The 67,653-nt window shown below is 40.4% G+C and overlaps 1 protein-coding gene, 2 long non-coding RNA genes and 1 pseudogene across 4 annotated transcripts; 3 read left to right on the forward strand and 1 right to left on the reverse strand.

Moving 5' to 3' along the window:
* The first annotated feature begins 4,431 nt into the window (after window positions 1-4,431).
* LOC147516191 (putative beta-D-xylosidase 2) lies at window positions 4,432-9,861 on the forward strand. 2 transcript variants are annotated; one of them, XM_086588884.1, is made up of 8 exons: window positions 4,432-5,279; window positions 6,604-6,979; window positions 7,125-7,433; window positions 7,557-7,726; window positions 7,850-7,950; window positions 8,104-8,460; window positions 8,576-9,016; window positions 9,112-9,861. In XM_086588884.1, exons 2-8 carry the CDS (start codon window positions 6,605-6,607, stop codon window positions 9,732-9,734), a joined length of 2,376 nt encoding a protein of 791 aa, XP_086445010.1. In that variant the 5' UTR covers window positions 4,432-5,279; window position 6,604; the 3' UTR covers window positions 9,735-9,861. The 2 variants fall into 2 exon arrangements, with proteins under 2 accessions (XP_086445010.1, XP_086445009.1); XM_086588883.1 differs by lacking the exon at window positions 4,432-5,279 and having other exon boundaries at window positions 6,469-6,979.
* Window positions 9,862-33,895: 24,034 nt separating this feature from the next.
* LOC147516192 (uncharacterized) lies at window positions 33,896-35,136 on the forward strand. Its single transcript, XR_015210967.1, has 2 exons — window positions 33,896-34,891; window positions 34,977-35,136. It is a non-coding gene; the product is annotated as an uncharacterized LOC147516192 (long non-coding RNA).
* Window positions 35,137-37,490: 2,354 nt separating this feature from the next.
* On the reverse strand, window positions 37,491-38,222 carry LOC147516193 (secreted RxLR effector protein 161 pseudogene; annotated as a pseudogene).
* Window positions 38,223-55,442: 17,220 nt separating this feature from the next.
* LOC147516194 (uncharacterized) lies at window positions 55,443-58,116 on the forward strand. Its single transcript, XR_015210968.1, has 2 exons — window positions 55,443-57,764; window positions 57,843-58,116. It is a non-coding gene; the product is annotated as an uncharacterized LOC147516194 (long non-coding RNA).
* The last annotated feature ends 9,537 nt before the right edge of the window (window positions 58,117-67,653 follow it).

Genomic DNA, 67,653 nt, shown 5'->3' on the forward strand with positions numbered 1-67,653 from the left:
AAATATATTTGGCACCGTCTGTGCTCTTACTCTCAACCACGAAACAAAAGTTACGTCAATGGCTTCTCGAAAAACAAAAAACGGTGAAAGTTTCCCTATTACCGCACAAGTTCAGCACTCACCTTCTGCTGGGAATTTACTTTCCAAGTCCGATGGTCCTCGGCCATCTGCGACTGAGAGAGTGGGTATTCATGTATCTGATCCATCAACTCAGGTCGACCGTCGTCTCCGACAATTGGAGCGCAAGAATATCAATATGAAGTAACAGCTGCGTCAACTTCTCGAAGATGATTCAGCGTCAACTTCTTCGATGAGTGGAAATTGTTTTATGAGATAACAAGTCTAAACGTGAAGAAAATCTTCTGCTAATTTTGCACATTACCTTTGCAGCCAATCACTCAACGGAGTGGTTGACAACTCATTGAAGATATGAAGAAAAATAATGTTGGTGTAGCCGATCATAGCCGAAAAGCTACAAGTAGTCGGCTCTCTTCTAGAAAAAATTATCTGGACTCATCGAAAATATGAAGAAAAATAATGTTGGTGTAGTCGATCATAGCCGAAAGGCTATAAGAGGTCGGCTCTCTCCCAGAAAAAATTGTCTAGACTCATCGAAGATATGAAGACAAGTAATGTTGGTGTAGCCGATCATAGCTGAAAGGCTATAAGAAGTCGGCTCTCTCCTAAAAAAAAAATTCTAGACTCATCAAAGATATGTAGAAAAATAATGTTGGTGTAGCCGATCATAGCCAAAAGGCTATAAGAGGTCGGCTCTCTCCTAGAAAAAATTATCTGGACTTATCGAAGATATGAAAAACAATAATGTTGGTGTAGCCGATCATAGCCGAAAGGCTATAAGAGGTCAGCTCTCTCTTAGAAGAAATTATCTGGACATCCGAACCACTATATATATAGCAGGTAGGCATGACAGACCACAAATGGAGGGTCGACATGCAGTCTATTGCCAAGATGCCGATTTCAGTTACCATGCATTAGTAGTTCAACGTCTCTGGAAGGTCTCTTTGCAAGTAGTAGTTCCAACCTTTGAGCTCTCCAGTTGACTAAGGCATGCTCCACATAACATGTCAATTGACGGTAGTAGCTTTGTATAAGGTGACTCACTTACATAGGACTATGAAAAGAGTGATTGGATTCCAACATTTCGTCCATATTCTCTAGATGTTCGCCCTATATACGGAATAACCGATCTCTATAGTTGGCTCTCCTTTTCATTGACAATTTGCAATATCTAATTTTACCTACCTTTAAAAAAAAAAAAAAAAAAAAAAAAAAAAAAAAAAAAAAAAATCGATCTAAAAGGTTTTCACTTTGCTCGATACAAATGGTCAGCAAGAAGATTTTTGTCTTAATTGATTTTTCAATTTTGACACTCCAACAAATTTTACTTCGAAAAAGTTTATTCAACTTAATTGGTCGGCAAGCAAAAAGAATATTGATTAGATCTCATTTTTGTTCTGATCATCTTAGATTGAGTAGATCAGAATCTATATTGAGCATATCAATCATTTTGAGTAGCTTGATGATAGAGGTGAAACTTCAGTAACTACGAGAAATTGGCATATAACAAGGAGTGGTTGACTTCATAATGGAACTCGCACAGTTAATAGTAGTCCAAACCTCAGGGACCATCAACATGCTGATATATCCATATGATGATGTCAATAACTTTCTATTTGTTGCCTCACTAAAAAAGGGATCGACATATAACAAGGAGTGGTTGACCTCATAATGGAACTCGCACAGTCGATAGTAGCCCAAACCTTAGGGCTCATCGACATGCTGATATGTCCATATGATGATGTCGATAACTTTCTATTTGTTGCCTCACTGAAGAATGGATCGACATGTAACAAGGAGTGGTTGACCTCATAATGGAACTCGCACAGTCGATAGTAGCCCAAACATTAGGGCTCATCGACATGCTGATATGTCCATATGATGATGTCGATAACTTTCTATTTGTTGCCTCACTGAAGAATGGATCGACATATAACAAAGAGTGGTTGACCTTGTAATGGAACTCGCACAGTTGATAGTAGCTCAAACCTTAGGGATCATCAACATGCTGATCTGTCCATATGATGGTCGATAGCCCTTCTATTTGTTGCCTCACTGAAGAATGGATCAGCATATAACAAGGAGTGGTTGACTTGTCATGGAACTCGCACAGTTGATAGTAGCCAAAACCTTAGGGCTTATCGACATGCTGATCTGTCTATATGATGATGTCAATAGCTTTCTATTTGTTGCCTTACTAAAGAAAGGATCGGAGCTAGAAGTGATTGACCTCGTCATGGAACTCGCACAGTCGATAGTAATCCAAACCTTAGGGCTCATCGACATGCTAATCCGTCCATATATATGATGATGTCGATAGCCTTCTATTTGTTGCCTCACCGAATAATGGATTGGTATACAATAAGAAGTGATTGATCTCATCAAGGAACTTGCACAATTGATAACATACCAAGACTATGGCTTATCAATATTCTTCTGTTTATAACCTAAATAAAGAATGGATCAGCCATACAACAAGAAGTGTTTTACCACTGCTCAAAGAATGATGATACTTAAAATTCTTCTGCCACAAAGTCATATTGATTCACTGCAAAAAATATTGCAATTTATAAGGAATGACGAAATTCAAAAGTGGGACAGAGTCGCACATAGTCAAAATGAAAGACCATATATACATAAGGGCATCTTAAATATCATTTTACATTTATAATTTATATAATCTTCATACATGCATACATTTAAATTAGCATTTCATTCAAAGTATTTTAATCATTGTACTAAGGGGGCGGCGACACCTTAAATTTCTTACGTTATCAGTACATTATGGAGGTAGCGTCACCCCAACTTTCAATATATAATCGTTACAATCTGGGGGCGTCACCTCAACTTTTATTATCATTACACTATGGGGGCGGCGACACCCCAAATTTCATTATATTATCATTACACTTTGGGGGCAACGACACCCCAAATTTCATTATGTTATCATTATTTTATGGGGGCAGCGACACCCCAAATTTCATTATATTATCATTACACTATGGGGGCAGCAACACCCCAAATTTCATTACGTTATCATTATATTATGGGGGCGGCGACACCCTAAATTTTATTATGTTATCATTACACTTTGGGAGTGGCGACACTTCAAATTTTATTACGTTATCAATACATTATGGGGGCGGCGACACCCCAATTACGTTATCCTTAATTCTTATATATTTTGACCGACCCTATATTCTAACCATTGGTTTGTCGATCTTTGCTTAACAAGAAAAACAAAAGAGAGTCCTATCTTTAATTTTAGCTATCCATTCCTCTAACCATTTTACAAGCCATATCTAATAAATAACACCTATCTAAAACCCAAACAATTTATAAAATCCATCAATTCTCTCAACCCGACATGTTTTAAAACCAGAAAATTCGTTTGCCGGATCTTGCTTATAGCCGATCAATCATTCAATTTGCCGATCAAATCACTAATTGTGTTTCCAATATTGTATTGAATACCAATTCTTTTCTTTTAAATTATCGATAAATTCTACTTCCAATCAACTAGACGATTGTATAAGTGTTAGTCCTAAAAGATTCATTTCCAATTAGTTTGAACTTGCAGTTCAATACTGTGGCAAATCACTTTGAATGCTCAATTTTGAGCTTTGAAAAGTCAACTTGCCGATCAAGTTTGCTTAGCCTTGTTAAATTGTCCATCAACCTTGCAGATCCAATTCCAACAAATTAAATTATTTCCCAAACCCGATCAATCAAGAGACAAAAAATAAAATAAAAACCGATCCTATCAAGTTACTGATCACAGCCCACCTACTTGTTTCAAATCAATTCATTAATTGCGTATTGAATACCCAATAGTTAGCCCGATCAATTCACTAATCCATTAAAATATTTACTGATCAAACCAATTAACTTGCTTACCCATTGAAAAATCTAACAGTTTGTATAGCCTCAATCACTTTATAATATTGCCGATGAGTTTGTCAAGTTGCAAACTTACGACTCAAACCGATCGAATAAATAAACTATACAAATTGCATATCAATTACAATTTTCAAACCGATCTCTCAATCGATTTTGATAAGCCAATTTGCCGAAAAGGTAGACTTCCCTATCAATTTACCAATCAACAATCTCTAGTTAACCCCATTTGTTTGCTTCAACATTATCTCTTTTACAACTGTTGTTGCCATCTTTGCTACTAAAACATCTAAAACCAATTAACATGCCGATCAATTTGGTTTAAATTGAAATCATTCGTTTTGAAATCCACCACCTGTAGAGGCAGTAGCAGCAACAGCAGAACAGCTGATAAGAAGGCTGTAGAAAATAGCTGATAAGAAAGTAGAATAGCAGTAGAGAGAGCGCATTCTCTAGTCTGATCTATTTTTTGCCGATTCGTATGCTCTAAGCTTGTAATGTTCTACTCATATTCTTTCCCTTTTGCCGACCCTCTTGGGTAGACAAATCTAAAATTTTCATGTGCTCATCACACAAAAAAATAAAAAAAAAAAAAAAAAAAAAAAAATTCCAATGCCAATGCCAGCTATATTTTCTTTAAACTTACCAGATTTTTAAACTCAAACTTCTAAACAGTCAATGGTTTTGTTTTCAATCTAATAACCTATTTTACGAAACTACCCTTGCCATTTACTAAGACACACATTATATTTGCCGCACCTGCTTTTCTAAGCAACTAAGCAATGCCGATCCTTTTAATTTTTAAAACCCAATATAACACCCCATTTTTTTTTAAATAAAACCCAATAGGCTTTAATCAAAGCTTTAATTTAAACCCCAATCACATCAATTTAAACCCCATCAATTCAAACTGATCACTCAAGCCGATCAATTTCGCAAGTATAAACCGATCAGTTTGAACTTGCCGACCCTATTCAACAATAAAAGAACAAGAAAATCTATTCTAGCCTTTGAATTACCGTTGGAAAGAATTGCCGCTGTAGGCCGCTGAATAAGTTGTCAGTCCTGTTAATCGCCGATGTATGCCGCTGAATGAGTTGCTTAATTGCCGCTGAATGAGTTGTCAATCCTTCAGATTGCCGCACTTGCCGATGATCCTTTGATTGCTGATCTTAAGAACTGCCGATGCCGATTCTTTGAACTGCCGATACCGCTTCATATTTTAAACAGTGTAGGCAGAAGTGCAAATGGAAACAAAATAAGAAGAGTCAATGTCACTGAGTTGAGCGAGAAAAATCAACAAGGTAACCATGGCTTTCTACTGCGAAATCCATAAATGATATCACATGCCATGAGTATAACGCATACCGAAGTGGCAAATGATATGTATAAGCCAATTAGAGGAACATGAGAAGAGTACTTGATATCATCTAAGGGTCCATTGGCACATCCATGGTTTCCCATCCTTTCTTTATCTCACAATCTACAGTCCAGACTCTTAAGTGGCCCTCATTTTATATTGGCCAAAATGAATGTCCCATATCCGCTCCAAACAAAAAACAGCTATAGATAGTTTGTTTGTCTCGTACTCCTTCCGTGATCTTTTAATCAACATAAGCAAAGAAAAATGTTTAAGAATGAGTCTAAGAATGTACTTCACCTTCGACTGATGTATTCTATGGTGCTTATATAGGACAATTAGTTTGGGAGTAAGGTCCGACGGAATCGTTACACAGCTCGAGTTTATTCACGACAATTAGTACGTCAATTCTAGGAAATAATTCTGAGAAAAAGAAACCAAAATCAATGGTGATAGACTCAGGTGTGTACCGAAGTCCAGTCTCATCTTTTCCCAACCACCATCTCCTTCACCATTTCCAAAAAAACATTACTTCCGACCCTCAATTAGTGTGTTTTGGCAAATCTTGCTGAAACAGCCTCCTACAGCACATGCATGCATGGTGTTTGCCTCATAGATAACAAAAGAAAAAGGAGACAAACAAAGAGATACAAAACAAACAAACATGTAGACTGTTCGGAAACAGGTGTAGTGTGTTGTTGTGTTCAACTTTCTGTCAAACTTTATCTACTGGTCAAGTCATTATGGCTGAAATCTAGCAACTAAAGAAGCCTATATAAAATGTTGTCCGTAAGAGTTAATCACATTAGTCACATTTTCTTCAATTAGGAGGTAAAGACAACTCACATTGCCAAAACTTCCTTTTCTGAAAAAAGATTATGTGATTAACCAAAGAGAGCCAACTTAACTAGTTCAAAAATAGGAAATTCAGAGTAGTACGTCATATCCCTCACACACACAGGCCTATTATCTTTTATTTATCACAACAAATCTGATTAAGGATAAAAACAATTTGAAAATCTTATTTAATTAAATACACCTGTACAAATGTTAATAAAAGCCCTTTGCTATATTTAGAAGAGTCGGTCTATACAAACGTTCATTAGGATCATTATAAAAGCCCTCCAAAACTCAACTCAAAACACAAATAATTTGGTTTGGAATACCAATTAAGAACTGACTGACTTTCATTCAGGACACTTAATTGGTTTTCTATAATCCAATATGGTTACCTTCCGGATTTTAGTTTCGTTTATTTTGCTTTTCAGTATGCTGTCCATTTATGTTGAAGGGGACAATGTGAGACGCACCATAGTATGTGAAGCAGATGATTTTAGAGAGTTGGGCATGGATATGAAAATGTTGGTATTCTGTGATAAGAGTCTACCCTTCCGACAACGCGCCAAAGATTTGGTGGATCGAATGACTCTGGAGGAGAAGGTTGCCCAACTTGGAAACAAAGCCACAGGGGTGGAACGCCTTAATCTTCCAGCATATGAGTGGTGGTCCGAAGCTCTGCATGGAGTCTCAGATATTGGACCTGGCACTCGTTTTGATAATATTACTCGTGCAGCAACAAGTTTTCCCCCAGTTATTCTTACTGCAGCTTCCTTCAACGAGAGTCTATGGAAAGCAATTGGCGTGGTATGCAACTAATTATCACATTCTCATTCTTATGCATCTTATGATTATCGCAACTTGCTCTAACAGTTTGTTGATTAAAAATTAGTGTTGGCAATGTTTCGAACTAATTAACCTTGCTTTCTGTTATTTCTTGTACGCTGATCAGGCTGTATCAAATGAGGCCCGAGCATTGCACAACGTGGGATTATCAGGATTGACATTTTGGAGTCCAACCATTAATGTAGTCAGGGATCCAAGGTGGGGAAGAGCTACAGAAACCCCTGGCGAAGACCCCTTTGTGGTTGGTCGTTATGCCGTTAATTATGTAAGAGGCCTGCAAGATGTAGTTGGCTACGAGGTGAATGCCACTTATCCAAATTCAAGACCCATCAAGGTTGCAGCCTGTTGCAAACACTATGGAGCATATGATGTTGACAATTGGAATGGAATCGACAGATATCACTTTGATGCTCAGGTTCTAGACATGTGGACAAGGCTTTGCTTGCTCTTCTTGTTGTAGGTAGTTGTAAATGTACCATTGCTTGGTACATTTTTTTTATAACGGTTATTTACATGCTGGTGTATAATTTAATTGAAGGTGGCAGAGAGGGATATGATCGAGACTTTGCACTATCCGTTTGAGATGTGCGTGAAAGAAGGAGATGCAGCCAGTCTCATGTGTTCATACAACAGAGTCAATGGCGTTCCAGCTTGTGCCGATCCCAAGCTCTTAAATGAGACCATCAGGGGATTGTGGGATCTTCATGGGTAAGTAGTCTTCTTACTTATACAACTACTTTACCCTACTTTTTTGTGTATTAATATACAAAAACTATAGGAGACAGTTATAGAGTTTGCCTTGTTTATAACTCATCAAAAACATCTGTGCAGGTATATTGTGGCTGACTGCGATTCTGTTGAAGTGATGGTATCTGGTCACAAATACCTTAATGACACACCAGTTTCTGCCGTTGCACAATCCCTTAAAGCTGGTTAGTCGTTCGATCATCCCCTGGCAATAACTTAGTAGCTTAAACACTGAAATTTTAAATAGAAAAAGTCCAGCATTTATATTTACTCGTAAGTTTGGTTAAGGCAAATAAATACAGACATTTATGTTATATCTCTATATTGCACATACTCAGGGCTTGATTTAGACTGTGGAGACTTTGTTCCAAAATACGGAGTGGAAGCTGTACTGAATGGAAAGGTAGCAGAAGCAAAGCTTGACGAAGCCCTTAAGAATCTCTATGTTGTCTTGATGAGGCTTGGCTGGTTTGATGGTAGCCCTGGTAATTATGGTGCTTTAGGAAGAGATGATATCTGCTCACCTGCCTCTTTAGAGTTGGCAGCAGAGGCAGCTAGACAAGGCATTGTGTTGCTCAAGAATGAAAACAACATTTTGCCACTCCGTCCCCCTCCTCGTGATCAAAAAAGGTTTATTGTGGGCGTAGTTGGACCTCATGCTAATGCAACAGAAGCCATGATTGGGAATTATGCCTGTACGTTTCGTTTGTTTTTTTTGTTTTTTTAGGGGGTACTTATAATTTCATATATGCTGCGCTATAGTATATATCTGACTATTGTCTAATCATGTAAACGTTGTGGTATTTTCAGTAAAGAGCGGTGTTACTTGCCGGTATGTGACACCACTTGCTGGTCTTGGAAGCTATGCTGATGTAAAATATGCACCTGGATGCACTGATGTGAAATGTAAAAGTGACGCTGGAATTAAGGCAGCAATAGACGCTACTAGGGATACAGATGTGACAGTTTTGTTTGTGGGCCTTGACTTATCAATTGAGGCTGAGAGTTTAGATAGGACTGACCTAAACTTACCTGGATATCAACAGAAACTAATAGAGGATTTCGCAGACGCAAATGTACAGAAAAACATTCCTACTGTTGTGGTAATTTTCTCTGCTGGAGGGATTGACATTACAGCATTGTTGAACAACCCGAAACTTCAGCGTGCCTCTGCTATTGTGTGGGCTGGTTATCCAGGTGCAGAAGGTGGTCGTGCTATAGCTGATGTCTTGTATGGAAAATATAACCCTGGTGAGAAAATAAATCTTTGTTGTTTCTAGACTATTTCATAACTAGCTTGCTAGGTTCTGACCATACTGATATGCATTTTCTCATTGTTCTTTTAGCTGGCCGACTTCCACTCACTTGGTTTCCGCAAGAATACATAACCAAGCTCCCCATGACTTCAATGCAACTCAGACCAGATACTGCAAAGGGTTATCCTGGACGAACATATAAGTTCTACAACGGAAACACCGTCTTTCCTTTTGGCCATGGATTGAGCTACACCACATTCAATTACACTAGCATTTCAGTGACTCCCAAGTTTATTTCACTTGAACGACAGCTATCGATGAGATGCAGACAAGTCGGGTCCTTAAATGGAACAGTTCCGAGGTGCCCAGCAATCCTAGTGGGAGACTCGAAATGCCAGGACATGGTGAAGATGGTTGTCGATGTGAAGAATTCGGGTAATACAGATGGGGCGCATGTGTTGATTTTGTATACATCACCTCCATCTTATATACCTGGAGTACCAATCAAGAAAGTTGCTGCATTCCAAAGGGTTTTTATAAAGAGTGGACAAACTTCTTCAGTAGAATTCAATGTAAATGTTTGTAAGACATTTAGCATTGTTGGTGCAGATTCTTATGAGGTGTTACCTGCTGGAAATCACGGCATTTTTATAGGGGATGCCCAAACCTCAATCTCAGCCACGATTCCCTTGTCGTTTAGTTTGGTTAATTGATCGGAGGAATTCTGTAAATGTAGTTATGTACATCAAACAAGCAACTTGCTAGAGCGCAAGTGCGGTATTTAAAAAAAAAAAAAAAAAAATTCTTGCGGATTGAAATAAATTATATTTTGCTTCAGCATCTTGGTGGTACTAACCTTTTTTCCCGGAATATTAGGTGGTACTTTTTGTGAAGTCACAGTTTCACGTGAATTGAATCGAAATCCTAAGTTAATTTTGTTTTCTTTTTAGTTATTATAATACACATGAATGAACTTCACACTTTCAAACTGCCCGGTTAAGTCTTTCATAGCCACAGTGTAATGTTCACGCTGCCATGGTGCTCTTTCACTATTCTTCAGTATGTTAACTGCTCTCAAGTCTCGAGGAGTCTGATGCAAACTTGTAGACCAACTTTTATTGTTTTAAGCTCATGAATTAATAATACTGGTCTTAAGCCTCTTTCAGAATCTCACATATTAGTCCTCTATCGCTCCCCAACCCCAATGTTGTCTGTCAAGGGTCCGTCCCTAATTAACTTTATTTGCTATTCCCTTTCTGGATTTTTTCATATATAAATGCACTGAATTGGTTCTCTAGTTGTATACTCTACTGTAATACGCAACCTATCTAGTAGCATCTTCAAGACTTCAAGTGACCTGAGCTTTTCACAATTGCTAGCTGACCTGTAGTTCAAATTCTCGTATCACTTAGCAGCCTGCACTTGACTGTTAGGCATAGACAGGTATTCTTCAAAATGATATGTCCTACTTTGTCCTCCTCGATCAACATATGTTTGCAATCGCCTGTCTAGAGGAGGTATAAGGAGATTACATGACTCATTACTAGAAGGTAGAGATGCTAACAGATCTGCACACCTATTAGACTCCCTATACACATGCTTGAAACTAATGCTTACAAAGCCATAAACCTGATACTTAAATTGGTACAATACTAATGTAATACTAAGTGCGTTAGCTCACGAACAATCAAATAATCGCTCTTTAACCAAGAGACGATAGAATAAATTTAATATAATATATGAATAATCCATTCACAATTCTCCTAAGCCTTTAAATAAGCGTTCTAACCCTAAAACAAACAAGCGGTGAATTCACCGAACCAATCCTACAGAAAACAAACGAAACAAAAGACTGTTCTCATAAAAGCCCACAGAAAAGCCTGGAGCGCGTGCGCGCTTGTCAGAAGGGTAAACTGAGTGCGCGCGCCCTTGCACCTCCACTAACAACACTATCAGACTTTCACGACACCATCATGTGCATCTAGGTACTTCTCAGCAAGAACCTGTACTGCATCATTCCCCCTTGGATGGAAGGAATTCGTCCTCGAATTTTAATCATCCTCATCGTCAGACGAATCACCACAGAATGGTATGAGATGTCGGACATTGAAGACATCCGAAGTCTGGATATGACTAGGTAAACGGAGACGATAGGCATTGGCGTTGATCTTCTCAACTACTTCAAGAGGACCAATTGTGTGAACTCAATTCATACCCTTTAACCTCACATCTCTTCCCTCAATCAAGCCAATACATACCCCTTAACCTCACATCTCCTCTCTCCTCGGTACCTTCGCGAAGATGAGACATCCTCCCCTTTGAACCACTCAGCTGAACCCATTTGGGGCTGCCTACGTACCCTCGAAACTTCTTGGAGGATCAAGTTGTCTCGTAGTTCTCTTCTCCTCTCCCTTTCCCTTCACTGCCGCCTCCTTTTCTCTCCTCTTTTCCCTTAGGTCAAAGTCATTGGGCCTCTTTGATATTGGGCCCATCTCTTTGGCCCAATACCATACAAGGTCCACTTCTCTCTCTCTCTCTCCTCTTTGGAATATATTCCTCTGCTTTTCTTTTTTCTCTCTGTGTACTCTTCCAATCCTTCTACATGTGATGTTTGTGGTCATGAAACTGGCTCACACACCAATCTTGCGATGTTTCAGTTTATTGTAGTCACCAGTAGAAAAACAATCCTTAGTGAGGACCGCCCAAACAAAGTCACCAACCTCAAACTCAACATGTCTACGATGCTGATCAGTAGCAGCCTTGTACTTAGCAGTAGATTCCAAGAGATTAGAATGAACAGCAGTATGAATATCCGTAACGTGCTGAATCAACTCAGCAGTAGTAGCATGAACAGGGTGTAAGCCAGGGACAGGCGCTAGATCAACAGCCACCCGAGGATTGAACCCGTAGAGAACCTAGAAAGGACTAAACCCAGAACTCCGATTAACCGAACGGTTAAAAGCAAACTCGGCCTGTGCGAGGAAAGAATCCCACTGTTTCACCTTAATACCAATCAAGCTATGTAATAAATTACCCAAAGAACGGTTGACAACCTCTGTATGTCCACCAGTTTGTGGATGATAGGCACTACTAAATTTCAACTCAGTGTGCAATAGTTTCCAGAAAGAGCGCCAAAAATGACTAAGGAAATGCGTGTCACGATCAGAAACAATGGAATCTGGTAAGCCATGCAAACGGTAAACATCACGAAAAAATAATTGTGCAACATTGACAGCATCATTAGTCTTTTTGCAGGCAATGAAGTGAGCCATCTTGGAGAATCTATCCACGACCACAAAAATAGAATCAAATCCTCGTTGAGTACGAGGGAGACCTAGAACGAAATCCATACTAATATCACACCAAGGGCGAGTGGGAACTGGGAGAGGCATATACAAACCTGCATTAGTAGCATGTCCCTTAGAGACCTGACAGACCTGACAACGAGCAACAAAATTCTAGACCTCCTTGCCCAAAGATGGACAGAAATATGAATCAGATAACAGTTTGAGAGTCTTGTCACGGCCAAAATGACCCTCATTATGTAAGTCAGTAAAGAGACAAAGACGGAGGCTACAGTCAGGAACACAAAGGCGCTTACCCTTAAATAGAAAACCGTCCTGTAAAGAAAATGTAGATAACTGACCTTCCTGGATGGCACTCAAGATAGGAGCAAAATAAGCATCAGTCGGATAGAGATCAGGGATGGAATCAAAACCCAACACAATAGTGCGCAACGACACCAATAAGAATGAACGCCGACTCAGTGCATCAGCCACATGGTTCTGAACACCGGATTTGTGACATAAAACAATAGTAAAATCCTGCATATAACTGGACCAACGTAATTGTCGAGCACTAACATTATCTTGATTACCAATGTGTTTAAGGGCCTCATGGTCAGAGTATAACAGAAATTCCGAGTGGATCAAATAGTGACGCCAATGCTTGAGAGTTTGAACAATGGCATAGAATTCCAAGTCATAAGCACTGTAATTCTATTTCGCCCCAGTGAGTTTTTCACTAAAATAAGCCACGGGATGATTACCCTGGCTAAGAACAACACCAATACCAACTTTCGACGCATCCGTACACTTCAAAAGGAGATGATAAGTCCGACAATTTAAGGATTGGTGCCGAAATTAATTTGGTCTTGAGCACTTGAAAACTCTCCTCCGCAGCCTGAGACCACAAAAATTTACCACTACGCAAACAATTAGTAATAGGAGTAGTAATAGTACTAAAGTGAGGAACAAAGCGGCGATAAAACAATGCAGACCACCATGAAAACTGTGTGCCGTAGTCAGGGTCGTCTGGCTAGGCCAAGACCGGACGACCTCCAGCTTAGACTGATCAACATAACACTGAGTCAGTACATAACACATACTTAGCCACATCAACAAAAAGATGAGCCTGACGGTGTACAAACAAGACATTTCGAAGGTCCTGGAGATGAGATTGGGTGTCCTTGCTGTATACCAAAATGTTGTCGAAATACACCACCACACATTTACCCAAAAATGGCTTCAGGACTTGATTCATAACACGCATAAAGGTGCTAGGAGCATTAGAGAGGCCGAAAGGCATAACGAGCCACTCATAAAGACCTTCCTTTGTCTTAAAAGCCGTCTTCCACTCATCACCCAGACGAATGCGGATTTGATAATAGCCAAACTTCAAGTCAAGCTTTGTAAACACGCCAACACCATGTAACTGATCAAGGAGGTCGTCCAACTTTGGAATGGGAAACCGGTACTTCGTAGTAATCTTGCTAATAGCCCTGCTATTAACACACATGCGCCAGGTGCCATCTTTCTTTGGAACTAACAGTGCGGGCACTGCACAAGGACTGAGGCTCTCACGAAGAAACCCCTTATCAAGCAAATCGGTCACCTGTCTCTGTAATTCGGCATGCTCTGTCAGGCTCATGTGGTAGTGAGGATGATTCGGAATTTTTGAGCCAGGGATCAAATCAATTTGATGTTTAATGTCCCGCATGGGTGGCAAATCTGTAGGCAATTCAGCTGGGAAAAGATCAGAAAATTCCTGTACCAAACCCTGTACATAATTGGGAACTATGGCTGTTAGGGAACTCGGTTCACACATTAAAATAAATATGTGACCCACCTCGAGCAACTCAGTCTCAAAACTGTGCATAGCCAAACAAGAGGGTTTGGGGGGCCGGAGGAGGAACTAGAGCCGCCTCTCTACTGGGTACTAAGACGATCTTTACATCACCGAACAAGAAGCTATAGGTGTTGCGCCAACCATCATGGGCTATTCTGAGATCAAATTACCATGGTCGGCCCAATAGTAAATGACCCGCATCCATAGTGACTACATCACACCACACCTTATATGTATACGTAGAACCAATGGAAAACGTAACCAAACAGCGTTTAGAGACAGTAACTTCAGTACCTTTCTTAAGCCAAGACAATGAATAAGGGGTTGAGTGTTTCTCAGTCAGTAACCCAAGCTTGCGAACTGCTTCAGAAGAGATCACATTCTTGCAGCTCCCAGAGTCTATAATAAGTTTACAGACCTTACCTTATATAGTACAAGTAGACTAAAAAATATGGTTACGAAGCCAACCATCACCCTTAGTCTCCTTAGGAGCCAAACATAACCTGCAAACAACAAGAAGTTCACCCTTGTCCCCCTGTATAAGCTCTTCAGGCACATCCGTAGGGTCGGCATCAAAGATGGGGGTGCCCAGGATACCACCAACAGGGTCCTCATCCACATCCTCATTCTCAGCAAATAAAATATTCCCAGGAGCAGGTGGTTTAGAGCATCGATTAGCACAATGACCGACTTCCCCGCATTGGAAACACTTCACTGAGTTAGGATCATGAGCCACAACTTCTAGAAGGCCCCGCGGCCTAGGGATAGGAGCAACTGGGGTATGAGAAAGAGTAACACCACCCCAATGGTTCAACTATTTCTCCAGAAGTATTGCCTGTTTATGAGCCTCAGACACAGAAAACACATCAAACAGATTTAAGGCATCTTATATATTAGAACGAAAACACCCAATATATCGCGCCACCAACTATTCATCCGATTCTGTGATATCTACGCGAGTCAATAATTGGTAAAACTCCTAAGTATAGTCGTCGACAGACTTAGCACCTTGGCGCAAATTCTGAAGTCGTTGATACAATTAGCCAATCAATCAGTTCATCTGGTTGTAAGCTACCATGAAACTCGGGCAGATCAATTTTCAGACCAGATTCCCAGCGTCTGTTCTCTCTGTGTTGCGGAGCACGCGGGAAATTGTCAATTTCCTCCAAATCGGCAAAGGGGTTATTATCCTCTGCCTCCAGATTGTCCTCCACCAGTTGTGGTTCACGGTCTTGTGGTTGGTCGGGTTGCCGATTAAAGGCCTCGACCTGGCGGGTTAGCGCTACTACCTGCCTTGAAAGTTCGGCCATTCGATCAAGAGCATACACATTGTCCAGATTAGCTTCTCTATGAGGTCGGCCACGTCCTGTTCCTGCTTGACGAGGCATATTTAGATCGTAGCTGAATCTGATACCAACTAATGTAATACTAAGTGCGTTAGCTCACGAACAATCAAATAATCGTTCTTTAACCAAGAAACGATGGAATAAATTTAATATAATCTCTAAATAATCCTATCACAATTCTCCTAAGCCTTTAAATAGGCGTTCTAACCCTAAAACAAAGAAGTGGTGAATTCACCGAACTAATCCTACAGAAAACAAACGAAACAAAAGATTGTTCTCATAAAAGCTCACAGAAAAGCTTGGAGCATGTGCGCGCTTGTCAGAAGGGTAAATTGAGCGCGCGCGCCCTCGCACCTCCACTAACAGCACTATCAGACTTTCACGACACCATCATGTGCATCTAGGTACTTCTCAACAAGAACATGTACTACATCAAATACCAAGGAGGTTTCTCAATCCCTTTGATAGCCATCTCTAAAGCACGGACGCACCTACCAATGGGCTGTGTCTGCGACAGACGCGGATGCGGTCAACTAAACCGGACGCGGGTCAAGACGCAGTCAGGACGCAGATTTTGACCTAAAAAAAAATCAAAATAATATTAAAAAACTCAATATTTTTTTCATTTTTTGTTTTGTTAAGACTTATGACATATTTTTAAAGTTTGATTAGGAAACATTAAACTTAATTTTGTGGTTATTTATCTTTAATAGTTTTGAATTTATAAATGTTGATACATTTAATTTGGTTTTTAATGTTCAATTTATATAAAATAAAATTATAAATATTAATTAATTTCCGCTTCCTTTGCCGCATCCGCGTTAGTGTTTGCGTACACGTCCGTGCAACATAGATAGCCATGATAGACCTCATATAATCAAACTCTACTTCCACCTGAGAAAACGTCATTATCATACAACTTCGCTACCATGCTGCTCACTTGACCCTGTGTATGCCAATAAAACTTCACCTTGTGCATCTCTGAATGTACCTCCATATCCCCATCTGTCTTGCTCCAATGATCCATCTGCATTTAGTTTAACCGTTACAATACCTGATGGTGTCCATTTACATTCAGTAACTTGCTTGTGCCCCAAAATGATTTGAAGCCCCAACCTATCAAGTAATATACTAACATTAATAGAGTGATTCATGCTGGAAAATCTTGCTTGGATGTAATCCTTTGTTTCAGCGATGAGTTTTGTCACGCCCCAAATTTTATAATGACTGAATACCAAAGATACGTGGTATCTATAGTTATTATGAAACTTGGGACGTGATACAGACCAACCAAACAAAACCCAAACTATATAAAGACAGAAAAGTCCTACAAAAATTTCGACAGAGTCTCTTCTGTATTTTCAACATTTCATAAATTTAAATCTTGTCAAAACCTGCAAATCATAACAATATATATCTCTTATTGCTTAATCCAGCTACTTAACAGTCTCAACGAATGCCAAAACAGTTAAGTAACTCTCACGCCTCGAGACAAGTTAGTTCTTAATTCCCTCGGAAGGCATTATTAATTTCTCTAGCGCATCTTAAATCTACTGAAACATTGTATAATTTACATTAGGACTGTTAGTGCCTCTATACAGTGTGAGGAGTCGATCCTTTTATCGAAGTTAATTAACAAACAAAAAAAAAGATTTACCTTGTTCAAAAAAATTTATATGGTAATCCACCCGTACAAGAAGGTTAGTATACTTACCACCCTACAAAACATATTTTAAACGAGTGAAACTAGTTAATATTTAAAAAATTCAAGCTTAACTACATATCCGAATTCATTATAATATTACACACAAATATCTCTAGCCACAACCACGATAGTCACTTCTACACACTGTTGTGAATGACATATATATCCATCTGTGTCTCCTCGCATAACCAACACCCACTCTCAATAACAGGCAACCATCTCAGTTGGGATATCGACTCAGGCTCACAGAACGTTGAGAGAGCTTAATCTATGTGTTCGCGCGCTATATATGTTAGGAACCACAACTCAAATATACTTACTCTTTACCAATTACCAACAACAGTACAAGCCTTTCTCTTTTTTGTACCAAGTACGGAAATTGCAATCCGAGCCTAGTGTAGATTCACTATGTCCTTAAGACAGATTTTCTCCCTCACGGTGCTTCAAGGTTGGATGGAAAACTGTCTCCTAAGAGAGAATGGATTTTTCCTTCTATGGAAAGTAGCATTTCAATTCCACAGAATTAGCAAACTCAACATTGTGTTTTGACTAAGAGCAGAGAGGTTGAAAGAGATGTCTCTCATGCAAAAAAGTCCAATATTTATATGAGAGTGGTGCCTTTTTGAAACAACACAGTGATTGTTCGAACAATCACACTTTTCGAAAGGACGCACATTTTCGGCATAAAGAAACATTTCGAACCGTTACATCTTTCGGCATAATGCAACGTTTCGAACTGTTGCACCATTTTGAAAAGGTTTTCTCTCTTTACTGTTTCAAGTGAAACTGTTAAGCCTTGTTAAGAAATTGGTTGTCTAAAAAGAATATACAGTACACACCACCTAGCCATTCCCAAGTTGAGCCGAGTCAGCGGCACGCTTGTGTGTGTTTCTTGTTGATCTTACACTGACTGCGTTCCGTCTCCATGGAAAATTAGTGGTACCCATTGGGGCCTAACCCAAGTAGCTTAAATTAGGCCTTATAAACTCAACAACTCTTTGGTTTTCTTCCCATGTGGGACTAAGTGTTTTTCACACTCATTTCTCAACAACTTCATCTCAAGTGGGGTAACTTGGGAGACAAATTACTGATTCGATCATTTCTTAATGGATTTGTGCAAATCCAAGTTCCATGTGTTCACTACACTTTGAAATTTCAATTGCACATCCATTTTTCTAACAATATATCATATCTCTCGCCTACTCTTGAGGTTGAGGATTAATACATCCGCTCTTTGGGCTAATGGGCCATACCTATCCACCTTGGTGATCAGCCAATGAATTTTTTTCTAACACCTTGAACTTAACAAGGAGTTTTATCTGACATTCTCATTAATGCCAAGCCCAATAATATATACAAAATCAAAACCAGGAATCGTGGCGGACTTAGGACTAACACGCAATCATACAATATTATCATAAGTTAAATAAAAGTTTACGTAAAGTATTCAACTTATACCATTATATTAGACAAACAGTCTATATTGAAAATTCCAATTAACCAGAGAGCTACATCAAAATAAAGCTAAAATGAAAACAAGTCCATACAAGCCTTTTCAGGGTATACTTACAATACCCACTTATCAATACACAATCCAAGCTCCGTCAAGCTGCTTTAGGTATAACATTCAATACATTTTTACAAATAATAATGCAAGCTTCAACCATTTCAATTCTTATATCTGCTTTGGAACCCCTAAGTTCCCGTGGTAACACCACCACCAATAAATATTAAATTTCCACAAAATCTGAACGTGATCACCATCACATATAAAAATAATATCACGTGACCACCGTTTAGTTTAAACAGATCAAAAGAATATGACAATACTATTTAACCCTTACGTACATCAAGATGAGCAGTTCTTCTTACTTTCTGAGACTCACATGATAGTTTCTCATTTAAGTAGAGGCATATAGTTTCTTGACTCGTACCTAAAACACAAATTCATATACAAATTCATTTACAGATATTATATCCATCGCACATATATATATATATATATATATCAGTCGCAAGAACTAAATATATAGTATGTACTATAGCGGCTACTCCTTACATAATACTACCTACGTATCTAATCTTTTAATATTAGAATCAAGCATTACGTAGCTCTTATATAACTATTTACGGTCCCACTATAACTATTCATGAACAGGTCCCGCATGCACCTTAACTATCTCTCTTGGTCTAACTCTATTTTCAATTGATTGTTTCAAGACGAGATGTCATCTAAATCCTATATCGTCAGTTGAAATGGCGTACAAACAAAAGGAAGCCACAGAGCATAATGTATACTACAACACGTTTCAGGCTGTGAGGAAGCCCTAGGCCCCAATGGGTCTAAGACTCACCAACATCTTACGATGAGACATCGGGCGACCCGGCAACAGATGCTTCTCAAACTGATGGTTTGCTGGTAGATTGTGTTGAAAAGTTGATAGGCAATGCAAATGAAAAGACCACGATCTAAATGCTAGGCGCGGCCTCCTGGCTTAGCCGAATGTTATAGGACAGCCCAAGGCCGGATCTCTTCCCAAGTCTCCTCTTTGCCTTTCAGAACTCCAAGCGCGACAGGAAAGGGATTGGATTATTTTGAAGAACAGAAGCAGCCAAGGGCTAGGGTGGGGAAGGAATCCGTTGGGCAAGCAAGAGCTAACCTAAATTCGCCACAAAGCCCGAAAGAAGATCACTATGGAGTATGGCGGATAATTCTTTTGAGTTTTTTATGATAAAAGAGGTGCATCTGCATCAACTGTTTCAGAGTTGTCCGAGGAAGATGAATCATCAATCACTGGTCCTGGGTAAGCAGCATCAACTGAGGCAGCGGACACTTAGATTGATAGAACAAAAGCTCTTCCATACGCAGAAGAGTGAAAAATCCATCCTCACTTTCAAGGTGGTTGGCTCAGCTCGGTTCGGGTTGGTTCGGTAATCAATTCTGGTTTTAGAGTAAAGGCAGGGGGACGGACTTTCTTTCCAAGAAAAGGCGAAAGGGAGGCATTAGGTGCCCCTCTACAAAGAATGGAGCCATACCGACAAAAAACGTTAGGTAGTCCTACAAAGGGAGAGTAGCACTCCACTGGAAAAGAGAATGAATGAGCTGACGGGCAATTTGACCTAATATCATCAGCAGCTCTACTTAAGATTCAGTTCCCAGTGAGAAACTCCAATCTTGCTTCACAAAGTGGTGGGTGGTCTAGACCATCAAAGTCTATTTGTTTGCCAGATTTCACTGAAAGTCAAACTTTGGATCTAGGAAGGTAGAATAAGGCTTTTCAAGCTGAGTAAGGGCGGTGTGAGGGAAGGTAGAGATGCTTGCGGTTAGAAGTTACGATACGGTTTGGGTGGACTCGTTGTTCTAGTGCCCTTCGACCCTGCTCCCCTTTTATTGGTGTTCTTTCCCAAGCGCAACCTCCACTTCGATCTTTTTTACCTGACAAGAGAGCATGTCAATCCTTGATCCGCTGCTCGGTGTTGTGAATCTCGTGTCCTGCCTTTCGAACTAAGGTTTAGTTCGATTGGGCTTCCGTTGTTATTCCAGACTGGAAATGCGTGTTCGGCTAACCTTCCCCCAGGGGCCTCCTCTCTGGCAGAGTATTCCCAGGGTCAGGCACCTGGCTCCCCCTCCCTGCCAGTGTGACTGAAGACCACATATCGACCAGTTCTCATGCCTGGAATGAACAAAAACCCTTTTCTTTGCCGAGTGAAAATCGTTGCTCTGGTTTTCTTTGAATCCCAGGAGGGGATTGTTTCTAAGTCAGATGACGAACGGAAGGGAAGGCGCAAGGTTCACCAAAGTGCGTTTCGCACTATGTGGCCCCGATCATTGAGTTAACAACGACATATGGTTGAACTATGCAATCTTGACTACCTATCGCCTAACTAAGTGAAATCCCGAATCCTCATCTAAAATATCAAAAGAAAATGGAAATAAATACCTCTCCTACAGGAGGCATTTCTGGAGCATGGAATGTTGGAAACTTTGAAACTTCTAGCCCATAGGAGCTTGAGGAGAATTACTACATCAGCCCGTTCGTCTCCATTCAGAAAAAAAAAGTAAAACCTAGCGTCTCCATTCAAAAGGAAATCCCCCACATTGAGTTGGGGGTAATAAAAGACCCTAAGGAAGAAAGAACAGCAGCCAAGGTTGGCGGGTAAAGCTAAGAGTGGATGGTGGGCAGGTGCAGGATAACGGGGCATCATCAGTCAATTCCTTCTAATCAGGTGGCTTTCATAAGGGCCACTCGCTAACCTTTTTAAGAAGGACCTGGCAGGCATGGCATTGGCCAGACAAGTGCCAAGCTTTGATGACCTTAAGCAGGTGGTAAGACAATAGAGGAGGCAGTCTTGCGGCTTCTAGTTATACCAAGCCTTTTGAGGTGCACACTGACCGACGCGTCCGACTTTTCTTGGGGTGCTCATGTAGGAAGAACATCCCATAGCCCACGACGAGAGCCAGAAGCTCAGCGGGACGGCGAGATACGTGCATATAATAATGCTATAAAGAAAGCTGGTCACAGGCTATAGAAAGACCGCGTCCCCATTGTTTTTACTAAAGATAAAGAGGTGCCTGGTGCAACAAACTGAGATCTTCTAAAAAAGCTGCTTCTTACTTACTCAGTTATACATTTCGTTGCCTCTCAGCGGCTCAAGCTCAGTCGTTTTGACACGACATATATCTACCAACAGCCTGTATCTTCGTTACTTTTGCTTTCTTTATATATGTAGATGGATCACCCTCTCCCTGAGTTGGAGCGTTTTACTAGACTTAGCTACTCGATTGCATCGATTCTTGTCTTTCTAGGAGCATTTGATCCACCTTCCTATTGTAAAGCATAGGTTCCACCAGCGCATAATCAGACGAGGTAAGCTCCTACTCCCTTAGCTTTCGAGAGCGTTTTCAAGCATTTTCACATTCGGACAGAACCACTGAGCAGCACTTGCCAAAAGAAAAGGAGGAGGTTTATTGCCATAAGCCGCTTGAACGAAACCAGAAAAGGAAACCTTTTTTTTTCTTACCCGAGTGCTCTGCCGGCACCTTCGGTGATCTAACAACAGCGCCTTTCACCGCTAATACAAAAAGAGTCAAGGTCAAAGCCATGAACAATGAAAGAGCGAGTGGAATTTTACCAAAGCCGCTCTAAACTTGAAACGTCGCTCTGTCTTTCTCTGGGTTCCTTTCCATGAACTTACAGCTGGACCGCCCAAGAACTAGAACAGAACTGAACTAGAAGTCAAAGTGCCATCGACTGTAACGGACATATTTTATTTTAGCCAGCTATTCGGAAAGGACAGAACGGAAAGAGGTTCTCCCTAAACCGCTTAACTAAACCTTAAGCCTAGCTTACCGTAACGGAACTAACGAAAGTGGCTGTCTCGGTTTACGTAGGCACCTGCGGTGAACTAAGACACAAGACACAGCACCTGTTGCTAGAAGTCAACTGCGCCTTAACCACTAACCAAAACAGGAATTGATCTCCGCTTCCCGTAATGGAAAGTGGATGTCTAACTTAAAGCAACTCGCCCGAAAGAGAAGAATAAAACCGGAAAGATTTAATTGAACCTAGCTGGAAAAGAACCTACTCTCTTATCAGTTGTGCACTAAGATGCTCCTACTTATATATTGAGTGACCCCGGAGAGAGACCACTTCGACTATCAGTCAGGGGATACCACAACACACTTGTTACCTCTTATTGACTGGAACAAACTCACTCCCGTGTTCCCTACCTTCACTCACTCTTTGTAAGACAGAGAAAGAAAGCGTAGGATCATCTCTCACAAAATCTTTTATTCCAGCTTTTTTTTGGAGAGATGGAGCTCTAGAAGTTCCAAACAGTTTTGGTTTTCTGCCACTGAGACTGAACATCTACCCGTCTTTGGTGATATGTACCTCGAAACAGACCTTAGACAAGCAAATTGGATTCAAATATGAATCTGAATAAGAGTATGATACTAGACAACTAGAGAAGAGAGAGGCTGACGTCCTTTCTAAGAAAGTGGAAATAGTTCACGCAGCCTGTGGAAAGATCGATCTCTGGATCATATGAAATGCAGTTCAGTGGAATTCTAGTGAAAATCACAATCTGAAATCAGAGAATGAAATGGAATTCAATTAGCGAAGATTGGTCTACTGGTCTACGAGATTACTGTTAGCAAACGAGCTGAGAACCTTTCACCTACGATCTGCTCTATAAGACACAAAAATAAGGAAAAATCAAAGAAAGGATGAGGCAACGTAGGCAGTTCCATCCACATCTATTCAATTCGTTATTCCATTCCGGCTGCTTTCAGTCTTGGAGAGGAGATATAGAACTATTCGTACGTACGGAATGAACCTGTAAGGGTAAGGTTTCTTGGCAGGGAGGGTCCCAAGCCAGTGAACAGTGGAAGCGGATTCGTTTGCGTAGTGAACTACAGGAAGCTATACTCATCTAAGGCCGTAGTTAGCTTGGCTTGTTCCTCCGTTTGATCTGTTGTTTAAGATCAAGGAATGTGGTCCGGGAATTGGAAGTGAGTTGGGCCTAGGTTTGCTCATTCCGTTCCGTCTGCTGCCCCTGCCATTGCTTCTCCAAGTCCAGGCTAGGGAGGCCTTCCTTTCTCCAGTTTGCAATTGAATTATCCACTATAAAAATATCAGAGAAAACATAGTAGGGAGGACCGGCGTTAGCTTCTGCTCTCTCTTCGGTAAGGACCCTTATTCCTTTGTTCTGGATTGGTCCGTAGTTGTAAATAAGGGCTGCTTGCTAAAGGGGCGCCCTAAGTCTTTCTTGTCTTAAGGGAGCGGATAGGCCAATTGGACTTAGACGGCATCTCTTCATGTGGATTCAGGGCAAATCGTAGGGAACCAGATGCTTAAACTGTACCGAATTTACTTATCTTAGCTCAATCTGTCTTTTCGGAAAAGGACAGCGCCGCCACTCGAGACCTGGAATCGAGGAGGGGTGATCCCAGCTCTGTTGGTATGTTGGTTACCTGCCTATCTTAGTAAAAAACAAGATCATTCCCTTGCTTATTTGGTGAACCAATCCTTCCCTTTATAAGGAATATCCTTATGCTGGTTCTCATCTAAAGAAAAAACGCACTTTATTACTATAAATAGCATTTGAAACTAACCATTATAAGTACACTTTCAACAAAGTAGTACTTGAAGCTTTCATTACTGCTAGTCGTTACTATCCTTCGGACCCTTGCCTTTGCCCTTGCTTCTGCTTGTGCTGTTGGCTGCTTCTAAAACCAACTGACTAACAGAAAGCTGTTAGTAGAAGGAAGACTATAAGTTCAGGAAAGTATAAGCTGGTACCTCAATCCGAATCGCCTTTCGCCTTTGCTAGTATGATTTCGTACTCCCCTTCTTGTTTTGAGATTGAGAAGTCATCGGACACTGAAGCATGAGACGAATAGCGCCCAGCTTACGATATCCAACTTCCTCCCACAGCTGATAGAGGTATCCTGTTTTCAAGTAGCCCTCCGTCTTGTCTTAAGCGAGCTTCCAGGCCATTTATCCTTATACCGATCGCATCTCAAAAAGTGGAATGAATGTTTCACCCATAGGTAGTTCCCTTGATGCTCAAAATGCCCCTTTTTTTCGCAGATAAGAATATGGCTCGAAGTGAGTTCCCTTCCCGCTATTCCTTCCTTTTACCAGTATTATCATATTGTAGTGCAGACTATAATCCGATAAGACAGCGGCTGCAGCTACTAATCCTTGAGTTGAGGTGAAAGGACGAGTTGAGCGAGGTAGTGCCCTATCAAGGAAGATAATCCGATAAGACCATTGCTAGAAAGCTGATGTCTCAGACGACTTCTCAATAGTTTACTAAGTAAGGTGGTAAGGTCAGCTCCATTACTTCATCATTCATACAATTGGACAACTTCCTTCTGTAGCAAATGTTACTTGAAGTTCCCACACTCACTTTGAGTTCACCTTTCAGTCTCGCTCACGGTTAGTTAACCCTTCCCTTTACGGTAGTTGAGTAAGGACTCATTCTAGTTTGTGATAGCTAGTATGCGAATATTTCTTTCCAAGAAAAGAAGGAATCAGGATATTCTGAAACCGAATCAACAAATCCTGTCTCTGATGAGTAAATTGGGCTAGATCAGGTCTCGTTAAGAGCCATTTCGAAGATCAGATCCAAAAATTAGCAGGAATTACTGGATCGAGCTCGGCTAAAAGAAAGTATGTCTGTCTCCAGCTCTCCAAGGAAAAGGTAAGCTAACCGCCAGCTTATTCTCTTATACCTAGCTCTGAAGTGGAAGCAAGCAAAGCAATGCCGGCTGCGATCAAAGAGGTGCTTTTTCTCTATCTTATCTCTTTGTTTTTTCACTTAATCTTTCAAATTATGTAAAATAGAAGCATTAAACATAATACCAATGAGGCAAGCAACGAGAGCTAGTGCAATAGCTTTCTTTATTGCCTTATCTCTATCTTGATCAGTGATCTCCAAGTTACGTTACCTCTGATGTGATGACATGACTTGCACCACTTACTTAACACTATTATGCCAGTGAACCCGGAAACGCCAAAGTGATCGTGTCTGCTTGGGAGATCCCCGTTAGTGCAGTTACTGGGAGAGCAGTGGTCTTCTGGTGTGTTATGGCCGTCGAGAACTCGATATGCGTTTGACCAGTTCAATAAGTTTTTCATTGGAGTCGATTTAGACTACTTTGAACGCTTTATTGGTCCTCAGTCGTTCTTCATTTTGATCTGATTCGTTTTTTTAGCTTCTGAGAAAAGATGAAGATAGAATGACCCTGTACTGGCACAGACCTACTCTTCTCCACAAGCTCGAGGAAATTAGGGTGTAGAGTCCACATCTTAAAGAATTTAAAAGGTGAGTTCTTAGGTTTGGGGCAGTCAAATTGTCTTCCTACTAGAGGAGAATGATCTGAGCAAAGCCTACCAAGAACTTTATATGACCAACCTGGAAATTTTCCATGCTATATTCATGAATGCTCTGTCTAGCTTACCCCAAGTTCTGCTGCTTCCCAGTTGCCTATTGCACCATGTGAAATGATACCCTTTGTTGGGGGCCTCAAGCATCATATTGTGATTTAGAACTTCTCTGAATTCAGTCATTGCTCTGTTAGAGGGGCAGAGGCCACCCCTCTTTTCAGTAGGGCTTAAGTAAGTATTGAAATCACCAATCAATAGCCATGGCAAGTTAGACTGATTAATGAGAGTGAGTTCTCTCCATAATTGTCTTCTACCAGTATACAAAGAATAAGCATGAACAATTGTAATCAGACAACCATTGACTTCCACTGTAATTTGCTGAGGAGATTGGACAATGAGGTTAGGTGCAGGTATATTGCTCTTCCACAAAAACAAAATATTTTGGCAGTGAGATGGATGCTGATTGACATGAAGGCTAGCACTGTATCCCAGATTTGTAAAGAAATGCAAGTGAAACTGATTAGGGTCTACTAAAGGCGCAGCAATCCCTATGAAGTCGGGATCATGATCTTTTATTAGCTTAGACAGCCTATTTATGGTTTTCTCATTTGAAATACCTCTAAGATTCCAATAAAAGCACTTCATTAGAAACTAGAGAGTTTATTGGGTAAATTGAGCAGAGCTCAGTGAGAGATATTTTCCCCACCAGCCTTGGACCTCAAGGGGGGGAAGGTAATTGCTGCTGCCTTGTGAGAAGGTGTTTGTTACCTGTGCTTGCTTCTTGCTGATCACTATCAATCATGTCTGCCCAGCTCAATGCAAAGAATTCACTGACTTTATGAGGATCAGGTGGCTCTGCATCTTGATTTGGCATCCCAGCTTGTAAGCCCGCAAGGTGGAGAATGTGATCTGCTTCTTCATTAACTTTTGCTCTCCCGAAGCTAGTGCCAGCTCATCAGATTCTGTAGGACCAACTTCTTCTCTAACAATCTAGCTGAAATATTTGTTTCAGTGACTCTAGAAAGACAACAATCTGTTCCCTCTCTATCCATTTCACTAACAACTTGTGGTGCTTCTGTCACACTAGGATCATTATGGTGCAAAGCCACTGAACTGAGATCTTCAACCACAGAACTAGGTGCATCGACCACAGGTCTAGGTGCATCAACAACCCCAAGGTGAACCATCAGAGCAAGTTCCCTAGCATTACTGCATTCAGCAACTTGTGAGCTCCTTTGATTTTCTGTTTGTCCTTCAAGAGTGTTAGCATTATCATGTTCCACTTCTACTGCTAGAGCTTGAAATCTATTCACTGCTGTGAGGTTTTCAGACACTGTAACAGTAGGCTTAGGAATCCAAGAGACCTTTGGATCAACATGAGGCACTTTCTTCTTGTGTCTTCTCTTCCCTTTCTTCTCTTCTACAACCTTTAGCCCGTTCGGTCCCCTTACCTAAGCTCACTTCTTCAGCTACACACATTGTACTCATTGAGCGATGGGCTTCAGTAGTCGCAGGCTGTTTCGAAACTCAAGCTTCAACTAGACTAAGGCTATTTGGCATTGAGAGATCTCATTGAGAAGATCAGTCAATTCATCTGGTCTCTTCCCGTATCCAGCCCAGCGGGTCGATTCCTCCTTTATTGCATAAAGGGCTGACCAAGGACAATCACGGAAGACTAACCCCAGCGCGCTAACTACGGACCTAGCTTACTTTCCAGCCTTGCCAGCTTATCCTTGATTGACTGCCGACACTTCCGCTAACTACAGCCCCGTTTCTCATCACGGCTGTTCAAACAGTAGCTTTTAAGTAGGGACGAATCTAGCTTCAAGTTCAAACATGTGAGACCTAATACCTTCTTGCTAACGCCAGTACCTTTTCAGTTGAACCCTAAGTAAGGGCAGAGGCGAAACAGAATTCAACAAGCAACGATACTCCATGAGACTAAAGTACCGGGAAGAAAAGATAGGTGGAGTGGAGAACAGAAGTTGAATGTACCGCACCGCCAGTTCCTATAGGCTAGCCCTTGACTAAATTCCATCCGGTCTGGAATGGCTGGCAAACAGGTAGGCTAGGAAGAATGCGGAAGAGGGGAAGGCGTCTACTGGCAGTAGGCCCGGGGACAGAAGACAAGACTGAATATCAGAGGGAGGAGCAAAATCGCTCTTACCTGTGCGTACTGGATCCCCCGCCCGAATACCCCCTACTGAGATTCGCTCTCAGACAAATGGGAGAGGCCCAGACAGGACAGCGAGTCGAGTTACCAATTCCGTGGAGGCAAGTTGGACTGCGGAAGCTGAGCACCAATCGGTGTAATACTTTTCCATTCAACTCGTTCAACACAAACCGGACCGGGAAGTGATGTCTCATCCGGTTGAGTTGTCTCAAGAACTGCTTTCTTATCTAAAGAACACGGTTGCTTCCTTCAATGCTACATCTATCATTAGACTTCTAAACCGTAAGATTTAGAGTTGGAAAAATGGGTCAATAAATCTTTGTAGCATCTCTAGCCAACGGATTCAGAAGACAGAGCTACTACGGAGGGGCCCAGAGAATCATTAGATTCATGATTTCGTGCGAATGGGCAGTTATTAAGTGCATCTTCTGTAGTGCCTGGGAATGACTAAGACAACTTGAGTCCTTGAAATGAGCTCTGCCCGCTGCCATTAATTATAACCGGGTCAGGTATGCCAGGTACTATCTTATACTCGTATGCTCTTACCTAAGAAGGTGTTCTCAGAAGATTTTCTTCTATCTTGCCTTCCTTCCCTAACTTGTAGTTGAATAAGGAATTCTTTCTTTTCTTATGATATAATGAGTATGGGTTTACTAAAAAGGAGAAGCCACTTTAGACGAAAAGAAAGAAGAAGCATACTTAAAAGGCAAGCGTCAGGTTGTTTGTTCTTGCCGAAGACTTAAATAGGCTATTCACTCTCCAAGACAAGGCAATTTACTCTGTCTAATGTCTTCTGCCTTTATTATCACCTGGAAGTTTTTTCAAGCTTCACTGGTTCCCCATTAGAGAATCTTTGCCTCGGAAAGGCAACACTAGTAGACGCCTGTATTGGTGGTAGCCAACGAATGCCCCTGCCTGATGGTCACTATTTCATATAGTTTCCATAGCAGCCCAAACTTTATGATCTCATCGCTCCGGTTCGTACGCTTCCAGTAAGTTTATACGGTAGGACCATAAAGGAGATCTTGGAGACGAAAAAAGCCACGGTATGAAAACCATGGACAGATTTGAGCCACTGTTGAATCCAATGGCTGATCAAGGTGCGCTCCAGAGGATCTATACCTCTCCATCTAACGTCAACTCTAACGGTACTAACCTTTAGTTTAAGCGGATTTATCAGGTAATAGACCACTAAGCCATAGAGAGAAGGGTTTAACGGGGCGCCAAGCCCCAACCAAGACTCTAAAGGATAATCTGCCCCGGGCAAAGATGGAGAATTTCTTATCACAATCTTGATCTTGCACCGCCATGAGGCCGAAGCCAGCACGCGTAACAATCTCAACTAGATTGGAGACAGATCACATGACCCGCCTTTGACACAAAGTCTCGCTTTAGCAAACTAGACCCAGGAAATTCAAGAGTTTTGGGGGAAAGAAAGACTCCCAACGATTCCAAGAGGGACTTAGACTCAGCAGCCACCCTACTATCGGCAATGACTACAGCATCACCAAGAAGAGCATAGGCCAGGAATCGACTCGTGCGGGAGAAAGCAGCTCAAGAGCCAAGCAAACCATGAAATGGTGGGATAGTGAGAAAAGAGGCCCCGAGGACTAGTACCCTAATAGCTTACCTGTAGTGAAGCAAACAGAAGTTTCTTTATTGACAATACGTGACAAGAAAAGTACTCCCTGTCTGTTCTGTCAAAGTAGTAAGCTGCGGGCTGAGGCGCAAGAGGAGATATGATCCTTGGTTACCGGTAAATAGTCCCACCCTGTGCTTCCATCTTTACTTAGTTTTTTAAGTCAGGTCTCTCGAGCCTAACAAGTTGCTGAGTTCGGCTTTCGGGGCTACCTACTTGAATATCGCTTCTTTTTTTTTTTCTGGTGGGGAAAGTCACTCCGCGGTACCCTTTGAGGAATGAATCGTGACCTCAACTATAAAGCTTCCCACTGATTGGGCAGTAGCAGGAAGGACAGGAATGAGGTAGTAGAAGCGGAGGTATATCGCCCTATCGAAGCGGCTTTCTCCTCTCCACAGTGTAGGCCGAGCTCTTCAATTGCTTCAAGCTCTTTACCAAACATACACGGATCCAATCACGTCATAAACTAAGCTCACAGGCACCAATAGAAGTCAGTTAATGGTCAATCCTAAAGGAACAGGCATTCGAGGTGGGGGCTTCCATTATCAAGTTGGTATTTGGATCCTCGATGCCTCGCCTTATACCGCTCCTAAACTTATTCAGGAAAAGTACCCCGAGTTTGAGGGTTCGCAGTACCTCTCCAAGTTCCATAATGTTAATGTCTGGGGGTCGATCAATCTGTTCGTACATCACTAAAGAAGATCGATCAGAACCCAATCTAAAGGATACAAGCATAGAAGCGCGTATCAATATGGATGAGCAAGATTCTTAGCTATGATTAGTTTAGTAAAGGGTCGAACTTTCGATCGAGGTAATTCGCGAATATGGTCGTAGTCACGTTCACCACAGATAGACGAATCTGCTCCTGTCTGAGGACTTCGTTCCAAGCTTCGTCAATATAAGCACGAAATTGATCAAGATTTTATTTAAGCCGTATGACGCTTCGAACCCTGACTCTTGTCTTCGTGGTGCCTACGATGACGCTCAGCATGCAAACGGGTAAAAAAAGTGTATCCCGTAGGTCTGCTATTAAAGCAGGTAGGTTTCGCCTTTGTAAGACTATCAGACCTGGACGCTGATTACAGTTCCTTGGGTCTTGCGAGGCTCATCAGCTGGAGGAGATCCCGACCTCCATGGCAAGCAGAAAATTCCTTGATCCTGGGCTCAGATCCGGGGTTGTCAACCAAGTCTAGCTAATATCCCATGGCTCCAAAAGTTTCGGTCGATAACATGCTTTCCTTGCTTCCTATTCATTTGCGGGTCGGGACCCGAGTTCAAGAGGTGATTTATGTAATTGCTTCTTCTTTTAACAATGTTGCCAATTCCCATTACTTACTGTATAACACTCTTTTATTTCTGCGTTTTCTCATTGATTGCAACAAGATAGCTACTTTGATAAACAATGGGCGCAATCATTCATTGGGAGACCATCCCACTGGAAGAGAAAAAAAGAAAAGAAAGAATAGCTCAACGTCCTACCGGATTGATTTCTAATTGAACTGAACGGCTTTAAAGTTTAACAATGCCTCGAGCCTATGTTCAAAGGCGGAAGTCAGCCATGAGATCAAATGGTAGCATCTCGTGCTAATAAGGTCTGTGTCTGTCATTTTGCTCTCGCTTGCCAGCCCTGCCTTGGCTCACTATGCTTTCTAATATCGGGTTTCTGGAACTGACTCTCTCTTTGCCATCTTTCTTTAGAACTTGAACTTCTGGCGAGTCATTCAGGGCGATTAAGAACCCTGCAAGGCCTGGTCATGGATCGGGCTTTGTGACCTCTTTCTTGTTAAGGTAGCTAAATAACATATACTTGTTCTACTCTTAATCATAGTAGATAAGTTATATTCTGTGAGTTTCAGCCGTTCTTTTACCCCTTTATATTAGTTTGGGGGACGCTTTACTTCACACCAAAGAAAACAGCCGAGAAAGGAAAACCAATAGGACGAGAAAGACTAAATGGGGACATTAGCTTAGCTAAAGAAGGGAGTTCAGTCTACACTGTCAGACATGGCTTTTTCCATTCAATTGGGCACCTTTATTTATTTTTTCTTATATAATAAAATAGCATTAAGCATAATAACAATGAGGCAAGCAGCCACTACGATCGACTAAAAGGAGAGGAACATGATAGTCTCTACCTTGCTCGAGCAGCTCCTCTTTCTTATTGATGGCTCCTGAGCGCTGTTCGTAGGAAAGCTCCAAGTTCCGTAAAATAAGAAGTTGTGCCCTTCCATCTCTAGCAGGTCTGGCGCTCACGTGACCGACAGTGAAAGATCTGTCACTTCCAGGGGTAGAGTTCTGTTATGAGTGACGAGCTAATGCCCTATTGATCAAAGCTCATGAGCTCTGTTATGAGCGGGCTTTCTTTCGTTGATCAGGAACCTCGCCCTCCTCCAGGAATACCGGCAAAGAGCATAATAGATAGATCAATATACTTATAATGGCAGTCGGCTACAGATCTTCTCTGGCCTCGGATCCACGCCTTGCAAAAGCTAAAGGCAGCCAATAACCTGACTCATAACGTCGGCACCGGGTATAATCGTCTTTCTCAGTTCGGCACTGACTTCACGATGATCCTTTCTCTTAACGTCGGAAGCCCATCACACTTAACCTCCCTTTGCAGTGGGGAGGCCGAGCCCAGCGTAGGAAACCTGATTGGAACGGCACAATCCGCGCAATCTCATAAGGCTATATCATTATATTGTGCCCGGCTGCTCGTAAAACATCTCGTTAAGTAGGCGACACGACGGATGGGTTCATACATCGGTAACTACTCACGAGACAGACACCAGTTTCCCGCCAACAACCATAAAAGGGCCTTCTGAACAAACCAGAGACTGAACTAGAAAGATATAATGCGACAGATCGCAACTGGACCCCAAAAGGCCTGTGAAATTGATCTTATTTTCGGGTTGGAAGGACGGACAGGATGGGTTGGATAACGAGAGAATGACAGAAACCAAGCCACTGAGACTACCCCTCTCCAATAACTGCACTAGGGCGGGTCACTATAGCAGTGCTTTTGGGCTAGATAATCGTGATTTACTACAATCAAAAGTAACACCACAACCTAATAGAAAAGTACGGATGCTCTATCATTTGATAAATTATTTAGGACTCAAAAACTTGACTTCAGTCCTGTGTTACCAGAGAGAGAGTCTGAAACATCTCGATAGATAGTACCGCTCTAAAAGCGCACTGAAAATGTTTTTTTTCGCTGATTCTTTCTCATATGATATGTGTGCTTAATTCATTTAAGTAAATGATCACTGAAGGTGCGAATGGGCTCTTGAAGTAAATTCTGAGAATCGTATCTACTAGGGCATAGAAAGAGAGGCAAAAAGTCCTCAGGCTTTCCACTCATGGTGATTGATGATAGAAAGTTACAAAGTAACCTTGACTCCACCTTCCTATCAAAGGCGATAGCTGGGGAGAGATGCACTTGGCTTTAAGGCCGGCTTAAGCTATGACTCGGTTCATGGCTCCAGGCAAACAAGAGAATGAACGCTAGGCAGGGGCTCATATTACTTTCCTTGGAACCTTTGAGAGAAAACTCCGTACCGCACCGTTCACCTTATTTTAGGAGGCGCGGGCTGCACTACAGGTTTCTAAAGAAAGAACTAAGGCTCATGCTCCGATGGAAGCTCTCTGTTGATCCGAAGGAAAGCTTTGAAGGCTCCATATTATATACAGAATAACGCTCAATAGCAATCGATCGAATCGATGCCAGGCAGGGATGGTGAAGACAGAGGCGAGTCCCATGGGACCGGGAATCTAAACCTCTTTTCCAAGTCATCGAGGGCGACCTTTCCTTCCTTCACGTGATAGCTAGCTGGCGGAGGTCTCCATTGATTATTCACGATTCAATCGACTGATTGAGCAGACAATAGTGTTGAAGGGTCGAGAAATTCAAGAATAAATGGAGTTAGCTGCCCTCACAGCCCATGTTTCAGCCTTTCCCGATCCGAGGCGGAGCGGGCGGTCGGAAGTAGATAAGAAAAAAAAATGAATTATCCCGGTAGAAAGAGAAGAAGTAGAGCTTGTCCTCACCTATAAGTTCCGCAAGGTAGCAGGCAGAAGCTGCAAAGGCAGGAAGAAGGTAGGTCAGTAAGAGGGATATAGAGGGACCGATGGGACAGATGCCCACCCACCTAATCCAATCCACTTCCGATCGATAAAAGGAGAGCGGGGATTGGAGGTTCAAAAAGAGGGTTTCCGGCTGCTGACTAGCTGGGAGCAGAACGAGGAGACAAAGACGGATCGGATCGACTGATGGTGCTGGATAACAAGCAAAAGGAGACCTGGGAGTGGAATCAACAGCTATAGATGAATAGGCGGGGAGGTACCTGGAGGAAGATGGCTTAGATGCCGGAGGAGAAAGAATGGGACTTACTTGGATGTGGTTCCGATGCGGGCCAGCAGAGAAAGAAATACCTGTTGGTGTTCTTCCCTCCATTGGGTCACTAGCTTCTTCTCTTTCGTTAGTTGATGCTAGATTTAAAGCCAGGAGAAGGACTTGAAGAGCTAGCTTCCACTGATGGTTCCGCTTCACCGGCAGCTGCTATTGGCTCAGTTGCTCCTGCTAGATGCCTTGGATATGGAGATGAAGAGGCATTGGAACGCCTTCTCTCTCCGGTCGGACCAGCCAGTAATATTATATACTTAATAACAAATGATGGTGATTGATTCTCGACGAAGTTAGCTGGGTCCTATCTTCCCTCATGGGCGGGGCCTCAAAGGAGTTTGTTTGGGCGGAATATAGACTAGGCTAAGGAGATGAAAGAGGAGATCCAATTGTTCCGGTACCGGTGGTTGTGATCGCAAGTAGATGCATAAATAGGCCGGCCCTCGATTGGATGTTTAGCTGGGCTTAGAAGCTTACTTGCAACCATTCTTCCATTTGAGGTGAGGGATTGCTATCTGCTATACAAGTGGGCAATGGTTTGAAGAAGGGTGCATGGTCACGATGTCTCACACTATCTCAAGGTACTCCTTGAAACTAGCTCCCTTTCTTCAAAACCACCTTCTGTGGACCTTGCTTATCTTATGATTTTCTTTGTTTATTTTCTAGTTTAGTGATTGATGAGAGTCTAAGCCCGTAAGCCGTCTGGACTTTATAACGTCTCTGATCTCGGTGAACTGCAGCCTTCCTCTTCATGTCAACTTGATTGTTTAGTAGGAGGAATTATGCTTACTTGTTGGGATAGAAATACCGCTAGCAAAGAGAAAAAGAACATGAGATTTGGGAAGAAGATGTTAAGGCTATCGTCCGAATTCAGCCATTGTTCCATTCATTGGGTAGGTCCGCGACCAGCTACTCTTGCGGTAGACCTTGCTCCCTTCGTAGACAGACTTGTTTGCATTGCATTCGGATTCAAGACTGTAGCTGGGTACCAGTTTGAGATTGAGATCGAGAAAGCAAAAAGGAATTAGCCGCTGAGAAAATATACCGACTGGTATGATATCTATGAAGACTCCTCGAACAACTCAACTCCTCGCTGTCTCCACCCAATCTGTCCGCTCTAGTACACATGCTAGTACACTGATTAATCAATCAATAAAAGTAGGATGAAATGAGCTTTTTATGATTACATCGGAAATCAAAGGCATCGGACTCATAAGCTACTGGCCCGAAGCACAGAGTCGCTTGTCATCGATAAATTTTACATCTCAGAAAGAAGAAAGATTATTTTACTAACCCCTCAGCCATGCTGAAAGGAGGGAACTTCTGCCAATAGATGACTTATTCTCCTACGTAAATTGCTTTTTTGAACCTTTTCAAATGATTAAAGGAAAAAAGCTAGATTCATAGATCTCAAACTCGACATGGCAAAGATTGGACTTGCAAGATGTCTAATGCCTTCCCCGACTGGAAAGGGAATATGAACTAAAATCTATTCTGAAAATCTTCTTCTTTATACCCGCGTCAGTTTGCTTCCTTGCTTTTGTAGAAGTAGAAGTGAGCTTCCGAGTGAGGAAAAAGTTCGATGCCTACCGGTGTGACATATCCGATGGTACAGATTCCAGATTATGGGCTCTAGAGCTTCCCTTCCTTCCGATCCACTCTCTTACAACAAGAATGTTGCACAGGGTTTTCACTTCTCAGTGAGTGAAAGAGTCCCCTGCCTTTCTTCATTGGTACCTGAACCAGCGATTGACTTGACGTTGTGATGGGGGCCGTACCAGCTAGCTAACTTCTTTCGTGGGAGAAAGGTTCTTGGCTGACAGGAGCTACATAAGAAGAGAAGAGGGGGAGGGTGCACGATCACCTAATAGAGGCAAAGCGCCGAAGATGATGGCTAATGAGATGGAGATGGTGCTGAAGTTGAGTGAGACGACCTTGACAAGGAAAATGGATCTTTTTTGATCCTATCACGAATCTATACTCATTTTATTAAGATGACTGCTCTTTTCCACGGGAGGCAAGATAACCTTCAGACCAACAACTCGCGAAGTAGCGGGTTTTTACATCTTTTAGTCAACAATGGGGAATGAATTCTAAAAACTACTAGACTTGTCTGAGCCCTAAGAGTTGATCTCCTTCCGGCGTCTTCTTGTATAAGGTGGTTGCCACTGAGAAAGTAGTACTGCGAGGCAATTAGACTCTAATTATATTAGTACTTTATAACAAGCACGCTGACTGAAGAAGTTCTCTTTCTTCCTAGTTTTTATCTTATACTCCTCCTTTATTGCCACCATTCCTGGATGCTTTTTTTTCTTCTACCAGGGGGCGAACTGGATAGAATGATCCTGCCTCTTCAGCCCAATCCACAACCGAACGATTTCGTCTGTACATCCACCTTTAAAAGGTTTCCTGGAAGTCAGTACAACCGCAGGACTGCTCTTGAAGAACTTCAGCGCTATCATCTGAGAAGTCAAGGTTGACCAAGTCGGGTGTGATCAATCACTTCCTTCAGTAAGAAGGGAGCGGCCTTTCGACAGCACAGCTACGCGAAAAGAGAAGAGCAAAGCGGCGATAGGTCTGTAATTGTAATGCAGTCCCAAAAGAGGTCCCATTCGAGTGGCAATGGTGCTGTCATGTGTAATTGAACGGATCTTCCTCTACGGCCAAGCCACTATACTAACGATATTGATGAATCTAATACCTCCTTCCGCATCCCCTCTGCAACTACTTTTGTTAGCCAACTTCCGGGCGCCCCCTTCCCTTAATATAAATGACTATGGAGATCCATCTCATGAGGTTTGTGGCGTAGAGCCGGTTCCCCGGACACCCATATTTGATGGCTCCAAAACTGCCGATGGTGCAGGAGCCTCCTCTCAATTTAAATTTATTAAGAATTAAACCAAGAAGTAAAAATTCAGTTTGTCCACCTGTATTCGACAAAGCTAACTTCTGACTCCCATATTCAAATGCTATGAAAATAAAGGAGAGAAAAAGAATTTTTGTTTTTATTGATCCCATATGTTTGCATCTATACATATATTTATAACTAGAAGAATCATTATAAAAGGAAACATCTAAGTCATATGCAAATCATTTTCCTATTACAGCAATAAAATCCCAAAAATTGAGCATCCTTATAAGGAAATACAGAAGGTGAAACTTGAATTTCAAGATTCCCCCTCAAGTTGGAGCATGGATGTCCAGAATGCCCAGCTTGCGCAAATCTGAATGAAATACTGCCTTGCCCAACGGTTTGGTAAACATATTGGCAACTTGAAGTGTAGAAGATGTGAAGAAGGTCGTAATTTGTCCAGATTGAATTTTTTCTCTTACAATGTGACAATCCAACTCAATGTGTTTAGTTCGTTCGTGAAAAACAGGATTTGCTGCTATGTGCAAAGCAGCTTGGTTATCACAATGCAACTTTGCTGGACCTAAATGAGAGACTTGCAAGTCTCTAAGACGATATCTTAGCCAAGTAAACTCACAAGTAATGGATACCATGGCTCTATATTCCGCTTCTGCGGATGAGCGAGAAACATTAGCTTGCTTTCTGGTTTTCCAAGAGATAAGAGAATCTCTAAGAAAAACACAATATCCTGTAACAGATCTCCTCGTTAATGGACAACTGGCCCAGTCTGCGTCACAATACCCTTTCAGTTTCAAGGTACTTTGTGCCAAAAATAACATCCCTTGACCTGGTGTTCCTTTCAAATATGGTAGAACACGAAGAGTTGCATCTAGGTGGGGCTTACGTGGCTGATTCATAAATTGGCTAAGAAGACGAACCGAATAAGATATGTCCAGTATTGTGATGGTGAGATAAATAAGTCGACCAACAAGTCGTCTATACTGCGACTGGTCTTTAAGGAGGTCACCTTCTGATGGTGTAAGCTTCAAATTTTGCTCCATGGGAGCTGAGAAGTGGTTGGGGCCGCTCCAAGTAAGCCCATATCGGCTTCCAACGTGTATTTACGTAGTGAGATGGAGATTCCTTGTTTGGACCGTGCAACTTCAATGCCCAGGTACTTTAACTTTCCCAGATCCTTGATTGAAATTGTTCGTGAAGAAATTTCTTGAGCATGTCTATTGCTAATGGATCATTTCCTGTGATTACCATATCATCCACATAAATAAGTATTGCAGTAAATGAATCTCCACGTACCCGTGTGAATAGAGAATAATCTGCCTTGGATTGCGAAAATCGGGCTTTTTCAATGGTAAGTAGAAAATTTGGAAAACCAATTGCGAGATGCCTGTTTCAACCCATACAATGACTTGTTCATTTGACAAACTAAGTTCTCCCCCCGCCGACCGAACCCGGGGAGGCGGAAGTGTAGTGATCAAGTTCTTCTTCTAAGATGGGTTATGAATTGAATAGGCTTGGATTGAATTGAGAATCAAGAAGAAGTAAAACACAAACTTTTGTATTAATCAAGAATGGTGTTATTACAATCGCTCAAACTTTCTCTATATCGCTCACGGTTTTACAAGTATTTTTGGAATGAATCGAATGAATTTCTTTATCTTGATCACCGCTTTATATAGTCCTCACCTATAGTGGTGTCTAATCCTATTCTCGACGTGTCAATTCCCTTCTTCCCACTTGTTCTGTAACATACGAACTTATATGCAAGATATCGACAATTTATTTATGATATTCGGGCTGGAATATCAGGTTGACGATATTTGCCCATGACATCGCCCCCTCTCGAAATTTTGAATGTTTCGAGAAACAACTGGGAAAAAACCAAAAATTCAATCTAAACTACTAAAATTCAAAATTCAAATTATCAAGCGGTTACTGTTGGAACCGAAAAGCCATATCAAAATATCGAATATAAAAACTTGCCTTCTCTCTCTCTCTCTCTTTACTTATTCGCAAAATACTCGAAATATCCAAATCCCACCACCATTAACAAACCTAAAGAGCTTCGATTTGGAATTACTCGCTGTCTTTTTCTCCAGATTTTTCTGCAAGCTTGACAGGTTAGTTAGAATAAAACTTTAATATGCTTATTTGCTATCATAATCGCTTTTCCTTTTATCTGTTTATCCTTAATATCATGTTTGTTCCTCTTCTCAAAATAAGAGGACTAGGGTTAGGGTTTGAAATTTGAACGTTTTATCTATACAATCACAATACTAACTAGATTTTTTGAATTATATATTTTGATATGTTTCAGTATGGCTAGGAGAAACTTGTGTTAATTTTAGGTGAACCATCTCGAAACAATTCTGGCTTCGACGTCAAGAACGTATGCTTTCGAGACAAAAACCATCACCTCGAACCCCATTACTGTCACCACGAAATCTCGATATGTGTATAATAAACAATATACTATATAATTGTACTGAGTATAACGATAGTAGTGTCGATGAAGGATATAATTCTAATAAAAAGTTTATTGTTTCTAGTGATACCGATATGCCAAGTGAAGGTATCGAGTCTGAAGATAGAGCCAGTTCTTCTTCCTCAACCTCGACATCATTAAAAGATCGTCTTGGTGAACCAAAGATGGTGCCCAACGTATCTTGTTGATGGCCTAGCATGCCACCCTTTCGAGACTATGACGTCGAAATTGAGGCGTGAGATTATGGAAGATAACAGCATATGGAGTGGTGGTTTGAATCCGCACTTCCCAAAAAGACCCAACTTAGAAATAGTTAGAGCTGCATACCAGATATCAGATATTGTCATTCTTCAACACTATGCTGGATGTAAGAAAGGGACCAGATGCCAAAGTGGTGATGCCCAGTCAATCATCATCACTGTTGGGCAACTAGCTGCTGGTTTGCGACTCCCCTTAACTGACCTCGATCGAGATGTACTAAACCATTTGAACATCTCTCTTGGCCAAGGCACTAGCAACTTTTGGAGATTGATGTACATTTGTAACTACTATAATGCTCATCTTGAACCCGATATGCAGAGATTGCAAAAAATCTGGCTTGTCAATATTCAGAGCCATTATACCTTTATCGAACGTACTGAAAAACCAAATCCCAAGAAACAGAGTAACCGACAGGGCATCATAAGAGTGAATCGAGATAGTGACTTTAAATGGCCACTCTATCCTCTCATCATATCTGGTCAATGGGAGCCATCCACCCTTATCGCCATTCCTTCCTTGGTGCATCATGTGTTTAATCTTGGAGGTACGCTAACTATGACACCATCTCTAAAAAATTTCTACATTCCATCTTGGACCTATTATCTAATTGGCCTATACTTGTTCCATTGTTTCAGTGCTAAGACCTGCTACTTCGAGAGGTCGTGGAGATTCTACTAGAGTAATGGAGCTTCTGAAAGGCACTGACGCAGAAATATCTGCTAGAACTGGTGATGATAAATATGGAAATCCACTCTCAAATGTCGTCTTACAAGATGTTGACAATTATATTGCTCCTTTATATACCTTAAAGAGTAATGTGCTTAGAGGTCAAGATCCTTCACCTCCCCAAACTGTTGTATCTTCCCAAGCTGCTCCATGTTCATTACGGCCTTGTTCTTATGAAAAAGGATTTAGAAAAACTTTTGATTCTTCTGAATTACCTGATAACACTCCTCAATGTTATTTTGATTATATAATTAATGGCTTTATTATGGTGAAGATTTTTTCCCAAAATCAAACAAGAAGTTCCGGACTTCTATAATTATCCACTTTTGCAAGATGTGTTTGATCACCACTGCTTATTGTATATAGATATCTCATCTCGCATCTCTCGTGCTCAAGATAAATCAACTAGCAAGTTTCTGACCTCGAAAAAATCAATAGGAGGTAGTTCCTCCAAGGCTCCCAAGGCTCCCACTCCTTCTAAAGAAAAGCAGGCCGATACTCGTCATTCACAAAAGAAAAGAAAACAACCTTGTACCACTGAAGTGTTACATACTGCGGAGGTGTCCAAGACTGCAAAAACCACCACCTCTACTGCATCTGCTTTTGTGCCATTTAAACCTTCAATTATTCCAGCCATTGTTCCATCAACTGTTCATGCTCCTTCTTATTCAAGCTGAAGTTTTTGTGCCTGATCTTATCCTCCACAATAATAAGAGGGTTCTAAAATCTTCTTCTTTATTTTCTGATCCTCCGACACCTGGACTCGGAGAAGCTCTTGTTCTGAACACGATTCTTCCTCAAGATAGAACAGGAATGGCTGAAATTGCGATCTCTAATCGATTTCAAATTATGTGTACCTCGCTCGAAAAAGTACGTGTATACCTTTTGCCTTGCTCTTATAACTGTTTGAGCCTTATTTATAATGCATTTCTCTTATGTAATCTTGCTTGTAGGCTAAAGTTGCTGCTGTCAGTCAGTTCGAGAGCGATATGTCTACCTTTCACCATTACAAGGAAGAAAATGAAAAATTGAAGAAAGACATTGAACGTCTCCAACACTCTTTTGATGATGAAAAACACAACCATGCTCTCACCATCACAAAACCTGGCTCTTCAAAAACCGCTCGCCAATCTGCTATTGCCGATTCAAGTCCCAATTAGCCCAGGCTGATGTCGAACTGGTTGAAGCTGATGAAAATATGAATTATTGTGTCTCTACCATGAAGAGCTTCAAGCAATACCTTCCTCGAGATGTTATTGATCAGTATCACCTTAATTCTGATGATGATGCTACCCCTTCTGAAACTGCCATTAATACTGACAAGAAACCTGTCGAGGCTGATATCGAGGCTATCGGGGCTGATAAAGAACCTAGTGATGATGAGGTGGAAACAATTAATCTCGCCGATATCACGACTCCCCAATCTTTCAAACCTGATTCCTTTATTCTTACACCTAGCTGTTTGGAGGGAGTCGATAAGCGCGCTGATCTCGATACGATTCTTGAAGCCAGATGCAGTGATCTAAACCAAACCAAAGACTCATCCCATCTCTAATCTTTTCTCCCTGATTTGTTCCAGATTATAATATTGATACAATGACTTGTCTATTTTGTCTTATTCTCTTAAACTTTCTTTAAAAATCTTGAAATATACCCCATTTGCTCCATTTGGTTTGCTTATATTTGCTATATATCTATTCGTAGTCTTTAATACTAAATAAACTTTGAAAAGAAATTTTAACCTTCGATACTACTCTACTTAAAAGCAGTATCGATTGATACTTTATAAAATTTGGAAAAGGAATTTCGACTTTCGATACCACTCCAATTAAAAGCAGTATCAATTGATACTTAGTAAAATTTTGAAAAGGAATTTCGACTTTCGATACTACTTCAATTAAAAGCAGTATCAATTGATACTTAGTAAAATTTTGAAAAGGAATTTTGACTTTCGATACCACTTCAATTAAAAGTAGTATCAATTGATACTTAGTAAAATTTTGAAAAGGAATTTTGACTTTCAATACCACTCCAATTAAAAGCAATGTCGATTGATACTTAGTAAAATTTTGAAAAGGAATTTTGACTTTCGATACCACTCCAATTAAAAGCAGTATCGATTGATACTTAGTAAAATTTTGAAAAGGAATTTCGACTTTTGACACCACTCCAATTAAAAGCAATATCGATTGATACTTAGTAAAATTTTGAAAAGGAATTTCGACTTTCGACACCACTCCAAATAACAAGCAATATCAATTGATACTTTATAAAATTTTGAAAAGGAATTTCGACTTTTGATACCACTCAATTAAAAGCAAGATCGATTGATACTTAGTAAAATTTTGAAAAGGAATTTCGACTTTTCGACACCACTCCAAATAAAAGCAATATCAATTGATACTTTATAAAATTTTGAAAAGGAATTTCGATTTTCGATACCACCCCAATTAAAAGCAAGATCGATTGATACTTTATAAAATTTTGAAAAGGAATTTGACTTCGATACCACTCCAATTAAAAGCAGTATCGATTGATACTTTATAAAATTTTGAAAAGGAATTTTGACTTTCGATACCACTCCAATTAAAAACAGTATTGATTGATACTTAGTAAAATTTTGAAAAGGAATTTTGACTTTCGATACCACTCCAATTAGAAGCAGTATCGATTGATACTTTATCTTCGATATCGATATAGCTCTATATATACCGTTGTCTTTGAACCATAATTTTTTACCTGGTATCTAAATGAGGATCTACAAATCACCAGGATTTTTTCTTTGACCTGGTACCGATACCAGGATTCGAACTCGGAACCTTGCTTTTGAAGACAAACTGTAATGAACTTTGTAACCTTTACTCAAAATAAAAACTCGTATACCAATAATAAATAAATTCAACCAACTGGCTCAAGACCCAACATGCCATTAAGTTTATTGAATTATCATTTAATCCTTAAACCGTCTCGCGCACAAATAACCAAGAATTAATTTTTCATTAAATTCCATCGTTTTCTTGCTAATTACCATTAAATGCCCTTGTTTTCTTGCTAATCACCATTAAATTTCCTCATTTTATAATTTTTTACTTCTATAAAAACCATCCTCAAACTATATGAGAGTATTCTGGGTCTTATAAACAATGTCTCCTCTCACATACTTCTTCCTCTCTTTAGGTACTTTCATGGCTATTGTCACACCCCGAATTTCGATAAATCAGATAATATAAATTATATCCGACTCCACGATATCCGAGATGTGACAACAACCTCAAAACCCAATCTATTACATAACCTTTAAGAAAATAATAACACATGCAGAAAAAATCTAAATAATAAAATATTGTTACCAATAACTTATCATTATGAAAACTTGCAATCAAAATTAAGTTACAAACTTCTTCACTTAAGAATTCAGAAAATAAATTAAAACATATGTCCCCAACAAATTCCACTACATCTCTGAGGAAAAATGAACCGACATCTTATTAAAAATAAATGCTAACATCAATCACGAGCAGCACGCCACCTTCTCGAACATCAGCTAACCCGTCGGCCGATCGACTATGTTCATATAAGAACACACCGATTAGCAAACATGCAATCGGGTTGAGATTATAAATAATGCTGGTATGAGTAGCCTTAGAAAAACCATTTAGATATACATAAAATTTCGTTCTTTATATAGCAGGTAGTTCCTCCACCGAGGCACCTTAGCTTAAGGTAGTCAGTTCCTTCATAAAGGCACCTTAGCTTCTAACTAAGAGTAAATCAAACGTATGGTATCCTAGTACTTACCTTTATGGATGCTCTATCGCAGAGTGGGTCCTCTCTGCAAGAATAATTAGTTTAACCCACTCTCCTGCAAAGCAATTTGTAATAATCATAACATAAAATGAAACTTAACTTGAAAGTCTTAAATCAATAACCACACCGAAGGAAAGTATCATATCAGTAACATTTATCAAGTGTCCCTAATAACACGTTGTCTCTATGTTTTACCTAGTTTCCCTAGCTACCACAATCACTACCCAGTGCCAAACATGTACATCCACATGCCTCCCCTCACATACTGGACCACTCTGTGCGTAACTACCCTAAGCGGGATACCGCATATTGGGTAACCCTCACACGGAAGCCATTATGTGAGTAATGCCACTATTCGGCATAAAAATAACGCGCGTCTCGTTCTAAAGTTTGCGAACGAGATAATCAAGCCACTATTCGGCTACGCTAGAAGGGTCATTCAGATTCACTAAAATGCCAAAAGGGCCAATCAAATTACACACGCCCTACACAGGGCTAATCACATGAGTTGTGGTAGCTAGGTTCTATGATTTTCGTTACGTAATTTATTCAAATGTATATATCTATGCACTTAAAATTTCCCTCTCTTCACCTGTCAATATTCACACAAGATCAACGTCAAATCTATATTAGATACTGACAAACAAGTTTATACAAGTGTCACCAATATCCTATCGTCGGATTGGTCCATAAAATTCAATCTATAATATTTTGGAAAAAGTCAACAATCAACAGTCAAACCCAACAGTCAACAGTCCTAATCGGTGGTCATCCCAACTGGTCCTCACCCAAACCCATATTTAAAACAAATCAAACTTTGGTCCTAACCGACTTGGCTAAGCTGACCCGGTTACATAACTTAAGCCGTACCCCCAGCCCATAAACTGATTTGGCCCAACTAACCTTAACAGACCTTAAAATTATTTAACCCGACCTATGTGATTCACTTAATATTCTATGGACCAGCCCACATAAACATGTTAAACTAGCCCAAAACAAAAGATAAAAGAATTGGCCCAAAAACAAAAACTGCTGTGGTCCGGCCTAACTAATTATTCCCAGATCTAAAAATGTTACACACCGACTGGGAGCACTAGATCACTCTCATGGTCATCTCCTTCTAAGCACCAGCAGCTAGCTTCCAGCCACCCCCAAACCTTCACACACCACCCAAAAATAACCCATCGAAATTTGTGTTGGTGAAAAACCCCACAACTTTACTTCACCAAGAAACCCCAAATTCTCAGTTTCGAAAACACCTCTCAAATCATAGATCCGACCGCCATTAACATTCTTGAAGCTTTCAACCACCCTCAAACTCCCCCTACCACCATTCATCAAACAACCAACCCGCAATACCAACAAAACAGTTCAAAAATACGAAAATAAATACAATATCTATACCCCCAAGATCACAAGAAGATTACCATTCGAATATTTTAGGGGGAGGAGGTTTGGGGCTCGCCTCCCTTTACAACCACTTAAGGGTTTCACAGTCCTATAATTCTAACAAGTTTTAAACATTAACGAGAAGAATCGTTGCTGAATTGAAAATGAGCAGAAAATGAAAATGAACGGAAACACATAGTAAACATGGTACTATAGTAAAGTCATCTCGGTGTATAGACGAGAAAAATGAAACTAAACTACTCACCTCTCTGTTATCATGAAAAGAAATATCAAAGAAGACTACTGGCGAGAACCAATCCGGCTAGCTAGCAAAATCCACCGTTCTTCTTCGTTTTTGCTTGAGTGTGTTGTTTGTGTTTTTGAGAAAAACTACTTTCTCTGAAGACACCATATATTTTGCTTAACTTCCAATTTTACTAAATATCTTTATTCCTAACTATGGAAATCTTATTTTCTATTAAAATTACTATATCTATTAAGTTCCTTATGTTAATATCTTGTTTCCTTCTTATTTAAAACTTTTCGAAAATTAAAGATAATCTATATCCAACATTCAAAATTCAAAATTCAAATACTAGTTTCCTATATTAACATTATTCGAAATAACTATTTGGTATTCCCTCATTTCTCTTTCTATCAAAGTCAAACCCACATACTAGCACATTGACTAGAAAATAAAATAAAATACGGACATACTAAATATTGTTCTGAAAATAATGTAAAAATAAAATAGGGTCTTATCCTCGAATGGTCTCATCGGTCGATTGCCCTACCCGGTGAGTGTTAAGAAGAAGAAGAAGAAGATAATGAGTGGCCGAGATCCTTACTGTTATGAAAAAGGTGATGATGAGGCAGATGAAGATGAAGATGAAGATGATGAGGCAGATGATGAAGCAAATGATGAGGATGAAGATGATGATGATGAAGATGAAGATGATGAGAATGAAGATTGATGCTCTCATTATGTTCTTTATTTTCCTAATGTTATGTTTACTTTTGAAAAGTTGAATAATAAAATAGCTCTGTTTTAACATGAAATATTATCATATTATTTGTGCTTAAACTATTTAATTTTTTCACATTGCAAGAACCAAAAAATAAAATTCTAATGGTACTCTATTTACTAATATTATCCAATGACACTTGTAATAATTTGGAAAACTAAATACAATTTTGACACGTTTCCCTTCCAAGATAGTATCCCTTGTGTTACATTCCTTTGGTGTTTTCCCTTTGTTCTTTGACCGGTATCGGCATATGTCACCATAGATACTAGGATTTTTTTGGGCTTATTTGCTTGTAGCTTAAAATGATTCTTGACCGATCTTGGTATCATCAGCTTTTGACTGATATAGCTATTTCCGCCAATACCGTGGATTTTCATCACGATCTTGACTGATATTGACATTACGCCAATACCAAATTTTATCCGCGATCTTGACTCGATATCAACATCTCTCGCCAATACCGGGGATTTTTACTTTCGAACTCAACATTCTTTGTTAAAATTGGATTTTTGACCCGAACTTCGACATTGCTACCAAGAGCAGGATTTTTTACCCGAACTTCGACATTCTTTGCTAAGAACTGGATTTTTTACTGAAATCGACATTCTGCCGCCAAGAACTAGATTTTTTGACTGGTATTGAGATGAGGATCTACAGATCACGGGGTTTTTTACTGAACTTCGACATTCTTTATCAAGAACAGGGTTTTTTTACCTGAACTCGACATTCCTTCCAAGAACAAGATTTTTTTACCTGGTATCGAGATGAGGATCTATAGATCACTAGAGTTTTTTTTGAACTTCGACATTGTCGCCAAGAGCGGGGATTTTTACCGGTATCGAGTTGAGGATCTCTGAGATCACCAAGGTTTTTCTTTGACTGTTATCAAGATGTAATTCTAGCAATAGCATAAATTAAGATATTTGTGTAGATATTACATTTGGAAATAATATTCTCTTTATTGAATGCATAGCTTTGAAATTACATCATATTTATAATATTCTTTGTTAAAAAATTGCTTATATTTTGAGGCTTTGGTAATATTACACTTTCAGCTATTTTTAAGTAATAAACTTAATTGATTCCTACTTTGTGAATGATGTAAGGCCCATCCGGCTTGTTGCTTGTATACCATGCCCTTTCTCTTTAGCATTTGCTTGAGTAACCATTTTCAAGACCAAATTACGCTTCCCCGAAAATGCCTTTCTCTCACTTTCTTGTTGAAAGCTTTTAAATTTTGCCCGATGGTATTTGTCGAGCCTTAATCTTACTTGATCTTTTGTTTTCGAGATTGAGGACTTTTCTTTGCTATTACTTTATTATTTTGGTCATTCATTAATACTTTGGTTACGGATGTCGATACTACCATTTCGATGGATTTCTCGCTTCCATGTCATAAGCTAATGTAAAGGAGATTCACCCATGGCGGAGTTCGAGGTGTGCGTTCTATAAGCCCATATAACTTGTTTTTAATTCATCCACCTAAAGACCTTTCTTGTCCTCCAGCTTTTTCTTGATATTATCCATGATGGTTTTATTTGTTGCTTTTGCTTGCCCGTTACCTTGAGCATAATATGGCACAGATGTGAAATGTTTTACCTTGTATGATTCCAAAAAAGCTTTTACTTTTCCTCCCTCAAATTGTGGCCCGTTATCTGATATAATGGCATACGACAATCCGTATCGACATATTACTTTTTCGAAAAGAAAATTTATCACATCTTGCTCTTTTCTGTGTTGTAATGCTATGACCTCTACCCACTTGGTGAAATAGTTTGTGACCGCGAGCATGAATTATCTTTTGCCTCTTCGGGTGCTAGAAGACCGACAATATCCATGCCCCATAGTGCAAAAGGCCATTGGTTCGATTACCGCAAATTGGCAACTTCGTTAATGAACATGTATAGCCTTTCCATGTATTTGTGGCGATACACCCCTTTTAGCATATCGAAGACAATCTCTTCGCGATCTGGCTACCAAAATATCCTTGCCTTCGCTATGTTATTTGTCAATGATCTTCTAGCTGAGTGGTTTCCACATTCTCCTTCGGAGCTCCTCAGAATGATTAGACAGATCCTCGGGTGATATACATTTCAAATCACGGACTCCGGGATTTTTTCCGATATAGCTCATTATCAAGCAATACACATATCTTTCGCCTCCGGACTTAATCCTTCTCAGATTCATTTTTTTGTCCCGTGTACTTTTTTCACGATAGGTATGATATATATATGCTTCCATCCATGATGCCTTGATCAGCTCCCAATGTCGTTTATTACCCATATATTGCTTCATTCACAGTCCGCTTTTATGCTTAATGAAAAAAAAGAAAATTAACTAACCCTATATACTAAACCATTTATAGAAAATAGTGAAAGTAAAATATAGTGGGCGGCTCATGATGGGCTCACTAGGACGTGCTTCGGCATCTACCAGCATCAACCAGCAATACATCTGTAGCAGCATCTAGATGCTCACACATCATATGACCATGGGATGCCTCTTAATGGTGTGGCTAGAACCATAGGCACTATGCTCGCGATCATACTATTTGTTCACTTTATTGTGTTTCTTACAAATGGAGCGAGAATGTCTTAAAAAGTTCTTTGCTTGTCAATTTTGCCCTTTGTGCTTGAAAGATGGGGAGTCGTGAATCATATTCTTTTGTTATGTACTTTCTCTTGGAGAATCTGGTGTTCTTTGTGTAGAGTCGGTGTCTCTTGGGTGTGTCTGGTTGAGTGAAGAAGGTTTTAGCCTCATGGAACTTGAGGGTTCATTCTTGGAATCCTTTGTAGCCTCAAGTTTTAGTCTTTGGAGAATGCTCCCTTTTGCAATTCTATTTGGCATATATGGTTGGAGAGGAATAATAGACATTTTGAAGCTACTCACGATGTCTATGGGTAAGGTTGTTATGGCCATCAAAAGCGTGGCTGTTTTCTAGCTGAAAGTCGGAGCGAGTTTGAGACATCCCCACGAGGCTTTTGTGTGCAGAGATGGGAGTCCATTATGAGCTGATGGCATGTTTTCTCTATGTTTTTCTTTTCTTTAATTTTCAGTTTCCTTTGTAGCTTGTACTATAGGATATCTCATCCTTTTCCTTTTGATATATATATAAAATCTATACTTTACCGATAAAAAAAAAAAAAGTTGCTGATTTTTGATACATGCGATTTAGTAAATTGAATGGAGTTTCTTTTTGATAAAAAAAAAGAAAAAAGAATGGAGTTTCTTTAAAAATGTAAGTTATTTTCTTTGAAAAATTTAGTTAAAATAGAGCGGAATGGCTTCAAGAAAGTTGATGCGTGGTTCTCCTTGAATCTAGTAAAACAAATAGAAGCTATTTGTGAGATGCTATTTATGGGAAATTGGTTGTCGATGTAGGACATGAACATGGTTCCAAAAGACACTTAATTTAAGTCTTGTGGGGTTTGAATCACCGAACTTGTGGGAGGTAGTTTAGTATAATGTCTTTCTGCGGTAATAAAAGAAAATAAAAGTAGGGAGATATAACACTAATCAGATTCGGTAGAAGTTGATCAATATGGTTCGAGATCTATTCGATTAGGGTTGGGCGTTGGTACTCCCCATACATATGGTATATTGATAAAAATATGAAAGAATCATAGTTCTTGACATCGGTTATGATGTCGGACTTCTGGAAGCGAGTTCCTTTAGTAGTTATTAGTTCCTAAATTAGGAACCGTATATTAATGGTTTCTTATTTGTTTTAGAACTACATTATTTAGGAGTTTCTAGACTTCTGGAAGGCGTTCCTTTAGTAGTTATTAGTTCTAAATTAGGAGCGTATATAATGGTTTCTTATTTGTTTTAGAACTACATTATTTAGGAGTTTCTATTATGCTTTCCCAATTCAATCGGGTTAGGAATTAGGTGGTTTTCCTAAGGTAGTTCTAACTAGGCTTTTGGTTGTTTTATTGTTAAAAGCGTGTTGGCCTTTACGGTTTGGTTGATTATTGAGCTTGTTTTGAGAGAATTGTTCTTGGTTTGAAGATTAAACCACAGATTTAGGTCTTTGTTGTTGATTATTTTTAGTGGTGTTATCCGTTGTTCGAAGCTTAATACGACAAGATGCATGGGGAACTTCATACGGTGACATTTCGCGTGCAAATGGGGAGTTCTTGTGAAGGTTGGAATTAAGTGTTGTTGCATTCGTTTTTGCATCTTGAGTGTGGAAGAGGCGGTAAAAGTTAGATGCCGAAAGTGGGGCCAATGTATTATAATACTTGATTCTGATGTTACATAGGTTGGAGCCCAGTGTAGGCCGATGGGACTAATATTACAATACTTTTCAGAAACGGCGTCGAAGATATCCAGATGGGCTTTGAACTGCCCGTGGAAGCGAAGATCGGCGGGTCCCATTTGGTTTGGTGGAAATTATCGTGAATCGTGCGCTTGTGGATACCAACAGACGATCCAGACAATCAGAGAACTTTCTCCATTTGAAAATCGCATCGATCTGCATGTGCTTGGTCGGCTCATGTGGGGCGGAATGAAATAAATGGATGGCGGCTTGATTGTCCGCGATGAAATGCGGATGATCGGGCTATCGCGAAATAAGCTCCCCGAAAATAGATCCTTGACCCGCGTAATCACGGATTACTTGAAAGCTGAGGCCGATCTTGAACGACTTCAACCGGATGATGATGAGAGCACCGGCATGATTCTTAAGGCTTTCCATGAGATAAAGGTGATTCCCGAAAAACGTAAAACCGGATGGAGCGGTATTTCGATAGAACCTCCGTAATCGGAATCGGGACCATAGGGGACCACAGTGAGCAGAACAGGAAGACCTAAGCGAGGCCGAGACTTTTAGGTACTTGAATATAATCCATTGCGTCGTATGAGATTGGCGTGGGCATGCATGAAGCATGACCGGCTTTCAGCGTTCACGGCGTAAGCGATGTCTCAGTGCAGGTATTAACTAGATAAATAAGGCGTCAACAAAGGCTGGCCGATAAGGCGCGATGGATCATGATAATAGTCCGTCGATGCGCACCTTCTGCCCGATTTGTTGACACCGTAGGAGTAAAGGCGGAGGCGACAACCCGGCATCCACAGGTCAATTAAGAAGATCCTAGAACATACTTTTCGTTGAGATAAAGAGATTCAGGACTACGTGCGATCTACGATGCAAGCGACGTCGCAGGGACAGTTTTTAATCTCAAAAAGACTTCCCGAGCGCTTAACGTTGTACAATGCGTCGTAGTCTCTGTAATAATAATGTCGTCCACATATACTGGCCCGGATAAGTCGCGGCCCCGAGTTCGCCCGAACAAACAATGTATGAGATGCAGTGGCACGGTAAATCCATCTTTGTAACCAACCTCCATTTGAATCTCTTGAACCCGGGCTCGTGGTATTTGCTTAAGCCCGTATAAGGACTTCCGAGTCGACAAACTTTCTAACATACTCCCCACCACTGCGGCGGTGGGGGATCCGTAAATAGATGCTCGGATCTCTCTCGGGTGAAGGCGTGCTTCACATCAATATGATGAAGAAGGTCGTAAGAAGCTGACCCGGGGAAATAAAAATCGAGCAGTTTTTAGCGGCTCCGGGGCAAAGGTTGCGTCCGGTCGATCAGTACCTGTGTAAATCCATATGACGAAGCGACCTTATATCGTTCAGCACCAGCCAAGCCAAATTGTTTTGTAAAACCCATTTGCATCAACCGGGCGATCTTGGGAAGGTGAAAAAGCGGCCATTTCCCGAAGTCGGTCTGGCTTTCCGAGGGTTGTCATCTCGGCTAGCGTATGGCGACTGCATGTGGATCGTAGACCTCAATAAGCGGTATCCGAATAAGGAAACCGAAGTCGGATAATACGATAGGAAGCGGTCATACGATAAGGAACAAAGCTGGCGAATAGGATGGTTAGTGGGAAAAGCGGAGAGTATTTGTCACGGGGATGCGGTCTGGGAAGGGGAATCGAGGGGCTTCCGGCTCGACAAACTGGGGAGAATCAGCGAGGGCAATCATAGGGAGTCGGCGGTAGGGTAATCCACGGTGGGTAGATCCTTTAGAAGGTGAAGGAATGTTACGAGGCGATGAAGCGAGCATGAGCATGAGGAGGGTCACGGCGAGTATACACTGTAAAAAGGTTTAGTAGGAGGGACCACCAAAGGAGTGTTAAAAGCGAGGAATAGGATAAGCGGTGAGGAAGGCGCCTCCTGGGGAAGACAAAGATTAACGCGGATGTATAAGGACGAAAATATACCTTATGCTCGACAAATGTGACATCAAGGTATGATAGAGGCCCGGCGACTAGGTGGATGATAGCTGCTGATACCCGCGGGCATAGGGGAATACCTAGAAAGACATAGAATGGATTTATCATCGAATTTGGTTCGCGTAGGCAGCACATCATGAACATGGCAAACACATTAAACACGGGGAATAATGGGAAACAGACACGGTAGGGTATCTGACTTACTTGAGGGGCCTTACCGTTAAGAACTTCTACTTGGGTGTCTTGACGGTTTTGAAAATGAGCGGCGGTAAGAACCCGGCGTAATGCGATAAAAAGAGAACATGCATGCCTTCGCGACAAACACGAACTAAATCCATTAAGACTCCGATTTTTTAGTTCGGCTGACACCATTTTGCTGGTGTATAGGGCACGGTCGATTCTTCGAAGGAATACCTGATGGTTAAAAGAGCGAGGGCGACAAATTAAAGTTGAAACATACTCTCGCCGGCGTTATCAGGGCCGAAGTCCATGAACCGATATTGAGCGAGTTTTAATGAGTTGGGCGAGGTGAAAATAGGGAGAACAGTTCTTAGAGTAAATAGATCAAGTACCGGTATGATGGTCTATAAAAGGTCCGCGTGAGTACCTATGGCGGAAGAGGCTAATTCCGCGAGGAAAAGGGCCCCGAACATCCGGTATGAATCCGCATCGAACATACAAGGAGATGTAGAAATGGGAATATAGTGCATACGTGTTTGAGCGAAAGAACAAGTATCTGATGAAAAAGAGTATTTTGCATGCTTTTATTAGTGGGGAAATAAAGTACATAGATACTTGAAGTTGACATGGCTGACCGAGCATGACTTTTCAAAGACTCGTGAGAAAACAAATAGGCGACGCGGGCGACACAACATGCAAACTTCGATGCGGTGGAGCAGTGCGGGACAAGGGGATCTCAAAGTAGTATAGTATTTTCATGTAGCCCTGCCAAAATCTGCCTCGTACTGGGTTAGAAGATAACAAGAATGGGGTAAGAAAACAACGAGCGATTGATAATCTTTAGCAAGGCGACTAACGGATAACGGTAAGTGCTAAGTGAGGAACATGTAAGGAAAGAGATAGCGGGGATAAGCCGAGCGGTACCGCTACGGGTAATAGTGGTGTATGAGCCATCCATGCGGACATGATGTGAAAAGGGTGTGCTATCGGGGTGATAATCTAGACTCGCGGTCGTATGATCATTTGCCGGGAATCAAGGACCCGACCGGGATGGGCGGGGGCGAATATGGAGCAGGTAGGTGTACATGGCGGCGGTCATGGCGGTACTAGATGTCCCCCGTGGGGAGCAGCATGCATAAGGCGATCAATCGTCTTTGGTAAAAGTCGAATCCTCGAAACTCCCACGAATGATGACTACGAAATATCGGAATAGGCTATCATCGAGGGTTTTTTGCCTCTAAGCCTCGACCCGCCGGGGCCGAAGCTCGGATGCAATGATAGCAACTATCAATAAGGTGGCCTTGCCGCTTTGATGATCGCTAAAAGCGTCCACGAGTGTTCGGATGGAGCAGGTAGAGCGAAACTGACGAAGACCCACGGGGTCGGTAGTAACAACAAGCGCCATCGATCGGTGAAGGCGGTGCATCGAAAACCACCGGAGAAAAGTAATCCGAACCGCGGCTCATGTTTCTCGATAATGGCAAGCGCCTCGCTGAGATGGAAGAGGTGCGGTGGTGAGAACTTGAGTGCGAATAACTTCAATCAGTGAAGACCAATAAGGAATTGATGAACTCTTTCTCTCCAGCTTGAAGGCGGCCATAATAGTAGGTGTCGTGATGTCTTGGATAGAGTATAGTAGAAGCTCTTCCAGTGACTTGGCCTCAAGTACCCAAAAGAAATGGCTAAAGGCGAGGAAAAAGAGCGTGTAGCGACTGACTCGGTGAAACTCGTAAATTCGAACCTTATAAATTGTTAAAGTGGCCAGCATACATTTAGAAAAGCGACCGCGAGCCATCGGCAGGTCTCGTAAAAAGGTGAAGCATCTGTAGACATGGGGCTCGTAGGTTGAGGCGACCGACTTAGAATGCATGCAGGTTGATGCGTGGACGATATTGTGGAGGAGTGTGTATTAGTGGACAAATCATCTTGGTGAACAACCCGATCCATCTTCCGCTGGCCCCAATGCGAGAAGCGAGCGAGCGAGTGGAAATTAAGCGTTAAGCGGTAGTAATTTTGAAGAAATTGACCAACAAGGGGACATCATCCGTATCTCTTTAAGGTGATTATCCCGATCATGATAAGGGATATAGTGCAAAAGAATAGTACCTTGATGGAAAAATGATAAAAGGTTAAAAAGTACAAACCAAAGATGACACAAAGGAGTGTTCAATCACAAATTACCTACGACACTCTTAGAGTGGATTGAAAGTGGCTAGAACTTAGATTGAACTTATGGAAGGCTTTCTAATTACCCCATGTCAGATTGGGATGGACTCTCTTAGCTCTGAGCTTTTAGTGTAGTTCTAAAGAAGAGTCACCTCTGTATAGCAGGTGCTAATGGTAGTTAACAATTAGAATCGTTCTAACCTCTCTTGATAACTTTAAGTACCCTATGTTGAACTGGGATGAGTTCTCTTAGCTTTGAAGATTCTAGCGTAGTTCTGTAGAAGAATCACCCTTTTTTAGAGTAGAGGTGCTAATGGTATTATCCTTTTAAATTTCTCCTGCTAATCCATATCCCTTCAAAATAACATTTTGAATATAGATGAAGTTGTGTTCGTAGGGGTTGGTAAGGACGTTAGGTAGAATACAAATCAAGAAAGTCTCTGGCTTAGGGAAGGTGAAGCACCAAGCAATGTGGGCTGAGAGCTGAGAACAGAAAGAGAAAGAAACTCAGAATCAGTTGGGACTTTTAGCCACTCATAAATGGTAATTGAGCAAGAAGAAAAAGAAAAGGAAATTCACACAAGGACACAAGGTACTGGAGGCAATCAAGGAGGAGCTAGACAATTGAGCCTGTACCAATCTTTGTTTCTGAGGGGGTGACCTACCAAGATTCGATGTGTAACTGGGATACTCACGTAAGGTAATGAGGGTGTAATTGGGTATAGTCTTACTTGTTGATGGTCCAGTAGCATCTTGCTACAAGACTGACTTGTTGTAACGTATCGTGACTCATAAGATATGATTGAATTAATATGACTTTTATCGGTCAAGAAAAAGTAGCCATTCATAAATGGTGTCCCATGATCAACGTGACTTCAGGTTTGTTTGAGAAAAAGCTGGCAAGTTTCCACTGGCCTTTAATTGCCTGGTCCTAGCCCATGTGATATGCTAGTTGGTAAGTCACTGTTTGCCTCCACGTGTCGCGTGATGTTCGTATTGTCTGTTTGGATCCTGGACTAACCCCATATTCTACTAGCCTGTGCTAGCTAGGCATGTGTTGGTGCCGTGTTCAAAGATCGTGCCAGTGCATGCAAGCATGGCTCTTTGTGGAGCTCCGCATAGGATGATTGTGTCGAGTCACACATTGTCATGGCATTGTCTGATGCCATGTCAAGCCCACATATTTTAGGTAAAGAGTTAATTAGACTTAGACTTTGCCCCTAATGGCGCCTATGAAGTAATAGTAAGTGAAGTGTTAATCACTTTGCCCCTTTTAACATGTTATTGCACTAGTGGGACAAAGTCTGATTATAGAAAAAAGAAAAAGAAAGATATAATTGATGATAGAGTAAAGAAGAAAATCTGATCAATTTACCAAGATGAGGTATTGAATCTCCGTTTGCAGAGATTTTGCGAAACTTAGATTCTGATCACAAAACTCTTCCATCACCTTGCTCAGACTTTTCTATGGCACTGGGAAAGTGTGTAGCAGATATAAGTTATATCATATAACACATATACCAGATCACAAAACAAAGACTTCTTCGTTTAATAGTTTCTGATGCAATTCAGATGAAATATTTCTGCTGCGGTGGTTATGGCCTTCTGGGAATAGTAAAAACTTAGCGTTGAGAAATGAGTAAAATGCCTAGTACCTTTAGATAGTTCATTAAGTTATGCATATAGAGGATGGGTTTCTGCTCTAGTATACCAGTATGTCGACCAAAAAGAGGGGTCGAGTCATGTTCCTCTAATCATTTTCAGTTGCTGCTTGGACGTGGCATTAGATCTGTACTCTACTTTTTTTTGTATGACTGTCATGTTATAGTCAAGTCGTTTGTAGTATTACCAAGAATTCACTTCCTGAAGTCGTGCAACTAGACAATCATGCAGCTCATAGCAATTTGTGCTCATACTCTTTAATTCGAGTACCGAACTTTAATGGGTCTGATAAAAACTGAATAAATGATCTGTACTGCTTACTGTATAGTCTGGGAACTAGGAACGATGGTCAGTTATGCTTTATAACTTCTCGTTGTTTTCATATTTCACTATTTTTTATTGTTTATTACAAATTATTTTTAAATTTGTTTAGACTAGTAGTCCCTGTCATTCTCCTTAGAACATGTTGACAAGAAAACAGATCAAACCAAATCTGTTATGCCTCTTAACCCTTATTAAACTTTCACCAGTTACTGTTTCTTTTGAAGCCTGTAGATCATCCAGTAACAGTTCTTACTTACCAACTTAATCAATTTGGCCATGCTAAAGGATTGGACGACAATCTATGGTGGATAGGTTGCATTATAAATTGTTCAGTGGTTTAATATATCTATTGAATTTTCTGTTATTAAAATTGTGTGTGGTAACATGCAGGCTTTAGATGAGAAGAGAAAAGGAAAATCCTAGAAGATGAAAGTTTGCCATAGTTTTTATAGAATAGTCATCATTCTTATGTATATAGGAATTCACACTGAAGCGTGGAGATACTCTGCAATAATAAGAACAATAAGCATTTAGGTAATCCGTACGTTTGTCCAGTTCTCGCTTCATGTATTATAGTAATTTGGGGCTTTACAAGTTACCACACTATTGATAACACAAGCAATTCATTAAGAGCTTTCCTGTAATGTACTGCTTTTACGTTTTATTTTTCCCTTTTCATGTTTAATTTAAGGCCTTTTTCTTAAGTCTTCTCTAAGCATGTGCAATGTAGGACTTTTTGTATGTAAAGATAAGCAAAGGGGTCACTCTTTGAGGCGATTCTAAGGCGACTAGCTGTTAGATAGGATATCTTGCAACCTATGATCCAGTGCTCGAAAAGTTCCCTTTTCTAGCAAAAGTTAGTAGGTAAGAAACTCGTATCTTCTTCTTCGCTCTTCTTTTTTCCTTTTATGGTATCCTTCAAGACCGCGCAGGTCGAAGAAGATCCGAATTTTCTCTTCCAATATTCTGTTTGATCATGGGGGATTCTACCTCTCAACCGATTTAAGACAACCTATGTCTTGGAGCTCTGTTTTTAGTAATCCTTGTATTTCTAAAAATACACCTTTGAGAATTTATACACCTAAACTTACCAATGGAGTAGTTGTGGTACCTTAAGACCTCATTGATGAGGGCGTTGAGGAGTGGAAAGATACCTTGGTAGGGTATTTTCTAGAAAAAAGACTAACTTTTCCTTATGTGAAAGTTTCACTTGAGAAAGCTTGGAAATTGAAGGGTTCAATGGAGCTAACTACCGATAGGGACTTGTTTTATTTTACTTTTACTGTTGATGAGGACAGGAAGATAGCTCTAGAAGGGGGGCCAATCTTTATTGTTGGGAGAATTTTCATTATCAGACCTTGGAATGTTGAGGCTCCTACTGTTCCAGTATGGATTAAGATATCGAATGTTCCGAAAGAGTTGTGGACGAAAAATAGTAAAACCCATGTGTATGGATGATGCCACCGCTAAAAAGCAGACTTTCGTTTTGCGAGGGTATGTGTTGAGATCGCATTACTCTTTCACTACCCAAAATCTGTTAGTATTGAAGTTGGTGAGATGGAAATGAGCATTGGTGTCGAGTATCCATGGAAACCTTCCTGCTGCTCCACCTGTATGAAGTTTGGACACGGTACAAACAAATGCAATAACACTGTAGTTAATACTTGGATTCCGAGAAGAAATGTAAATGGTCAGAGTAGTGATGCTGATGCTCAGCAAACAACAAGAAGGATTGGTCAGCTTCCTACTCAAGTGGTGGTCCAGACCATTATTACCAATGTTATCAAGTGCGAACTCTCCTCTTGCGTAATCCAGTACCTATAGTTTGTGTGGGTGCTTCCACTGTTAGAACAGAAGAATTTGGCTAGAGTAGTGGTGCTCAAGGGAATGAAACAATGGTTGAAGAGCTCAATGCTAGTGGACATGATACTGGAGTTGATCCTTCCATTGGACTTCAATTAGCACTTTATGTGCCTGTTGAGATAACAACTCCTATAGTAAATAGGATTGGTGAAACTATTGATACTCCTCAATCGCAAAAGAGGAGTGGATACTCCTCAATCGCAAAAGAGGAGTTTCAAATAACTAGAGAGAAGAGAAAGTATCTGGTTACACCAACACAAAGTCATCGCCTAGAGTTATTCCGGATTAACCAACCGCCAAGTAGTAGAGAACTAAACATGTATGAAGGACTAGTTCTTTGGATATGAGGATGAAGATGATGATCTCTCGAGAGAATGAGATCCGAAGTTTTTACGATGTCTTTACTAAAGAGTCTCCAACAATTAGCTTGCATAAGAGATCATCAAGGAATGTAGTGCTTTCTAAGGATCAAAATCAATGGACTACTATGAAGCTAAAAAGAAGCAAAAGGATCCAAGAGCGTTATTCAGGAGAAATAGAGCCTACGCTCGCAATGATGAAGAAGGTAAAGCCGCTAACGAAAAACAAGAATATGAGAAATCTTGAAGACTACACCAAAGCGTTTTGGGATGATACTTTGGGACTTACTTATGTGTGTTGTGCTTGCGAAGGTTTCTTTTGCAACTATGAGAAAGCACAAACTCATCTTGGAAAGGATCATTCTAAGATTGTTAAAGAAATCATGACTAGAAAGTAAGACTATTATCTCTACTTTCTTATGTTCGATTGTAGGATGACTAGTATGTTATCTTATGTATATTAGGCTTGAACGCTGTCAATATAGTGTCTTTGTGCTCTTCCTTTCAGTGATCTAACTCTTAGGGAGGCTTGTAAGGTTTAACCTTTTGCAATAATATCAGGTGGGGGTATACCTTAACCCCAGCTTACTTTTTAAAAAATAAAAATAAAAATGTAGGATTTTTTTGTTTTTGTTTTTTAAGAGGGTAAATTCCTGATTTATCCATGATAATGTCAATGTGTTCCAATTTGGTCACAAATTGCAACTCAGTGCATTTTGTCAGCAAATAGTGGGGTAATGTCAGCAACCTTTTGCACTGAGTTGCTAGCAATGGCCGTATTAGGAACAAAATGACATTATCATGGCCGAATTAGGAATTTACCCTTTTTAAGAAGTCAACATAATTTCAAGTGTTGGTTGAGATTTCTTTCTTGTGTAATTATGTGATGGGCCTTTGGGCCAAATGAGCCTTCGGACTAGAGATAGAGTGTTGTTACGATGGGTGAACCGAGGAGCGAAAACAAGTCTTTATGGACAAGGTGGGGGCGGTTTGGTCCACTCACAATGGCGCATCGGCGAGAGTTTTTGGGCTAGGTTCCCTTCGGGTTGATGAGCCCTCAGGCAATGTAAGCATTCATGCTAGGGTGTTTCAATGTAACTAGTATGGTTGCCTTAACCTTCTAAATGTTTCAAAAAAAAAAAACTTCGTGAAAGGATAAGTAGAAAGGACTTGAAAATAGCTAACTAAGATACTTAGTCGATCCTCATTTACACAAGGACGTTAGTAACACCATTCCTATAATGTACATGCGCACACCCTTCCAATACTTGGTCGATCCTCATTTACACAAGGACGTTAGTAACACCATTCCAATAATGTACATGCGCACACCCTTCCAATAGGTTCTAGCGTCGACTCCTACTCTTGCTTTCCGATATTCACAAGGTTTGCTCTTGCTTTCCGATATTCACAAGTTTTGTTCCATGTTGATCCAGTGCAAGGTGAATGGTCGGTATATCTTTTCCTCCTATGTTAGAACAATTCATTTATATTTCTTCTATTTCAAGCTAATTGTTCTCTCCCAGACAATTCTTTTTTGCTAACACAATATTCTTGTATCTTCATATTTGTTTCGTCCAACATCTTCGAAAAGCAGTTTGCGCCATTGCACTCTGCCTCTTGAACTTTGAGAAACCTTATCATTCATTCATTGTCAAACGAAATTTGTATCAGTTATGGCTTTTAGGTTTTGCCTGTGCGTCGACAAGGAGATTTTCATGATGCCAAGACTGCTTAGTCGACCAACAATCTGCACAAACTTTTTGACTTTTCTATTCACTATTCAGTAATTCTGAGGCAGGCTTAGAGGAAAGATGTTTTAGTGACATGGCTGACGTGTATACCCTCTCACGTGCCAAATAAAACTTGAAAAAAAAAAAAAAAAAAAAAAAAAACGGTAATTTCGAAACAGAAAAAACAACGGTATTTAGTAGTCCTAAGACTCCTTTTAAATTTTTTTAGAATTTAATATCTCAATTTGACCAGAATATGGAACTAATCACCTATTCACCTGTTACCCAACTTTACCAGGAATAGGTGAAAATATCTTCACTTGGAAACAAGCATAACCGACTATCTACCTAGTAACATAGTGGGATGCAAAACAAAAATTTGAATTTCACACAAAAATTTCACTTATAACTACTTGCCTTTACATTTAAAAATACATATAATGAAAAGAGGGCATCTAGGGTGCATCAGAGTGTATGAGTGTGCAGGAATGAGGGCCCTTGGATAATACTTCTTTGTTGCAATACACCAGTATTTGTGCTTATATGAGTGGCCTAGATGCTATACGCCGAGTACACTCTGCACACACTAGCTTTTTAGTAATGAAAAACTAAAAATATTATGCTTCCAATATTTTGTGGAGGCATTTGACACTAGTTGTTAAGTCTAAACCCCAAACCAGTAGACACTAAACCCAAAATCTTTATAAACTAGACCCTAAGCCTAAACCCTAAATCTTAAGACACTAAACCCTAACCCCAATATCCTAAATTTCTAAACAGTAAACCCTAAACCAACCCGTTTCATTTAATAGTAGTTAATCAAACCCACAAAATAAATAATCAAATGCATTTTGTATCTGCATTTTAAAATGCGTGGTGTATGCATTTTAAAATGTATAAGTTTATAACGTGGTGCATCTGCATTTTAAAATATATAAGTTTATAACATGGTGCATCTGCATTTTAAAATGTATAAGTTTATAACGTCCACATTCGGATGAAAACAGGTAGTGTCAAATTTAACTTTCGGAGACTTGAATGGATAATCTGTTGGAAAGGTTAGCGAGAGCTTGTACTCACTTCCTTCGAACACGGGTTCTTTGTTACCAGTGATTGTTTCTTTCCATCAAAATATGTTGTCCTCTTCTGGAAAAGCCATATGCCAAGATCGCCACTCATCTGTAATAAACCAAGAAAATGGTATCCAATAAAGATCATTAAATCACCACTAGTACCAAAAGAAAATTGTTAAAAATGGGCAAAAAAAAGTAATCCATTCTTACCATTAAAGGCATGAGTTCAGATTGCACCTGTTCCAAATAGCAAAAAACATCACAATTACAATCAAGACTCAAACTTAAATTTTGCACTAATTCCGACCAAAATTTTATACCAAACAACTAGAAATGAGTGACAATGAATCAAACTCAAGAAACTATACAACCCCAAAGAAAGCCTCGAAACACATAATTAAAGAAACCCCAAAAGAGTAATTTATATAAATAGTTTGTCCACATTGAAAAGTTAAATATACCTTTTAAGAACAGATTGAGTGTCAACAGTTTTCACAACTTGGGTAGGTTGTTTTGCGGATATTACTGACTGACCCATTGAAGCAGGTGAAGAATATGAATCATAGAAACTATTAAAAAAATTTATATGAAAAACGGTTAAAGGGTAAAAAGAGAAGATGAATTTTTTTGAAAAAATGTTTCACTAGCGGTCTCGAGTCATATCCCCAAATTCGAAAACATTTTAAAAAATAACAACTTTTAGCAATGAAAATAACCAAAATGGTATTTTAAAACCCAAAAATAATACTTTCGGGTCTTTAAAAGTAATTTTATTTTTGAAGCAACTTTGTAGCCCAATTTTTTGAATTTTGAAAATGCCACTTCTTCCCTTTCTACAAGAAATTGGTCCCAAGGCCCGTTACTGAGTGAAAATCACTCACAGTACCAATGTTTTTTTTAAATCACTCGACAATTTTCGGGTGTAAATAACTTGGAAAACCAATTTTCCAGTGAAAATAACTCGTAAGGACAAATAGGCCGGATTTGAAATAAATTTTTCTCAATTTTACCTTTTCAGTCGTTTTGCTATGAACAATAAGTGTTCATATTTTATGTTGATGTATGAACATTGATTGTTCATATCCAAATAGGTTAACGTACCTCATGCAATATGTTGAGGTATGAACAATGATTGTTCAAAGCACACACGTAGATGCTTTGTTGTTAATGGTGGCCTCTAAGGGGTGATTTTTTAACCTTAGGGGTATTTAGGACTTTTCACGCAAAAAACACAAAAATCATGCAAAAACCACACGGTTTAGGTAGTTTAGAGGCTGGAAACCCTAGCACACCAGCTAGGGTTCGTAAGGAAGGAGATGATACAGACCAAGAAACACCGCTGAGTGAGGAAGAAGACATGGAGTTAATGACATCTATGTTCAGGAAAAGGTATGGAGTGGGTTCTTTGGAGAGGTACAGGGAAAGATTAAACCGCGAATATTTTGGATCTCAAAATACAGAACGCAGCAAGATGGATGATTTTGCTCTGGATATAGCATTGAAGATCCATGAAGAGGAAGGCAATGAAAGTAAGTCACCTGATACTGCTTCGCATTTTACCAAAGAAACACTCGAGAAACTCCAGAATGATGTTGAACGATATTTCAAGGCAACAAGGGTACCAGGAGTGGAAGTGGCTTCAAAAGCCAGCAGTGATTTTCAAAGTTTAGGTGAAATATAAGGTAACAAGATTTTGAATGAGCTAGAAAGTGAAAAGAAAGAAGGAAGATTTCAGGCCAAGCAAGCTGTGGTTGCTATAAATATAATACTCGAGAAAGGAAAAAAAGCTAAAGACTTGGAAGCGGGGAGTAGCTCAGCAAGCATTCAAGAGACACATCTAAAACTCTAGCAAGATTTTGAGTACTACCGAACCAAAGAGAGGGATCGAGGAATGGAACGTACAAACTCTGCAAGTAATACCGGAATAATAGGATCTAGAACAGAAATTCAAACGGAGGCTGCTACTACAGAGATGGAGACTCAAAAACATAACAATGGTGTTGCAAGACCAAAAAGCACTTGGTCACAAGTGATTACCAAGTCAGCAACAGGTAAAGAAGAACTGAGATATGTACATCCTACCATTGTCAACGACAAACCAATCATCCATGTACAGAGTTCGCAATTTTCAGGGTTTAACAAGAAATTCAAAAATTTGGTAGTGGGTTCTTTTGTGGGTAAGAGGATGAACTACAACTATGTGAAGGAGATAGTTAGTAGGACATGGCGGTTAAAGGGTTTCATCATGAAACCTTATGGTGATACTATGTTTACCTTTCAGTTTGAGAAGGATGATGATTGCAAAGCTGTTTTTGGACATTGGTTCATTTCACATCGCCATCAAGCTGTTTGTTGTTAGGCCTTGGAGACTCTTTGGGGAAGTAGAAACAAGGGAGTTAAAGAAGATTCCAATATGGGTAGTAGTCAAAGGACTCCCTATGGAGATGTGGAACAAAGATGGGTTCAACCAAGTGGGGAGTGCTATTGGCATACCCATGTTCACAGATCGGATGACTGAAAATATGGCTAGAACAACCTATGCAAGAATGTGCATAGAAATCGATACACAATGCTCATACCCAGAAAACATCCATGTGGTTTTAGACCAAAGAAGGGCATACAATGTGGATTTTGAATACAACTGGAAGCCACAATGTTGTCAGACATGTAATGTCTTTGGACATACGAGACAAAGCTGCCCAAAAAGACTGATTTCAGAGATGCCTAAGACAAAGAAGGGGAGTAAAAAAGCAAAGTGGCTGAAAAAAAGATTCTAACATAAATGACATCAACAAAGTAATGAAAGTTAAGGGGATACGATGAAGCTAGAAGGGTTAGAAGTAAAGCAAGCTGAAATCACACAACCTAGATGTGCAAGAAGGGTTACAAGTACAAGATGGAAATGAGTGGGAATCACCGGGGAAGAAGCACAGATGCAAAGTTAAAAGAAATGATACCTCTCCAAGTTCAGAGGAAGTAGAAATACGAGGGCAGAGAGGAATAGTGGCAAAGCTGACCGAGAGGGCAAGCTAAAAGGAGGTTACTCCTACTTCAGCATGGGGACAATAGGTTCAAGAACCTTGTTGAAAATTCAGCGGAGAGTGAGGAAGACACAACAGTTATAGATGCCGCATAACCTAGTCGCATGTCCGTGAGCTGCTGACCCAGTGGAGGGTTGGTAACATCGGAAAGAAAAGACTAACACTAGTCTTTTAACTATTTCTAAACCACTTCAATAATAAATACAAACATCTTTGGAACATGAGGGGTTCAACAAAGCATTTAAGCAAGTGGAAGTCCGTGAAAATGTGTGAAAAGTTTGAGATCGGGTTTAATGGGTTTAGTTGAGACAAGAGTAAAGAGAAAGAATTGAGATAGAATTTTTAACAAAGTATTCCATGAAATGGCTTAATGGAGTGGAATGACAATGGAGCTTGAAATGGGTAACATTTGGGTATGTTGGAACCCGAGAATGTGAAGCAAAAAGCTAATGCGAAAAGATGAACATCAAATTACAATGGAAGTGGCAACAATTGCGGGGAAGAGTTCATAGTCACAAGAGTGTATGGCAAAGACACTGATGAGTACAAGGCGGCGTTATGGAGGACTATTATTGACCTTTCATGTACTATTCAGAAACCATGGTATGCTTGTTGGGGGATTTTAACTCAATATTGAGTGCCCAAGAGAAGATAGGAGGGGTAGAAGTCGAGGACCGTATCACTTTGCAAATCTCCTTGATTGTGTTAATGTCGCAGGGCTTGTGGACATCAAAAGCAAAGACAATTTTCTGACATGGAGCAATAAACAAGTGGATAGGGTTAGTTGTAAGCTTGATAGGGTGATGGCAAATGCAGAGTGGATAGGTGAATATGGGGATCATGAAGCTGATTTTTTAAACCCAGGAGCCTATTTGGCCATTGTAGTAAGATGAATTATCCAAAGAAACCAGAAAAGAAAAGCGTTCAGATTTTTTAATTTCTGGTATAAGGAGAGAAACTTTATGCAAAAAGTCGAGGAAGCATGGCAGAATGCAGTTGTGGAAAACCTAATGTTTGTATTCATGAAAAAGCTCAGATTAACAAAGGCTGCTCTTATACAGTGGAATAGAGAACGTGTGGGGAATGTGGTGAATAGAGTAACAGAAACAAAGGTGGCAATGGATTTGATTCAGAATGAACTGCAAGCCCAACCGCTGGATAGAGAAATTATTAGGAAAGAAAGAGAAGCCATCACAACACACATCTAAGCGGTTACCTCAAAGGCGGACATGTTCAGGCAAAAGTCGAGGGATTAAGTAATAATTCTGGGCGATAACAACACAAAATATTTCTTCAAATCCATGCAAGCTAGAAGAGTGAGTAACAAGATATCCTGCCTAAAAGACGCTGCTGGAAATATTATTCAGGATAGCAATGCGATTGGGGATGAATGTGTAGCCTTTACAAAGCACTATACAGCCCTAGCGATATGCAAGATGTGGACTTCTCTGTGTTTCGAGGGATGGAACACCGGCAACAGCTCGATACAGAAGAGTATGAAAGTCTACAGAAAGAAGTGACTCGAGATGAAATAATCGAAGCACTTGCTAACATTGGCAATGATAAAGCATCGGGGAGTGATGGATTTTCTTCTTTTTTCTACAAATGCACATGGAGAATCATTGGTGAAGATTTTACAAAGGCAACAAAGAATTTTTTCCATTCCAATCAGATGCTGAATGAGGTAAATGCCACTAGTATAACACTCATTCCTAAAGTGCATATACCCACTTCTTTGGGAGATTATAGACCGTACAAATGCATAACGAAGGTCTTGACAAAAAGAATGAAAGTCTTGATGCTTAAGGTGATTAATCCTAACCAGTTAGCCTTTATAATGGGAAGGAGCATATAGGATAATATCTTGCTTACCCATGAAATTATGCATAATTATCACTGAGATCATCACCCCCCTAGATGTGCTGTAAAGATAGATCTGAAAAAAGCCTATGACACGGTGAGATGGGAAGCAGTGGAATTTGCCATGAGAAGAGTGGGTATTCCAGACAGGTTCATTACCTGGGTTAAATCATGTGTGGAAACATCATCTTATTCCATCATGATTAATGGCTCCTCTTATGGGTACTTCAGAGGAAGAAGAGGGATTCGACAGGGAGACCCAATATCACCTT

The sequence above is a fragment of the Coptis chinensis genome, chromosome 2 (assembly GCF_015680905.1).
Source record: "Coptis chinensis isolate HL-2020 chromosome 2, ASM1568090v1, whole genome shotgun sequence".
Classification (NCBI taxonomy): Eukaryota; Viridiplantae; Streptophyta; class Magnoliopsida; order Ranunculales; family Ranunculaceae; genus Coptis; species Coptis chinensis.

Excerpts from the sequence above, each read along its gene's own strand:
- LOC147516191 (XM_086588883.1), top strand. The coding sequence starts at position 6,560 with ATGGTTACCTTCCGGATTTTAGTTTCGTTTATTTTGCTTTTCAGTATG. Across the intron at positions 7,434-7,556 it reads GATATCACTTTGATGCTCAG|GTGGCAGAGAGGGATATGAT; the intron begins GTTCTAGACATG and ends ATTTAATTGAAG. Across the intron at positions 7,727-7,849 it reads GGATTGTGGGATCTTCATGG|GTATATTGTGGCTGACTGCG; the intron begins GTAAGTAGTCTT and ends ACATCTGTGCAG.